The sequence below is a fragment of the Prinia subflava genome, chromosome Z, assembly GCF_021018805.1.
Source record: "Prinia subflava isolate CZ2003 ecotype Zambia chromosome Z, Cam_Psub_1.2, whole genome shotgun sequence".
In the NCBI taxonomy this organism is placed as follows: domain Eukaryota; kingdom Metazoa; phylum Chordata; class Aves; order Passeriformes; family Cisticolidae; genus Prinia; species Prinia subflava.
In genome coordinates this window covers 72,505,046-72,577,134 of record NC_086283.1, presented here as the reverse complement: position 1 = coordinate 72,577,134, position 72,089 = coordinate 72,505,046, and the positions used below count along the sequence as shown (strand labels likewise).

General features: G+C 37.9%; 2 protein-coding genes across 4 annotated transcripts; both read left to right on the top strand.

The window, feature by feature from the left end:
- The first annotated feature begins 3,527 nt into the window (after nucleotides 1–3,527).
- TYRP1 (tyrosinase related protein 1) lies at nucleotides 3,528–14,006 on the top strand. 3 transcript variants are annotated; one of them, XM_063422284.1, is made up of 8 exons: nucleotides 3,528–3,607; nucleotides 4,123–4,594; nucleotides 7,495–7,817; nucleotides 9,049–9,253; nucleotides 10,103–10,270; nucleotides 11,638–11,817; nucleotides 13,029–13,175; nucleotides 13,706–14,006. In XM_063422284.1, exons 2-8 carry the CDS (start codon nucleotides 4,213–4,215, stop codon nucleotides 13,909–13,911), a joined length of 1,611 nt encoding a protein of 536 aa, XP_063278354.1. In that variant the 5' UTR covers nucleotides 3,528–3,607; nucleotides 4,123–4,212; the 3' UTR covers nucleotides 13,912–14,006. The 3 variants fall into 3 exon arrangements, with proteins under 3 accessions (XP_063278354.1, XP_063278351.1, XP_063278352.1); XM_063422281.1 differs by having other exon boundaries at nucleotides 3,537–3,675; XM_063422282.1 differs by lacking the exon at nucleotides 3,528–3,607 and adding an exon at nucleotides 3,673–3,779.
- A 25,396-nt stretch (nucleotides 14,007–39,402) lies between these two features.
- Nucleotides 39,403–59,519, top strand: LURAP1L (leucine rich adaptor protein 1 like). Its single transcript, XM_063422988.1, has 2 exons — nucleotides 39,403–39,600; nucleotides 58,779–59,519. The coding sequence occupies exons 1-2, from the start codon at nucleotides 39,403–39,405 to the stop codon at nucleotides 59,151–59,153; spliced, it is 573 nt and encodes a 190-aa protein (XP_063279058.1). The 3' UTR covers nucleotides 59,154–59,519.
- Nucleotides 59,520–72,089: the final 12,570 nt, after the last annotated feature.

The following is a 72,089-nucleotide window of genomic DNA, read 5'->3' as shown; positions in this document are numbered from 1 at the left end:
ATGCAGTCTGCTGGATGAAAGTTGTTGCCAATAAGAAAGGTGACTAACTAATATTCCTTTAATTAAAATTAACTCAGAATTCAATCTTACAGTAGAGTACAGTACAGTATATGTATGATTTCCTAGAAAAATGAATAATATTGCTCCATGCCTGAGATATGTCTTAGCTGCTGTGGGACTTCCCATATCTGACACAACACAAAACACTAGGAAGAGACTAAACAATTTAATGAATGTGTAAGAAACTTTATGCTCACTCCAAACAAATGTTAAAAAATCCATCTTTTTATTTCTATTCTTTGGAATGCTATTTTCAATTTTGTAGGGTTGCACTCAGTGGAGTTTCATATTCACTGGTTTGGCTTTCAGTTGTCTAACAGAAAGGGAGATAACACAGGACAATACAGAGCAGAAATAACTGGGAAGTACTGCAGTTGCTTATAACAGTCACCATTATTTTTGTAGTATTCTTCTCAGCAAACAAGCCTGCTGATGGTTAACCTACACAAATGAGCCACGCTTCCTCCAGCTGACTGTAATTCTCTATCTTATTAAAACCAATGGGGCTGTGTTGGTCACATTATCTGAGGCTGGTCCAGTCTTCCTACTACAGCAAATTGGTTATTTAACAGAGCACTGAGGCTTAGATGTCCGTAGCTGCACTCATTAATTCTAGCTCGAAATAATTTGCTAAAATGTAAGATTTGTGGGAAAAATGAAATTATGTGCTTCTTGTGATCATGTACTTCTACAGTTTGCATGATAAATATGAGTAAGAAAACCTTGCCTCAAATTCACTGCAAGCGTTAATCAAAGTAAAAGATTTTCAGCAATAAGTTTCTCATTGGCTGTTTTTCTGAATAGAACCAGAAAATTAAATGCTGATCAACTGTTGTTTGTTGTCCATTCATTTCACAGTTTATTTATAAATTATTAATTTTTTGCATCCACTTGTTCTGTTAATGAAACTCCTGCACCATTTCCATTGTAAAGTCTGCAGCTATCCACTGATGTCTTGATACAGTAGTTTTAACTGATTGTTGCTTATAGTATGCTAGAAAAACATTAAACTGGTTGGCTCTTATTTTCTTTTTTCCCCCCTACTCTTCAGAAAACAAAAAATGCTATGTAAGTTTTGCTCGCTTTTACACCAATCTTGAGTAGTACTGTTAGAATGTACCAGCTAAAATAGAGGGAATAGACCAAAACAAAATGTAATGTGCATATTCAAATGTGTAGAACTGAATAAGCCTATGACAACTGAAGAACTACAAAGAGAGAGTCTACCTAAATAGGCAATCTTCTTCTGCTGTATGCTCCATGAGTGTCATTGATAATGATCTGTTTCCTGACAGTGACCTTTAATGCTTCAGAAAGGTACTGTTTCACAGGAAGAAAAATGCATGTCGCAGCATCGCTACAATCATGTGTCTTTTCATGTGTTAAAGAACAGAGGTTCTGAATGAATACTGTGTTTTTATACTTTTAACAAACAGTTGCCTGTATTCCAGTCCTTGCTGAAGACCACTGGGTAGCTCCCAGAGATCTGATAGGGCTGATGGCATGGGGTGAGGCAGATTCAGTACCTCAGGTTTCATCAAGCACAAATAGAACTGGCTAGATTTTTATAACCTTCTCCAGTAGTTTAGGTATAGACCACAGCTAAACCTTGTGTGTCTGCATAGAAATCTGTTCTCAGCATCGAGAACTAATGTTTAAAAAAAAGAGAATGGTGCAAGGTATATGCAAATATATAGCATGTTAAATAACTCTCAGGTATTTTATATCCACATAGACAATTAGTGAGCTAGGGGTTTACACGTTGACTTCTTCCTCATTACCTTCTTTTGTAGACAAGCCCCTTCTGAACTGAGCCACAGAAACACAGTTGTTGTGCATTTGGATAATCTCCAAGATCAAATCATTCCAGGGACAGTAGGGGAGCAGGAGTCTTTAAAGGCAAGAATATCTCTGAGGGCAAGAATACAGAAATAAAGATTGTAAAAAGGGCTGCATTCCACCAAACAGTTCAGCAAGATTTCCAACAGGAAATCCAAGGGAACATTTTGGGGGAAAAGAAGGGATATGATCCTCAGTAGTGCATCTCTGCTGTAAAACATTATATGTGTTTTCCATACAGGAGAAAAAGGTCTAAATCATGTACACAATTATAAGGGGAAGTTTTATGATGCCAGGAAACCCCAGTCAGTACATCTGTTTTACTAGGGCTTTGTCTAAGGAGCAGCATTTATCCCGTTTAAGCTTATTATGAATTTGCTGTATTTGCTAAATATTCATGGCTAAAACCTGTATGCTTCTTCTTTGAACTTTAAGTTCTTTCCAGATAAAATCTCAAGAGGTTTTATACCAGCTCTGGTTTACCTTCTGATGTGAAACAGTGAATTTGTGTCACATATGTCCCAATAGACATGTTCAAAGAGAAAACGTTTAAGCTTGGAAAGAAGTAGGATAAGCTAGTAAAGAAGACAGTATAGGCTAAAATGGAGAATGAAGTGGAAGTCAGAATAGAAAAGAGGTTCATTTGAGGATTAGCAAATATTCCTCTCTGCAAACGGAGAATGAATTAAAGAGATAGAGGGTGTACTAAAAATCTAGGTTCTACCCTGAAGCAAGCATGTGGGTTATACAAGGCACAGAGGGCAAGGTTCACTGCTCTGGTGCATGGCTGGTTGGCAAGAATAAATGCACAAAAAACTGTTTCTTTGTTCTGCCAGAATTGGGAGCACTCTCGCATTATGACTTGCATATAGGGAAGCAGAAAGAGTAGGTAATCCATTTTCTGCTTGATGTCAGTTACAATGTGATTGAACCTTTTCCCAGAAAACTTGTTAATGTTTTGTCTTGATGCCAGTCAAGATGTTTCTTAACATACCTTTACCTCACTTGACATATCTCCACCTCACTGAAATCCATCCTTACTGAAAGCTAAGAAGAAGAGTAATAACTTGAGTAAGGTCATTTTTGCACAGCAGGAATCATCCTTGCAAAGATGAAAGAAGCTCTTTTTTTTCAATTTAAGAGATTTGTCAATTTCTTTGTTTAATTACCCTTCATAGCACCTGCTCAGAACTCAGTATTTCATGAAATTCCAATATGATCGTAGTCATGTTATTTTAGTATCTAATAAATTGTTAAACTGAAAGCCATAAGTTTAAAAATTGGAGTGTTTCCTTTTATAAATAACATTGCTTAGTCACTTACTTCAGCCTGATCTTGAAAATGCCATCTTAAGAACGTTTTCTAAGTGTCTGTTAAATGTGATTTCCCCCACTGTTCTTTGTCTGTTTTCAAGTGAGCCTTTCTTTGCAAGTAATTAAAAAAAATACTAACAAAAACCCAACTTCACATTTGTTCTGTTTTGAATTCAAGTATTTGTCTCTGACCTTTGCTAAAACTTGTAAAATCACAAGGAGATAAGCATGAAAGAAATCATGTGCTGTTCAAGTACTTAAAGTCCAGAGAAATGCACTGAAGTAGAAAAGGGATTAAGAGAGGAAGGAGGGTGAGGCCAAACCATACTGTGTTGGTACAAGAAGGATTAGCAAGCAGACTGAAGCAGCAGAGAAATTAGCCGTGCTTATTTCAGGTTAGACAGTCACAGGACGTGCAGAGATAGAACAAGATCTCAGCAGTGGAGAGGTAGCAGGAAAACAGGTACAATGCACCAAAGTACAGCTTCACTTTGTGTTGGAGCTGGCATTGGAGAAGAGCAAGGAAACAGAGGGGAGAACAAGATATACTGGTTAAATACCAAAAAGGCATGAACTGGGGGAGGGAAGGAGGGGTGAAAGCAAAAAGTCACAGGAAACCAGTGCCTTAGACAGGTTTTAGAACTTTGTGGTAGTGAGGTAAATGGGTCTGGCAAGTGTAAAATGTGAATAAACATTTTGGAAGAATTTAGAAGTTAATGAGCAAATACAGATCTACTTAGTTACTTTCTTTCGTGCAGGTAGTGAGAAGAACATTAGTGTTTGTGGTCAAAGTTGTTCACCTTTTCAGACAGAGTATTTAAGTGTAGAGTTAGGAGGAATTTTCTGGGGTGAAGGGGTAGCCCAGAGATTTGTATCACTTGTTTTTACTCTGCTTTCTCTCTCTCCATAGAGGGAGCTGGGTGTCCCACCACAGGAGAGGAAACCAGCGTGTGTGGACCGCCAGCTCCGGGAACAAGCCAGCTCTGCTTGACCCGCTGTCATGCGGATCCCCACGCTGCTCTGCCTTTCCCTGCCGCTGCTCCTCACGCTGTCGGGCCGAGCCGGAGCTCAGTTCCCGCGGCAGTGCGCCACCGTGGAGGCCCTGCGGAGCGGCGTGTGCTGCCCAGACTATTTCCCGGTGTTCGGGCCGGGCACGGACCGCTGCGGGGTGTCCACGGGCCGGGGCCGCTGCGTGCCGGTGGCCGTGGACTGGCGGCCCCACGGCCCGCAGTACATCCACGACGGGCGGGACGACCGCGAGCAGTGGCCCATCCGCTTCTTCAACCAGACGTGCCGCTGCAACGGGAACTTCTCCGGATACAACTGCGGGTCCTGCCGGCCCGGCTGGACCGGACCCACCTGCAGCCAGCGGATCAGCATAGGTAAGAGCACCCGAAACACGACTGGAAACTGCTCGCTGTTAGTGCTTGCTTCTAAATGTGCCCAGTGGACTTGTGCTCACTAAGGTACAGAATGTCCATTCCATTTAATTAGCAAAGCTGTGTTGCTAAAATGGTTATTAAGGCAGGTGCTGGAGGAGCTGTTCAGCAGGTGTATAAATTACTTATACTTACTACCCATTAAAAGGAAGAAAAGAAACCTGTAGTCAATGCATGAAAGTCCATTAAAGAATAGAGAATCTGTATTGAAAAAAAAAGCATTCTTTGGATTTAAGAGTAAAACAATGGGCATTTACATGTGTTTATGAGTGTATCTGGGAATAATATGTACCTTGATATGTTTAATACCCTGTTATTATTCGAAATGTGACAGCTGTTCTTTCATTTGAAAAATACAATTAATACAATTGTAATACAATTATAATACAATTACAATACAATACAATAATTCTATTAATTCAATTATTATATTGTACTTAATACAATTCTAAACTATGTACCTTGCCTGGTAAATTTTTACTGTCCTTGCTGCTGTCAATATCTTTTAAAAAGTTAGTCATTACTGTGGACTTTTCAAATGAATCCGACCAGGGTGTGATAAGCCCCTCTTCAGCACTCCAGTTTCAGTTGAGTCTAGCATATCACTAAACAGATCTTTAATTTTTCTTTTTTTAATGGATATGAAATCCTTGCAGGACTGGAAAAATGCTGAATATTATAGGTAAATTAAAAAAACAAAACCAAACCAACCAAACAAACAAACCCAGGCTTAGGGACAGACCCCTGTTCTCATCTGAAAACCCTCTGAATGGACAAGATTTCAATCTTTATTTTTAAACTTAAACATTTTTAACTTCAAAGATGATATTGAAATACTGTAAAATCCATAATCTCCCCAAATGAGCAATGGGTTCTGCTCACATGTTAAACAACAGGTCCTGAAATAAATATGCAGTGTTTCTCTCTGCAGAAAAAGAAACCTGACATTTTCACCAGATAAGGGGACATTCCATGACTGTAAGAGCATGTTTCAACAAGGGTTCACTAAGAACTGCTTACCAAATCAACATTTTAACAATTCCTTAATAATAACTTATTGATGGCTATGGGAAAGATCTTTGAATATTTTTTTTTCATCCTTTGGGCTTCAAGAACTGAACTAGAAAGCTGAAAGTATTACTAGTGAATTGGGTCTGCTAAGGCAGATTGCACTCTCTGATATTCTGGCCTATTCTATTTTACAATGATAACAACTCTAAAGAGTAATCAAGAGATAAATGTTGACACACAAACTTAACAATGTAAATATAGAGACAGACAAACAGCAGTTTTAGGTGATTTTTCTAGAATGTACAAGGGCACTTTTTACTTTTCTCTCATTAAATCCTTTACATTGCATTAAAATGCCACATAAATAAGATATATCATGCATGAATCATGAGTTTGAAAAGTGTAAATTACTTTCTCTGTTATGCTTCAAGTTTCTACATTGAGGTCACCTCTTCTGCCCATTCATAGAACTGTCCCCATCTGCTCAGATTTTAGAAACAATTACTGGATTACTGTTGGCATATCCATACTAAATTCCTGTAAAATGTAGTTTGGTGTCTTCATATCTTCTCAGTTCATGACTTAGTCTAATAAAAGTCACAATTCTTTATTGTGGTTCAGGCATTTATTTGAAAATGAAAATGTTATGATGCCTATGTAAACCAAAATTAGATGGACAATTATAGTTCTTTACTTGAAACATTACAAAAAAACCCACAAAACAACCAATCAACCACCCAAATCAACAAAACCAAAAACCCAGCACTTCAGTGATGAGGGCTAGCACGTCAGTTCAGTTCTGCAAAACAAAAAAGCATGTTTTAGGATATACAGTCCTTGGATGAAATTCATGTTCCTGGAAAGACTTTATTTAAACTTCCTAGAAGCTAAAATATTCCTCACTGAATTATTTTATTTTTGTGAAATGTAATTCACTTTTATTCTTCACATAGATTCATGTTGAAGATCCGTTGCTTCTTCTATCAACAAAATCTATCCCTAATTTGGAAAATGGGTGATGGATTTTTACAGGGTTTTTTTTATAATGACAATAAGTGAACATTGAATAGCAATTCTGAGGAGTTCTATATTCACCTTAGTCTAAACTTAATCTGAAATTTTCTCAGACCAGATTAAGAAGGACTCAAGTGATCTGAAGCCAGTTTTTCTTGCTCAAATACTGCTATTTCAACAAGCCAGTTTTCCTCCTTGTTTCACTCTTATTGTGTGGACAATGATATTTTTTCATTATTTTGAGATATACTGCTAAAAAGGACTAATTTGTGGTAATTGTTAATGCCAGGTTTAAGAGATAAGAGATAATGTCAGATTAAAGAGATACTGTATTGTGTGAAATTCATAATAATTCACTGGTGAATCTGCCATTTTTCCTACAAAGGTTCACGAACAAAAAGATTAGTTCTTCATTAAATTGTCAAACAGAGTTTCTGATTATTATAAATTGGTTTATAGTGTTCATTTCTTGTAGAGTACTACCACAGGAAACCTTAAGTATATTGGGTAAAGTTCTGAAAGATTTGTATGACAAAGAACTGTCTTTGTCTTTTGTCTAGCAGGATGGAAAGATAATCTGTAACAGTACTCCTAAAGGAACTAAAAGGATTTGGGCTTTATTTTAATTTATTTCAGCTTTTCTCAAAAGAATAACATCTTCCATTTATGCTCAATGAGTTTCCCCAATAAAAATCAGGGTGCATACTTGAAGAAAAAGGGACTTCCCCAGAATTATTAGGAACACAATAAGTAAGTTCTGTGAGATCAGACGTCAGTGTCTATTACTTTGGTAACTTGCTTCTTCTGTATTACCACAGTCAGAAGGAATCTTTTGGATCTCAGCGCAGAGGAAAGGAGTCGCTTTGTGAGTGCCTTACACCAAGCCAAGGTCACAGTCCATCCTGATATCGTTATTGCCACACGGCGACGTGAAGAAATTTTTGGACCAGATGGGAACACACCTCAGTTCGAGAACATCTCCATTTATAACTACTTTGTGTGGTCTCATTATTATTCTGTCAGGAAGACTTTCCTTGGTGCGGGGCAGCAGAGTTTTGGAGGAGTTGATTTTTCTCATGAAGGACCAGCTTTTGTCACGTGGCATAGGTACCACCTACTGCAGCTTGAAAGAGACATGCAGGTGAAATTCCTGTTAATGTTTACTAGTATTTCTGCTATGTTTTGTATAGTTAAGGAACTTCACTCCATATTAAAATAGGCAAAAAAAAGATTGCAATTTTTCCTATGTGTTGAAATGATTCTGCTTCAATTTCAGTAACTCGTTTCATATTCTAAATTTAACACAGTGCATTTAGGCTTCACACTGTCACTTCTACAGAGATGCTACATATAGTATTTTAATCAGAGCAATAGAAAATGTAAATTTTCCTTTAAAATCTTGGAATAAAACTATATTCTAGATATAAGACATGTTACTGGACCAACAATGTTATTTTCATCTGTGTTTTTAATCTCAAGGCCATTATTCTTGAATAACATTAATCAAAGTAGCAGAAATTCTGAAGAAAGTGATAACAGAGGGGAATCAGAATCACATTTAACTTGTGTAATTGGTTAGAAAAATTAGTGGTTTGTCATATCCTGTTCCATAAATCAATGATTCTCTTTCTTGCCTTCTCTTAGGCAGTCCTATTCATAAAATGGGCATAGTATTTTATGGACCATCATCCTTCTTAAAAAAGCAAGAATTAAGTGTTCAAAGTCAGGACTAAATAGTATCTGAAATCACTTCAGTGTTTACATTAGCTTTAATGCTTTACATCAGGCTGAGGCACGAACTCCATTCCAAGACAGACATTTGTCATCACTGGCATTTCTCTGTGTGGATGCCCTGAGAAGTTCTATCTGTCTGTGATTGAATATACATTCCTATTTATCTCAGTAGACTAGTTCATTAGTCAAAGTAATTTTGCCTCACTAACTCCAGAACTGTTAACTCCAACCCATACTAGAACCAAACAACGCCAACTGGAAAAGCTGGTGTCCCTGTTCTTTACATTTCCTTCAGTTCCACAGTTGACATAATTATTATGTGCACTACAAACACTGCTCTTGCTGGCAGGCCATTAAAAATATTTGTCTAATAAGACAAACACTGTCTTATTAATGTGGGAGATCCATGATTCAGTCCAGAAGAATAGCTCTCTGTTCTCTTGAATAAACGTATCAATGTGAAAAACTACCAAAAGCTTCTATGCGAATTTTCCATAAAATTGTTCATTTCTATAAGGCAGGACTCTGACTTTTAATAAGATTACTAAGTATTTAGCTGTTTTATAGCATTCTTTTAGCAGTAAATATTTTAGCTATCTGTGTCACATACGTAGTAACACCATATTTATGTTGTTTAGAACATGCTACAGGACCCCACTTTTGGATTGCCCTACTGGAACTTTGCAACAGGACAAAACACATGTGATATCTGCTCAGATGACTTGATGGGAGCTAGAAGCAATTTTGATATCTCCCTTATAAGCCAGAATTCAATCTTCTCTCAGTGGCGAGTGTTATGTGAAAATGTAGAAGATTATGAAACCTTGGGAACCATTTGTAACAGTAAGTACGAATGATGGAAGATATCTGGAGAGAAAATTCTCTTAATAATAAATAAATATAATACTTTACATTGCAGTGGCTTTTTCCAGCCCAAAGGTCTTAAAATGGTTTTTGAGTATTCTTGGTACATGTTTCAGTCTGTTGAGATAATACATACTATCAGGCGCTTGTAGCAGAAGAAAGATTAAATGCTTTGCCTTCCCTTCTTATGCTGCACCAATTCATCTCTTGCACCATAAATAATTAAATCTGGCAGTGTTATTTCTTAACTGAAACTTAACTTTTCTTCTGACTACTCTACTTATCACCTTCATGCCATTCTGCTCCTAAAATGAGAATATTCAGCAAATCCCCATAACAACTATTTGGACTACGTTTTGAAAGGGAGTAATACCAGATTCTACCCATATTAAAATAATTTTTAGAATATGGTAAATTTCTTATATATTCATATAACCATCGTCATGGAAATAGGGGAAAGAATAGGAACCTCCCCAATACTGGGTTACTCATTTACATAATCTCCAGCTACTTTACCAGGACATCCTCAATAATCTTGGCCTAGGTCTAATCAGGCGATCACACTGCAAATTTAGGAAATTTGCCTAAATCGCTTAGAGAACAACAAACTTCAGTAAGAAGCTTCTAGATGACTTTTTACATCCTGACACAGAGAATCCAAAACACCGGGCCCCATGAGGGTTCTTTGTCCACATAAGGAACTGACCAGTTCATTCAGTGTAAATGTTATTTGTAAGGGATTTTTTTCTCCATGGCTCAGTCACAAGAGCAATTCATTCTGCAGCAGCCTAATGATCTACACCTTGTTTTCTCTCTTTCTATTTCCAGGTACTGAGGGTGGTCCCATCCGAAGAAATCCTGCTGGAAATGTAGCACGACCTATGGTACAGCGTCTCCCAGAGCCTGAGGATGTTGCTCAGTGTTTGGAAGTTGGTGTATTTGACACTCCTCCTTTCTATTCCAATTCAACAGACAGTTTCCGTAACACAGTTGAAGGTAAACATGGCAAATAAAAAGACCTGGAACAACTCCAGATAAGTCAGGGAGAAGACTTGTCACTTTTTCCTGTTGGAAGTATGAGTTTTGAGACAGGCTATTGGGCAAGAAGAACACACTGTTCTTAGCATTAAGTATTAGCTCAGTATTAAGCGGAAATAAGCTCTAGGTAAATTACTTTATAGCTTATGTCTCTTAAAATGCATAAAAGTCTCAAAAGTCTGCTGCTGATGTACTAAGTAGAAACTTCAGGTCCTTGACACATGGTTAACAAGTTGCCTTTGTTGGAAACACAGTCCTTGCCTGTGGACTGATGCCTCTGCATCCCTAAATGAAGCAAACAACTGCTTCTAGCAGTTATTCTTGTATCGGAATCAAAACAAATAAAAGAAAGCAAAATAAATTGAAAGCTTTGGTAGTACTTAGTGTAATGGTATTGAAACAGTAATTGAGGTCTGGGTACAGGATTTAGTGCTAGACATGCTAGCCCTACTCTTTGGGGCACAAAACTGTGTTCTTCTATAAGCTCTGCACATTTAAAACTAAACTCTCAGTCATTGACACCAGAACACGCATACACTCCCAACAGAGGAACGAGTCCAAAGATTTCATTTAAACTGTTCAGATAGCATCCTAACAACTTCTCCTATACTTAATGCTTTTAACGGGAAAAGATTAAAAAGAAATGGTTCAAATCACTGCCTATCAATACCTGGATGTCCAAAACATAGCTTTAGAAAATTACCTGTGTGTATCCCTCTCTGGAAGTAATGGCCAAAGCTTGAACACAGGAGGAATTTTCATGATGCTTCAGATCCTGACGTCTTACTTGAGAGTTACGAGGTTTTGGGCACATGCAAAGCTGCATCCTATCTTCACTGAAAAAATAAACAATATCACACACACCATGTGAAGCTTTCTGATATGTGTTCCCAGTATGGAAGTGATGTATGGAAACCTAACAGCTAGCTCATTAGAATAAATGGCAACATACACCTGCTTTAGTAAGCAGTTAGAAAACTCGTGCAACTATTGTAGTATGATGAAAGACATGTAGGGCCTAAATATATACCTCTATTTTCATGCAGTGATGCTATTTTGGCCATTTTTGTGGCAGAACCCAGCAGCTGTACAGTCCACATTTCCAGCATTCTTTTATGAAAGCTATTTTAATCTGAAAATTATGCATTCCAGGAATATTTCTCAAAGCTGTAGGTAGAGAATTAGCTTCCCACTTGATTTATGCAAAGCAGCATAACAACATGAAAGCCTTTCAGAGAAAAAAGAAAAAGTATTCATCTGAGACTGCAGCTTCCAAATAAAATCTTCACTTGTATTTTTCTTTTCTTATTTGTTTGCATATTCAGGGTACAGTGATCCTTCAGGAAAATATGACCCAGCAGTTCGAAGTCTTCATAACTTGGCTCATCTATTTTTGAACGGGACAGGAGGGCAAACTCATTTATCGCCAAATGACCCCATTTTTGTCCTCCTGCACACATTTACAGATGCTCTTTTTGACGAGTGGCTGAGACGGCATTCTGCAGGTAAGATTCTCTCATGGGCAGAGGCAGCATGGGTGGTTGTTAGTCTTTGCAACCACAAGAACTCAAGTCCTTCTTGTGGGACAGCAAGGACCCTAAATTTAGGAGAGAGGATTAGAATTTTAAGAGTTAATATAGATAAAAAAGACAAAGCAGTAACAAGAAAGCTCTCTTTCTCACCCCATTGACATCCAGCTGCAGATGACTCTCTGTGGAGGGACCTGGCCAGAGACAGCAGGCACAGCTCAAAGAAAACAGTATGTGGGAATACACTACCTCCACAGAGAAAAGACATTGTAACTCTGGAAGGACATTTCATTGTTGTGTGGAGTAAACAACTATTTTCTTCTTGTCCAAGGAAGAACAGATGCCATACACATTCATTTTATCACCTTTGTGATACACTATCAGCATTCAACCATCTCCATATAGTTCTAGAGGATGGTTACTGTTTCTGCCTTCGCTTTTTTAATTCAAAAAAGAACAGAAAAAGATAACACAGGAGAAAGTGAAAAAGAGGGAGAAAGGAACAACAGAAGGAAAGATTTGAAAGGAATGAAGGAAAAAAAATAAAGAAGGAAGGAGACTTACATCAGTGGACTAGGACCTGCCTCACTGAATTTTCCCACATCAGCTCTCAGAGAGCAATTGTAACCCCTTATGGTGTTTACATGGTCTATCACAAGGTTTGGCATAATCTTACCACCAAGTATTTTCTTTTTTTTTATGTTTTGAGTTTTGTTGTAATTGTTGCTGGTTTGATTTGGTCTTGTTTGGTTTGGTGTTTTGTTTTGGTTTTTACTTCAGCTAACTTCCTTCTGATTTAGCATAATGTTGCAAAAAAATTCCACTGCAATTTACGTCAACTGTCATCTTGTTCATCACTGCTACCATCAGGCAAAGAAAGAATGCAGAAAAAAGTCTTTGCCATATTTCTCCTGTTCCAAGTGAGAAGAAATAAAAATCCCAACACAGGCAGAATTTTTAAAAATTTACTGGTGATTTCTATTCAAAACCAGAGATAATATTAGTGGCCTTGGTTTTGGACAATGCAGAGACTCTGCTTTGTATCTGTCACAGTAGGAAACAAATTCTTCTGGAACAACTGAAAAAGAATTCTGAGGAACTGAAAACACTGAGTTGGAAGCAAAAATTAAGTAGTACAAGTTATTTTGAATTTATTTACAGAAATGTGATTTGACTTTCAATTTTAGATATCTCAACATACCCACTGGAGAATGCCCCTATTGGACATAACCGACAGTACAATATGGTGCCTTTCTGGCCTCCAGTAACCAATAATGAAATGTTTGTTACTGCACCAGAAAACCTGGGATACAGCTATGAGGTCGAGTGGCCAGGTAAACTGTGCAGCCTAGACACTTCCTCTCCTGTTTTTTTCCTTTGTATCTTTGTCTCTTGAAATTTCTTAAAATTTCTCCAACAACATTTGCTGTCTTTGTAAAGGCCTTTTCTCCTTTCCTGACTTACTTTCCAGATGTTATTTGGGATTTGGTACAGCTACCAGTCAGAGATTGTTCCAGCATGAAGTTTCCACTACCCACCCTAATTTTAGAAGTCCTCATTTGCATCTTGACCTTCCAGAACATCCTTATTCCTATGTCAAATATCTTCAATAACTCACTAGAGAGAATGCAAATCCTCACAAACAAGGTGTCAGAAGAAAGGTCCAGAACATATTTTAGAGTGGAGCAAGATAGACTAAATCTCACATTTTTGAACAAGAATTATCAAACAAATTCTGAATTACTTCTACTCCCCAACTCAGTGAATAATGACAAATGCTGAGTTCCAGTCTGAACCTCTGATATTTATTCATATACTTGACATTTGCTTTCAATATTTTTGCCTTTTGTTTTCCTTCTTTTAGGTCGGGCTCTCCGTGTCACAGAGATGATAACTATCGCAATAGTGACTGCGCTGGTTCTTGTTGCAATTATCTTTGCTGCTGCTGCGTGTATTGTACGTGTCAAGAAAAATAAGGATGATTTGCATCAGCCTCTTCTTACTGACCAGTATCAGCACTACTCAGATGATTATGATGGCATACCAACACCAAGCCAGTCTGTTGTTTGAAGAGATGGCACTTTTTTGCATCTGACTGAAACTGGGGATCTTTTTGCTTTATTTCATAAATGGTGGTCATCCACCTGCTTTAAAATAAAGAGCATAAACTGTCAGCTGTCTCAATACATTTCCTTCAGGTTTCTCTTCCACTTTCATCACACCTAGGCATCAATAAGTCATCTTTGCAATGCTAGTTCTATGTTGATTATAATAGAATCTCTCAAGGTTCACCTGCAGGCCTTTCCCACACATATTTCTGTGAAATCTGGCAAACTTTAGTTACCTTGCGAATAGCCAGTGTCATCTAACTTCATCTAACCTCTATACCCAGAATTCTTTCATGAGGTACTTTTGTGAAAAGGTCAAGTCTAGAACAGGACAGAAGGAGAATACGAGATAGAAGTAAACACCTTGGCTAGATGAATAGAATGTGTTTCAAACGAGTCATCATGCCAGACAGAGAGTGGGAATGAAATTCTGAGGAGAAGATTATATTTGAAATCCAACTTTATTCACAAAATATAGTTATGAGCAAATTGGTGCTTTCAAGTGGATCTATGAAAAGAGATTCATCGTCAAAACCACTCCAGTATTTGGACATATCAAACAGGTGTTCAAACACAACTGCCCAGAAGAGCATCCAGTTGAAAGGACAGAGGCCAGCATCTTTTGCCTAATTTTTATTTCTATTTTTGACATTCTCACTCCCTTCCTCTCTCCCACTATCCCCATGGCAGAGCACTTTTCTAAGAAAATGAGAGACTTTGTTTCAGTTGTTTCATGTTGGAATTTAAACACACTCTTGTACTTTGAGAGATGGCCCTAGGCATTAGGCTGTAGAAAAGACTTGGAAAAATAGCCTTAAGCAGCAGTTGTTGAATTAATTCAACATAAGCCAACAGGAGAGCAACAAGCTGACACCTGCCTTTACAGCCTGAGGTAGGGCTTAAGGATTCTGTATTCAAGCCTCACCTCCTCTCTCTTATCCTAACTAGGTACCAATAAATCATCAGTTTGTCTTCCTGTGATGTGTTATCGAACCTAATTTAGTAGCCATTACCTGAAAACACAGATGTTCCTGATTTCAGGCTATCGAATCCCACACTATGCGCTCAGCTTTAACTAGATGTAACACTGAGAGGTCCTTCTTCTCTCTTCCTGCCTAAGCCCAACTTCACAGAAATGGCAAGCGGCTTGGACTGAGCTCCTTCACCCTGAGGCAGCCCTCCGAGACACTAAGTTTCTAGGTAAAAGTAAGGGTCACATGCCATGTTAACCTCAGTGGTTTAAGTGGGTACCAAGTGTGCTCAAGGCATGTGCAGTCAGTTGCAAGGAGATATATTGAGAATGATGCCAACAGGAAGACAAGTACTCTTGACTAGGCAAGTGAAGATGGGTTATCATCTCAACCCACTTTACCAAGCATGAGTTATAGAGAGCAACAAAATTTACACATATAGCTGGTACTGAGAAAGAAAAATTTCACCTGTAGCACCCATGGCACAGTTAATTAGAAACAGGAAATTTTTGTTGTGCTCTTGTTTTTACATACAGTCTAGCCACTAACTATTTCACATATACAAGCAGCAGCTTGTGTTCCAACCTAAATGCCTTTTCCTGCCATTCCTTCTTGTCCTGACTAGCAACTTAACAAGTCATCCACTTTACTGATTTCAATGGATTAAAGTAGGGTGATCCAGCGTATTTTGGATTGGGGTCAAGAGACCTGGATTTTATTCTTAGCTGTTACTGACCCGAGGAACATTCTTAGCTTGCACATTTTTACCTCTGTGACTCATTTGATTCATTTATAATCTGAGATAAAATAGGGTTTCCTTTCTAAAGTGCTTTTACTTCAGTGGATGAAAAAACATACAGAGGCTTGACAGGAGAAGGAAAACGTCAAGGCAAAATCAGATTTTGAGAAGAGGATGTTAGTCATTAAAGCTGTTCAGTCCTTAAAGTAAAAACATACATGCATGCTTTGAGGAGGGCACAAGTCTTTGAGGGTCAGAGATTGAAGACAACTACCTGCTAGTTACACTGCCGCATCTAAAGGAAAGGAGCAAAGTAAATTTTCATGACAGAGATAAAATAAAAGAGACAGCAAGTATAGGAATTAGAGAAGGAAGAAAAGTAGACAACTGTGTGCTTGACCCATTCTTGACAAAAGTCTCTTAAGTCCTTCATTTGGTCACTGTTTTCAGCACTTGAACTACATCTGGGTGTGGAAAAGTTCCTGCCATTCATTGAAGCTGCCTGGTACTTGCTCCTGATGAATATGATAGGGAAAGAATAGCTTGGATTTGAAATATGAGATGGCCAGCATATGAAAAAATTAGGGAAAAAACAAAAACAAAACCAAAAACAAACCACCAAAAAACCCCAAACAAAAACAAAAACAAAACCAAACAAACAAACAAACAAAAACCCAGAAAATTGATTGTGTCATAATTATAGTCTTTAGCTTTTTATATGGAGACAAAAACAAGTAGGAAAGGTCACAAGAAGAGAGGAAGGGAAAAAAAATACCAACTGAGAAGTCCTAGGTGCAGCAATTATACAGAACATGATGTCATTTCCCCCCCCATGACTTTTCCTCTCTGTTCTTCTCCTGAAGTTTTGTAAATATAGGAGTTTTATAAAGCAACTGTAAAATATACCTGGAGATGGTATACCTGGAAATGATGAGAACATAGAGCTGAGTTCATGGTGAACTGATGACCATGACAAAAGGAACTGTGACATAAATAGGAAAAAGTTGGCACCATTAAGGAAAAAGTGAAAGGAATCTCAGATTTGGATACAAGTATATACTTATATATCAAAGATTTCAAAGATTTGTCAGGCAGGAACCCCCCACAAATTAGAATTGTGAAATTTACATAAAATTTGGAGATTACTGAATAAATATTGATAATGATGCTAAGGGGAACAAAATCCATGAATGCATTTGCTGATAGATCCTCTTTCCACAAATAATTATTGGCCTAATTATATACCATATTATTATTATTATTTTGACTTATATTGCAGTGACTGTATCACAAAACAAAAGCACAAGAACCAAGCAAACACACAAACAATTTAGGCCTCTTAGGCATCCCCTACAACTGGGGATATTAATGACTTTTACATTAATTTGTCTTCTTAGCTCCTTAAGTTTGGGTTTTAATATTTATTTCTCTTAAAGAAAACCAAATTAGTAGACAGAAACTAGTGAATTTAAATAATGAAAGAGTAATTCAGGTTATTTTCAGATAACATTAAATTAATAGAGGTTTTGAGAAGATTCGAGATAGAGAACAAACTGAGGTCATGAATTTTAGAAACAAAAAGAAGTCTGCCAAAGCTGCTTGGAAAGAAATATTGAATACATTATTTAACCATCTAAATTAAAATGCAATAAATGCAGAGTCAAAGTTAGCATGATAACAAAGTTAGCATTATTTTCCTATGTCAATGATACTCTATCTCTGTTTTTGTAAGATGAACTATGCTTCTTGAACAGAAAGAGTTTAAAAAGTTAATGGAATGATAGACTGCCTAACAAAACAGGCACTAAACAATACATCTGCATCAAGATAGCAGGCAATTTTCATCCAAGAGACTAAAAATTACTCATGAAAGTAAGTAGGTAAGTCCATCTGTAAGGTGTCTGAATAATTTTATCAGGTCACCTGGCATATTGTGTAATTGAGAGTATAAATATTTTGTGAGGAATGGAAAGTAAAAATGTTCTGTGCAATTACTTATCAAATTAGACTCAATAGCAGAAAGTCCTCAAAACAAACCATGGAAATGTGATATGTATCTAACATGACAGACTTATCCAAGTTAGACCATGTTAGCCAGCTTACCTTTCTTTGATAAGATAAACCAAATATTTTATGAGGAGTTATATTGACTCTGAGGGCTTCATAAAATGCCATGTGCTGAAGCCTGAAAAGTTAGGAATTGAAAGAGAAAGTGTGTGGACTGAGAAGAGAATTAGTGAGAGGAGAGGTAGTGATGCATTACTGAAAGATGTACCAGGGCAACAGGGTTAGTTCCTGCAGCAGAATTATGAAGACTGAATCAGCCTTATTTAGTTCTTTCAAGAGAGATTGGATGCCCAAAAATGCACTAAGTGGATGGTCATCCCCCTTAGGACAGTACTGGAAGAGGACATACAGAGGCACAATGATAACCTGCAAAATACTTGGTGAACTTGAAATTTGAAGAAAGGTGAGAGAGACCAAAACAGCACAGCAATGATATCTCCTCTCTTTCCCTAGATTTCAATAAGGAATGAAAGTATTGCAAAAAAGCTTGCAACACCAAACCTAATGTCACCAAAGAGATACTCAAGCGAAAACAGCAAAGGCAGCTGACCCTAAGATGTAGCACTGTTCATTCAATAAATATATGGTATACCCTGGAAGTTTAAAAGATTCTGTGAGCTGGCTGCCCACAATAAAGGCAGCATCTGGGGAAAAAATTTCCTTAAGCATTGGTTTTTTTACATGAAAGAAAACATTTCCAAAGGCAGATTAAAGAATTTAGTGGAAGCTGCTAGGTGATTAGGCTGTCCAGTCAACTTCCTCCTCATGGTGTGTAGTAAAATCATTACATTTGCAAACATTTGCTTTGGACACAAAGCTGAACAATTTTCATAACTTAGAGATAACATTTCTAACTCCAGAAGTCTCACCTCATCTATGTGTGGGATGGTTAGGCAGCACTTATTAATAATAGCTTTATTGACAGAGAATTAGAATGACTCCCAAAACAAGATTTATTGCCAAAGTTTATTCTGATTGCCACCTTAATGTTTTAAAACACGCATACCAGCTGAATATTTGACAATCAAAAGAATAAATTGCAAGGGAGCCTGAGGAAAACTGAGATGTTAAGATTCAAAATGTTTATTTGAAACAAAATGTATGAATCTCCTCTGCAGAAACGAAATTTTACCTCGATATTGCATTTAACCTCCAGTTCAGAATGAAAATGTTAGCTTTAGCAGATGCTTTGTCCAGGTAAAGAGAAAGGAAAATCATTCATAATATTTGCTTCTTGGTGCTCACTGGAGAGAATTAAATTAGCACAATTTCAACAAAAATAAACCCTGGATTCATTTCTGTGTAGATTATTAAAATAGAGCATGTTGTGCACTGTTTTCTGTCATGCTCTGAAATCCACCCTTAATACCCAGAGTATGCTTAGGTATGGCATCTTCAATTCCAATTATGTGCATCTCTGTTCCCTCTTCACTCCTCAACTGCTGGGGGCAAAGGACAGTAATTTTACGGTATGTTAAGTTTTCATGCACATAGAAAATGACTTCAAGACCTTTGGCAATCAGCCAAGAATGGATTTAGATTTTATAATTCATAACAGCTCTTTCAGGACTAAGACTGGTATCTTGCTAAGCCCATGCCCCTGTTCAGTACAAGAGGGACCCATGGTTCTTGCTTGAAGCTAAAAAATCTGCAAAGGAAGACAGAAGCAATACCGTAGGATCTACCAACCTTAATTTGAGGCTGACCTGGGGATAGGATGACCACCTAAAAGAATTTTTAAGTTGACCATTCAACCTGTCTGTTTACCACTGATGTTAAGTTTTATTTTGCTTCAGTTCAGAAAGTTTCAGAGAAAACTACTGATATAGATAAAAGGCCTTATGTTGAATAGAGTTTCTCCAAATAAAAAAACCTCAAGGGAGAACAGAGAAGATTGATAAAATGTTTGTATAGAAACTTAAAATTGTGTTGTAGCTGAAATGGACTCAGGGTATGAAGTGTGTAGTTTGCAGGAAAAACAATATTTCTCCCTAGAACAGATAATATACTACAAAAAAAATCCCAAAAACTCTAAACCAAAAAAGCCCTCCAAACAATAACATTGCATCCAAGGCCTCCAAGTAGAACTTTATGTTCTTGTAACATGTTATATGAATCAATATATAGGAACACTTCTCAGTATGAGCAGCACAGTTAAAGACAAAGAATGAAATAAAATTAAACAGCACTGACTGATTGAACAATTTTGTATATAATCAAAAGCAAATATGCTGGCTTACACTGGACTTTGAATGACAGGTATCATCCGTACTTCTTATTTTTTAATTTAAAAGGGGGAAAAACACCACCCTTGTTATGAATGAATTGATGGTTCCAGGTGTTAATTGCTAGTGTAGAGGGAAATAAGGAGTAGTGTAAGTACAAGATTAGAAATTCGTTAAAGCATTGAGGTATCGGGAGATTGTACGGTTGTAATGTTGCAGTGTAAACAGTGTATGGAAATGAAAGAAAAAAGTATGGTAAGATTGGATGAAGAGAGTGAACATTCTAGAAGATGACATCATATGGGTAATGTCAGCATCCCCAGTTATGATTGGTAAAAAGGACTGACCAACCACACAATGTCCAGAGAGAATTATTGGACAGAAATGCTTTTGTCCTGGCAACGAGCCAATCAGATAGAGAATCCAAAAAGCACCAATTATGGACAGGCAGAGCATATAAAAACTGCCCATGGCCTTTGCCCCACGTTATCCTTCAGAACTTGGTGTCTAAGGGAGCACCCAGTGTGTCACACTGTTGTTTTGTTTCTGTTTCTGTTTTGTTCTGAAAAAAACCACAGTTTTTTTTCTGGCATGTCACACGGTCCCTGGGCTTATCCTGGGTTCCCACTCTCAGCTGTTAACAAATAAACGAGTTGACTTTTATTTTGAAAAGCCTCAGCCTCTTTTAAAAATGACACCCCTGCTAACAGCTACTAAGAAATTGCATTTGATATGACCAGAAAGCGTAAGTCTTGTTTAAGATAAGGTGACTTTTAACTACACCACAGCTCAAAGAGCGCAGGCAGTGGAACCCCACCATGCTGCCAGGCACCAGGGAGCACTCCACCCAACTAGTTGGGCCTTTTCCATCAAGGAATGCAAAACCACACAACTAAGCAGGCTTTGGAACTTCAGGTTCCAAACACAGTTTTCTGAAGAGGTAGTTTAGTGCCCTTCATCTGCCTGCTCCAAGAGAAGTCTGTCTTCTTTTTCGTTGAGACATTATTTATATTGTTGCAGTTTCACTATTTTAGGAACAAAAGCTTAACAGAAAGAAGTCATGTCCAAATGTCTCATATTTGTAACTGCATTACTTGTTCACAACAGCAAGTAAATGCTGCCCACTCAGAAATGCAATTATTACTGTTGTTGTTATTATTATTAATAATGATAATGAACTATTTTTTGACAGGGACAGAGAAGTGATTGTCAGTGTCATTTTTTTATCCCTGCATCTCAAGCGATAAGAAAATGGTGGCCTCCCAAATATGGACATGATTTGATATTGGTAATTCATTATCTGAATTTGATATTTTAATACTTCTAATGTGGTATTTTTTCTGGCAGTCTTGGAAGACAAATCAGCAGCTGAAGCAGCAGGGCCTTCAAAGAGAGCATAACTTCTTCAGTGAATAAGAAGTGTCCCCATTTGAGTAGCTTTTTCAGATGTTCTGTCATCAGTCTCAGGCTTATTATAATTATCCTTAGTGACTCTTTAAAATGTCTTTTCTAGTAGTGCAGATTTGGGATCAGAGAAAAGACTACTTCATACTTCAGCTTCCCACACACAGAAAATGTGTATTCAGTACAAAATTACCTCAAAACCATTTCTGAATCAGAGGAAAATTGTCATAAATGTTAATTATAGCTTTTATCCTTCAGGTGTTAGTGAAGTGACAGGAAAAATATGTCTATTCTCTTAGCTATGGAAGATAAGGCAAAATGACAAACAATGAAGGATAATGCCATAGGAAGCAGAGTTCGAACATTGCTCATGGTAACCAATAGTGGATAGCTCAAATTAATTCTGTGAATCTTAACATTTCAGGGTCATATTATGCATCATCCTCAGGGGCTGCGTCTTCTATGACTATAATTTTACATACCATGGAGAAGGAGCCTTAGCTTTGACATTTGCTCGAGCCATGTAAGGCTAGAGTAGCTTCTTAGGCCTGACTGGTTGGTGACCAATGGTTTATCTGCTTTTACTGTTTAGTTGGCGGGTTTTTTATGTTTTACTACTTTTACTCAAAAGATGCCTGTTGTTCTGCCTCATCACTCAGCCTCTATTCAGGTGAAGCTCAGCAGCACTGAGGCTAATGTGTCAGGCAACAGGAACAGAGAGGGTTGGCTTTTCAAACCTGTCTCCAGCTGGTGTGTTGGAAATCTGGCAAAAAGTGATTGGTCATGTCAGTAACAGAGAGATGGACAGGTGAGCAGAACTCCATAAACAAACGAGAGAGGAAGACAGTAATTACTTTTGGGGGAAATATTTTTTCAGGCAGAAATTTCTCTTTGTGCACGATGTCTGTTCACAATCTATACCTTCAAAGGACTTGGGATGGTTGGCATCCCACCTTACTGAAAGCAGGCCCTCTGAATGTGGATGAAGTTCACCTACTTGTCTTCTGAAAAAAACATTTTCATCCAAAGTTTTGACTTGAAAATTTCCATCTAAAGTATGATATTAAATGTTTTGCTGACCAATGAAGAATATGGAAAAGGAAAAAAATATGAAAAAAGGAAAGAAAGAACAACAACAATAGACTATGAAGAAACCTTAAGGGATGGGAAGCCAGAAAGAGAAATGAGAACAAAAACCTAAATGAGTATTGTTTGTTCTAATCAAGTTTTTGGATTATGTTTAAAAAAGGATGAATGATTATTCCATTGTGGAAATACCTGTATTTAAACAGCTGTAGGTTTTTTTTCCTTCCTGCATGGATCTTTCTGTTTAAGTAGCTCTTCCAATATCATTCTAGCACACCCTTCTTTTCAGGATAGCAAATAATCCTGTTTAGTGTTTCATATCCATGTGTTTTATGCAAAAGTTAATGTGCTTTGCCTTGCACTAAATTTCTCTAAAGGCACAAATCCAAACTGAAAAGCAGCCTCTTCTCACCCCTTTCTGCAGGCAGTAGCATCTCCTACAACCCCAGGAGAAGGCAGACAGGCAGCACAGCACTAGATGTTCATGGGTCCTCTGCAGGAGCTGGATGTCACAGCCTGCACAGCTATTTTGTCCAAGACTGCTTTCAGGGACACAGCCTGGGACTCTCTAGGCCCTCTGAATCCTGTTATACAGCCATTAACAAGCAGATCAACTTCAGCCCCTGTGCTTAGGCACTTCTGGGCACAGCTTGTGGTTTCTCAATCATCTTGTGTTGCTTTTCCAGACAGAGAAAAAAATGGAGCTCAGTAATTCTCAAACAGTATTCCAGGTATGCAGAGTCTGAAGAGAAGAGGGAAATTTTTATCATCTACAACCAGACATTGGCGACATTGGAATTTCACTTGTAGCCACCTGTGGGATGCTCTGGTGGTAGCCCCTGAGAGATGAGCACATGATAGATGGTATGTGCTGACATGGCTCCTCCAGCATCGGGGGGAGCGAGGCCAAGGTACCTGTGTGAGACCATGACTGTCACTTCGCTTCTTCCACAGGAACAAGGGTGTGGTAAGACATCTGCAGTACCACAAAACTAGTCAATGGGGTATCACATTTTGTTCTGGATTTGCACTTAATTCAGTGAGAAAGGTCTACAGATCAAAGACTCTATTCTAAAAATAAAACAGATTTTCAGAGTACCACTTTGGGGCCTCAAAAGCTAAATGCTTCCTTGACTATTTGCTTGACATCACCAAGTATTAAGTGAATAGATACTTCCCTAACAATTTGACTTTTTAAAATTGCTTTATCATTGCATAAGGAATATGCCATTAGTCTCTAAGAAAAAAGACTTTCCTTATGTCTAAACAGCACATAAGGCCAGCCTGTATAGCCTTAACATTACTCTGCCCCAGGCTATTTATGGCATTAACTGTGTGCCTGGACCGCTTTTCAGGAAGCGCAGAGGGTAACTTCCATACAAAGGAGAAAAATCATTTCAATTCCTAACTAGAATCGAATTAGGTTAGAACTTGGGCTGACACATTCTTCACCTATGGCTTAGCATGGTGCCCTTCCAACTAAAATTAGTGCTCTCAGCCACCACCTTCCTAGGCACAGCTTATCAGAGAAACAAACCTAAAACAGAGAAGAACAGCTATATATAGAAAAGGCTGGTGTCAGGAGATCCTTCAATAACTGTATGTAGGGCTATCTCAAAGACAAAAGTAAGCTTGAAATAACTCACTTTATTTAAGACCCTTAGCCACCTGGAAAAATTGTATCTGTTGTGGTATCATCTGTCTGCAATTAACCTGGGTCTGAACTCAAACCTGATCTTTAGACTTAGTCACCTCCTGAGGTTGCAATTTTCTCTTCTCCCGAGGCAGGTAAAGGTTAGTTAGGATCAGGAAATATCAGGTTAGATGATTTAGGCTACAGTCTCTGCTGTCATCAGAGGCTGTTAATATTTCTACCTGCTTTACTAAAGCAAGCTATGGATTAACCATTTCAATACAGTAGAAGGGTATCAACTGGAGTTGGAAAGTTGGGCTTTACAGGGGCTGCCCTGGAATTTAATGCTCACAGTGCCTTCTGTTAATGACATAATTTTAGGTCTAGGCCATGTAAGCACCACCAGCTAAGGCAAAGCAGTAGGGGTGATATCACAGTGCCTCTTGGTGTAATTGCAGATTACTGCTGACAGTCTAAATCCAGCTGGATTTAAATCTTGCTATATCTGCTCAGAGGTATAGGCTGGACACTGGTAGGGGACTCCACAAAACGAGGATTGCTGGCTTGAGCTGTACTAAAGACTTAATGCAGACTTCAGTAATTGTGCACAGAATTATAACTGGCTTGGAAGTCTTCACCCATGCTTTACCTCATTTTATAGAAAATCAATGGGTTACCTTAATGATAGCACTGGGATTAATACTTGTTCCAGTAGGGAAGACAAGCAGTAAGAATTACTTTTTGGAAGAGAAAAATTTTCAAGACTACATGTGTACTTTGTAGAGAGGTATGTGCTAGGGTACAGAATATGTGAGGAACTGATTTGCTAATATGCATTAAGTTTGACTGTCCAAACAGAAAATATTAAATCAAATCAATATGAAAATAAATAAATCAAATTATAAAAGCCATAGTTTACTATGAAATTAGGTTTCAAACCATCAAGGACAGATCTGCAGCTTTTGGTCAGGTCAGGTTTTGGCAGTCGGAATCAGGTTTATGAGCTGAAAACACCCCATGTGCTAAATTTACATTTTATGTCTTTGGCTTCAGAGCAAATAACACTGCTAGACCATATACTAAATGGCAGATAGAATGGCTAACAGTGGTTTAGGGCTGGCCATTTGGAATAGGGATCAGTCAAGGACCAAGGTTCAGATGAACACGTAAAATTGGTTACTGGAGGTTACTGGGTGTTACTGGAACAGACCCACAGACTGTCCTGCTTGAACTTGCTGGTTGGATGGAGCAGAACCACTGGGAGGGATGGAGCTGATGAGGTTGGAGGTGTGCTGCATGCTTACTTATATTTGGAAGAGATGTCCACTTCCTACAAAACCAAAGAGCATCACTGAAAAAGAATGATATTTTGCTTGACCTCAAAGGACACTGGTGATTGTCATTAGTTTGTTGATGGAGTCTTGTGTGGAGTCAGGTGTTATAAACTCCACAAAGGTCTGTCACGTCTGAGGGGACAGCCCTTGCAGAAAATGGCTTAAATAATTTTGCAAGATGGCTCTTCAGGGTTATTTTGTAAAGCAAATGGTTTAATTAAGACAAAATAACAAACAATACAGAAACAAAAGAAAAAGCCTAGCACAGGTGTCAGAGAAGCCCGACACCTTTTGCTAAAACACCCCAAAAAGCAATTGAGCTCCTTTATGCATAAATACTTAATGATTTAGGAGGCACAACTTGGCTTGTTGCCAATAGAAGAAGCTACAGATACTGTAAAACATTTCTAAACCCCAACCAGTGGCCCTGTGCTGGTACTGGACCAACCACTGTGAGAGTATCACAGAAGATTCTAGCCCATTTTCCTTTTAAGTTCAAAGGTAAACTGAAATGCTTTTCTTTATATAGAAACACCTGCTTGGGTGAGGAAATGTGTTACTACAGTTTCCTTATACTTAATAACGGAAAACTGAATTATTCAGATGAAAATTGTTTATAACCAAGTTGGCAATAGGCTAGGGGTTTGGTGTGCTTTACCTATCTAGGCTGGAAATAAATCAGCCTAGGAATTTTAGGGGTTTTTACCCCTTGCTCCCTACTCATAAGTGTTGGTGAAATTATTGTTAAAAGCTCACAACAGAGAGACTATTACTGTCACTGTGTTTATCTCATGTTAAATATTTTCCTGGTAGAACTGGGAGGTATGGAAAGCAATTCAAGACACTTAAAATAATGAGCTATTTCCTCTCCTTACAGCACTTAAAATAATTGTCTTGGGGAGGGTGAAGAGTCATTCCTGGCAATAATTTAATGTGTTCTCTTCGTATTACTCCTTTCAATGATATCAAGGTTGTCTGTAATAAATGACTCTTCTACAGCTGACAGCTTTGATAACACAGTTCACTTCCCATAATAAATAAGATCAGCCTTCAGTGCTACTTTCATTGACATTTATCTTGTGACACTACAGGTTTTTTAATCAGTGCAAGGCCAAACACAGACCTTACTGTGTTTGTGAGAGGTCCTGAGCCTGACTGTATAGCTGCTATTGTAGTGAATAAACATCTGCTCCCTTTACCTAATAAGCAAAGACTAGCTGACATCAAGTGGTGTGCAAACAAAAAAAAAGGGGGGGAGGTTGCATGAGCAACGCCTTTAAGATGTCAAAAGTGAATATTTCAACAGCAAGATAAAAAGTAGGACAGCAATCATGACCTGCTTTGCACAGACTGACCTCCCATGCTTTTCCACCGTCTGCCTGGGGACAATGAGAAGCTCTGTGCTTCGAATAATGAGTGTGGTGTCTTTCCAGGAGAGCCCAGAAGATTCATGCCAAATCTGGGTTTGAGTTACTGTCATTTCCCTTGGAGATGCTATTTACAAAACTCAGAACTGGCTGAAGAACTATTAATAAGCTACAAACAAAAGGACTGCTGTTCAGAAGACAGAACCCTTCTGCTACTCTCTTGAAGAAAAAAGGTTTGCCTTAGCGGCAAGCCAGTATATCGTTAATAGCTGTTAATACACGGTATGAACTCTGTAAATCCAAGCAATTATTTTAGCTTACATACTGAAAGAAATCTACTTCAAGGCCAGATTGGATGGGGCTTTGAGCAACCTGTTCTAGAGGTAAGCATCCCTGCCTGTGGCAAGGGGATTGGAACTAGAGGATCCTCCTAACCATTCTGGGAGCCTATGAATTCAAGAAGTGAACTTACAAAAAATAGAATCCAGAGAAATTAACAAATAAAAGAATACAATATCTTGTTTCAAAAAATAAACAGCTTCATTAACTTACAATTTTAATGTAAAAATTAAGGTCCATTATAGTTGAATTAAAAATAACTTGTATTCAACAGAAATTTTTGGGACTGGAAAGTTAGTACAGCTTTAGAAACTGTACTAATTGACTGGTGGTGTCAAAAACCTTTTGACCCTTTGGAGTCTTCCTTCCACCACCTATCCCTCAACCCTCCCACAGTGGGTGCACACAAGAACACTTGTGTTGGAAACCAGATCTATAAATCTGTTTCTTGCAGATGATCGAGAAAATAGGAATTCTTCCTAGTAAAGTTAAACATAGAACAGACTCTCAGAGTTTTCAGCTATTATCTGGGAGCCATGGCCTCACAAGAGCAATCAGATATTGTAAGGATGGAAGATCAATGATAAGTCCAGAGATCTGCTGAGCTGCACTCATGGAGGGTCTCCTCCAGAGAAAGGGTTAAGTGGCTGAAGGAAGTGTGCAAATTATCAGCAGCTTCCTGGGATAGTGGGGAGAACTGACAAAAAGCAAGGGCACAATACCTAATTTGTAGAGTGCACAAGTTTTTACATGGAACTTTGTGTGATGGGAAGCAACCCTAAAAGAATTTAAACAGGCTTAGTGGGTGTCTGTGTCAAGCTACACAGCGTCTTCACTGTGCTAAGAGTTCTAGTGCATGTGCCTAAATAGCTCATTCATACACAAAGAACTGGAAAGCACCCTCTCTAGAGACTGAGTTAGTGGATCCTGAGATTAATACACCTTGGCTCCTGTTTAAACTGCGCTGAGTTCTGGTGATTGGTTTTGCAATTTATGATTGTGATTCTTTTTCTTTGAGTTATTTTTACCTTGAGTATGTGACCAGCTTCTACTGTTAGGAATACAGCTAACCTGATTTCTTCTTATTTTTTATTGAAGTCTAGAAATACGCAGAATGCTGATGATAAATATATAATTAAGAACAATCCTATCTTCCACTCCTTAACATGACAGATATAGAACACCTTACATCTGTGCTGCTGGAACAACAAAAATAAGAATGAGCAGTTGGTTACCTGACATTCTCCTTCAAATGAAAATAGGCACCTTCACATTACTCAGTTTCATAAGACAGAAAAATTTCTGGATCCTTAATGTCATAATTGCTCCAGACATTACTAATACATTACAATTGCAAAGCCAGAAAGTTTAAACTGGCCATACAGGCTGAACAACAACAACAACAACAAATTTAAAAAGATAATTTTAAAAAATGGAATGGCTTTGCAAGTCCTGTGTTCCTTATGAATCAATCTAATAAAGAGAATCTTACACTAACTACCATTTGTTTATTGGTTAGACTGGCACAATTGTATGTTCTATTACTGTAGCCCTCCTTCTCATTAATGCTGTTACTTCATAGGCTTTCCTCTTTTAATTTCTATTATTTAGTTTTATTTAATTGCTGCTATTTAAAAAACCAACAGACTTAATTTCATTTCAATATAATATGAAGAGATGCTTCATTGTAAATGCTCAAGGGGAAGGTAGGTTCTGATAACTATAGCTTACTGACTAAACTGAACTTAACTGCCCTCTGCTTGAACCCAAAGCTATATAGATGTTTTGGCATTTCTCACACTTCTAGAATGGCCATATTCCCAGGAACAGTTACTGAGCCTAAGAGTTCCTTTTAGCAGTTCTCCAAGCCCTGAATAGTCACATTTTCACAGTGTATGCTTAGCAGCATTCCTTTCACCTCAGTCCATCTTGGACAAATATCCGAAAATTAATATGCAAACTCACAAGGGTAAAAATGGCTAGTTCAAAGGAAAATTAGTTGTTTAAACTTCTTAGCAGCCTACTATATCCCAGAGGTATAACTTTGGCCATTTAATCTTAGTTCTCTCCAGGGTTAAACCACAAATCCTGAAGCCACAAAATGGTTTCTATTTCTATAAATATATTAGAAACTCAAAACTGTGAAACAATGAGAACACCAGATGTCTGTCCATTTCCATAGCAAGATTGAAACCTGGAACAATACTGGCATCACTAAAGGAGGAAGCTAGATACAATGGGTATCTGAGGTGGCACAGGGGAATCAGTCATGGCACTGACATTTGGCCTACTGAGCACAGCTCACCTGCAGCAACCTTGGGCAACTGTATGTAGCCTGACATGTAGTAAAATAGAAGGTTTTCATGGTAGCTACTTAAATATGGAAAGGGTTTGGGTTTTATCCTCTCATTTTTTAACAGAGATGTGGAAGAGATGTGGAAACTCAGAGAAACACTTTTTTTACCATGGGATGAAAGCAGGGGAGATACTAACAAAAAATACAACTAACAAACTACAAATCAATTTTTATTTTGTTTTGATATATACAATATTTTTTAATAAATTCTTGCTTCTCTTCCGGCAATCCTTGGCTTTCTAAGTAAAATATGTGTAATACACCCAAAAAACTTAGAGATGTGACTGTTGATGAAAATATTACCTTACTTATGCACAGCTTTCTCTGCCCTCAAGCCCCCTACAGCCCTCAATGACTTCTATATCCTCATGCAACATGCTCCTTGAATTATCAGAGGGTCTTTGCCATACCCCCTTGCAACCATGTGCAACGAGAAGATAGATGTACCCATTAATCCTGTCACTAGCTGCTAGGACAGACCCTTACGTTTGCTTTTGACAAGTCCAACTGTGTATTCAGATGCCAGAACTCAAAGCAGAAAATGACTCTTTTCTTCATTTTTACTGAGCCCTCCAAGCAAAACAAAACAAAACAACCAAAGACAATAAGAAAGTGCCCCTCCAGTCATCCCTGCCTCTCCTCGAAAAACCCAAACCAAATAAAACACAAACCAAAACCCTAGAAGTCAGGTGTAGATTAAAGAGACTGGAAGAGACTGAATGGAAAGGAAACAGGTGGACAGAAGAGGAGCGGAAAAGGCGTTATGTGATGAAGAGTGAAGGAGGTTCTGGAGAATTCAGCACGTAGAGAGTGAACTAGAATGGATCTAGGTTCAAGCAAAGAGAATTGGAAAATAAATGGCTTCTTGGTCTTACATGATGGTTGTCAATGGCTTGGAGTTATAATGGGGAATTCAACAGCTGACTGACTGTGAGTGAAAGAGGAGAAAGAGAAGAAATTAATTTTTAATATTTTTTGGCAACCTATTCAGTGGAACCTATTCAGTGGAAGGTGTCCCTCCCCAAGATAGGAGGAGTGAACTAGGTCTTCTTTAAGGTCTTTTCCAAACCAAACCATTCTGTGAATCTGACATCATTGGACTTTAACTGGCACTTCAGTAACAGAATGGAAATTAGACATTAATTTGTAAGCTCAGAACTAGCAGAGTAAAAACAGTAAGACTGAAACAACAAAGCTTAAAAAGGGGGTGTAACTGAAAGACATGGCTGAGAAATTGAGTCAGGAAGTAATTGAACATGAGAAACAAAGCAACTGAATGTGAAAAAGTATGATGTGGTTGAAACTAAAGCCTGTGATCATACAATTAAATGTAATACCGAAAACACAAGAGTAAGACAGTTTGAGCTGTGCTTCAAAGAGTTGAATTTCTTCTTGCAACACTGTCCAAACTTCTGAGTACTTAATTTCTGGGTCTATTATTGGAGTGGATACATACTTTTTGCAGGAAAAGGTAATTTTGCTAACAAGGAAAGAGATAGCAGGCATAAATCTTAACTGAATTCTCCTGCTGCCTTTTGTCTGCCCTTTAATTGCATATGTTATGGCAGAAAATGCCCATTTTCTCCAAAAATGTGAACCAAGGTTTAAAGCGACTGAGTTCCTGAGTATCATAAGCCACATGGTTAAGAATATTTTCATCACAAGCTACAAGGGTTCAATATTTTGTCATGTGTGTTGGTTTTGGAAACGACAAGAAAAATTTGCAGGATTCATTTGCAAAAATAAGTTTATCCCATTACTTACCTTCCCAAGTCTTTTTACAGAGAAATACTTCTTATACCAGAAATGAAGTTGCACTAGCAACCATTATAATTTAGATAATCAGTAATTTGAAAAGCAAAGTTCAATCAAAGGAACTGGTTTTCACAGTAAAAAAAAGTAGAATCATGGAATTATCTAAGTTGGAAAAGACCTTCAGGATATTCAAGTCAACTCACAGCAGGGACAAAAAAGATGCTCAATGGTTGAGCCAGGGGCAAGGAATCTGTTCAACAAAAATTATAAAGTCATTGTAAAATAGCTGCTCTCCCCCACCAGTGCTATCCACATGGGGTGCACGGACGTTGGCAGAGATCCCACTGAGAAAGCAAGATAGAGCTGTACAACTAATCAGCATCCTCAGGCTCTACCAGGAAAAACAGAATATTCAACAAGCACAGATGCACTTGTACTTTGGCAGATGATGAGGCAGGTTAAAGCATGTAACAGAACACCTGAAAAACACAGACTCTCTAGAAATCTCAGTCCTTGGCCCTCACAAAGCTTCATCACATACCTGAGCCAACAAGAATTGCTACAGCATTTTTCAGACAACCACGACCCAATCCTCAACTGAGCCAGGACATAGCACAGGCCTGCTCATGGCCAAGACTCAACTGAGTAAGGTTGAATTTGAGTATGTAGTGCTGCTGACACACTCTGAAAAGAAGGGGAATTGGAAAAAGACATATAAGGTGTAAGTTTAGCATGTTCTTTAGCATGTTCCTAGGTGCTCAGGACAAGTTCTCCAAAATAATTTCTGATTTGTGAACTGAACAGTGTATGATTTCTGAGACCACCCTCTTGGACTGTCAGGCAATTCAACTGCTCCTTTTCTTTACAAGATGCTACGGAAATTTTAGAGAAACATGCTTATTTTACTATTTGAGTTTATCTTGCTAGAAGGACTGAAAGTTGTACTCATAAAAACTAAATACAAACTGTTGCTACATGGAAGAATATTTTTGGTATTTGGGTGGCATACTTTTGATGCTTTCATGAGGATATATGAGAATTATGTGAAGAAAAACACTGATGTTTTGGGTCACAAAGGTGGTTGTGCTTTCAGTCACAATAAAAGCCCTTCCCTGTGGACAGAGGTAAACAGATTATATTTTGGAAGCAAATACCAGAAAATCAAGTAGTGATAACGTCTGATAATAACAAAATACTTCATAATTCTATATCCAGATAAGCAAAAATAAGGTTTGAAAGTTTCTAACTGAGAGGCCAAGTTAAATTCACTCTACTAGGATAGCAATATGATACATATTCCTGTAGCAATTTTTCTGAGAGCCTCAGAATACCTGGAAAGAGAACTACACTGTTCTGAACACTAATTCAGTATTGACTGTTTTATGTTGATGCACCCTGCTTTTTCTCCGGAGTTTTCTTCCCCTCTTCAGGACAAGAAATTATCCTTACACAACATTTCTACATCAGTATGTAATAGACTAAAAGTTTTCCCCACAAATTTTCTCTGACTAATGTGTAGAACAGCTTTCATCTGATCTTTCCACCATGGATGCTATTTTCTCACTCAGGCTGAGACTTTTAACATAGTAAAACTACTAGTGCTTGTGTGTAGGTCCAACTCTGTCAGCAGTAAACATGAAAATGACTCTAGCAACGTGGTGATATTTGGAAGTGATGTTACAAAAAAATAACATTAAATTTGATAGCAAAAACCATCCACATATTCAAGTTTTATGTTATAATAGATATGTGATATTATTATAAGGGCAGACAGTCAAAAGATTTATAAACATGACTAAGCAACTCTCACATTTCCTTCTGTAATGTGTCAGAACTGCAAAGGCTGAGCATGATTCACAGGATGTTGTTATTCTTCTCCTTCCTTATGTGTCAGATCTGACTGATTCTAGAAGTTTAATTTGCTTCTTTTTATGTAAATGTGATGTAGCCCAATGTTTGGGCCTGGTGAGAGGGGTTTGGCAAGAAAAAACATTGAATGGTTGGAAATTTTTTGTCCCAAGAAAAAAAAAAACTTTTAAGTTTAGATTGTTGCATTGAGTAACATTCTCTTGTTCACTTTATCTAAAATTCATATTTATATAAAATTTATATAAAATGACATTTATATAAAATGACACACATTATTAATTTCACATCAGCTAACGAACTATGTTATGTTGGTCCATTGCGATCACAGCTCAATTAAACTGTTTTTCAGTCAGTGGCCTGAAATTTCTGGGAGGTCTGTGGCCTGTTTCTTAGGCTTCCTTCACCAATTGCTCTGTATAAACTACTGTCAGCAGGTTTCAAACTGTTGTGCAGTGATGGATCTTTCTGCAGGAAAATACTACGAAGTTCACAATTGGGAAAAAAGATTAAACCTTTGAACTTGGAAGTTGTTGAGGTGGCTGCATGCTCCTGCATGTTGAACAGAATTCTACTCACAGTCTCCAGTGTTGCTTACAGTCTCATAAAAATCAACACCACAGGAACTCTTGAGGTGAATCTGTACTACAGCCTTTAAGACCCTCACACTCAACTTGACCCAAAGGTGCAGTATTTAAAAATACATGTTCCATGTATTTTTAAAGTAAAGTCTGGATTGTACAAATAGTATTTACAATCTCTTCCCAGCGGCAGTAATGGCTAAGGAAATATATGTATATAGGTAAAGCAACAGAGAAAGAACAATAATGCTTTAGATACCCTTGCATGTTCTCTGTGTGCAATGATTAATGCCTCTGGAGTCAGTGCATAAGCAGTTTCTCTGAACATGTTGAAAAACTGAACATGTCTTCAGGTCTGATTCATCTGAGTTCTTGTACAAGCCTGTGAAACAGCAAGTACAACAGTCTCATCTCCTCCTTTTAAACAAAGCCAAGAAAATAATAATCAGTGTTTCTGAATGTTTTTCCCACATTTCTTTTTCTGTTCATTTCTCCCACATCATGGCAAAGAGTTCCAGAATGGCATTATTAGCTTTTAGATGTCACTGAGACAGTGTGTCAAAACTGACAGAAGTAAAATCCCCTGCTACTTTCTCACCACCATTGTTCATGTTCCACTTTTCACCAGATTTTGGACACAGGACAATGCATAGGAGAGGTATTCCTCCTGAGGCTGCTGGGGTGCTAAAAGTCTGTCAGTGAAAGGTACCTTTGACAGCCATTTCAGACTTCCACTGTTCTTTTTCTTACAACTGCATGCAGTCTTGAATTTGGGGAAAGCCTGTTTTGGTGTGAATTCCCTACACAATGCCCCAGATGAAAGTTCTGACTTAGGTTGTTCTGACCCAAGCTTCTCCAATTCTATAAACATGCTCCATTAATTTTGTTAGTGGATTTGAGGAACAGTCACCTTGATGATGATTATCAGTACCTCCTGTTAGTCTACCTGACCATATTCACTTGCTTTAGCTCTAGAGTATCTTCATTCCTCCTAAGGGAACTACTTGGGAAGCTCAGCTTTTACTTTCCCCAGGTAGGAGTCACTTAACATGACACTGAAGCATGACCCATCCCTCTCAAAACACCTCACCCTCCTCGGGGTGTTGGTTTGAATAAACTAATAATGATTGCTTCCTAGAAGCATCTGACAAAGAATACTGGCACTGTGAGGTAACTGGTTGAAAGCAGGAAAGGCAGGACTCCTGTCTACCACACCCTATGTTGTCATGTACTTGGAACTCTCTTAACACTCCTGCAGCCTTTGAAGAAAAGCGAAGGCCCCGTTTCTGTAGCCCAAACTCCACAGGTAGGTTATGAGAAGTACACTACCACAATATGAGAAATAAATCCCACAAAACTGGCTGTCCTCAAGGAAATGATTTTCTTTTAAAATCCTTAAATATTCACAGTGTGATATGACATAACTCCAGGTTAAATATCAACCACATTTTTTCTGTACTATAGGAATCTGCCTGACAGATTAAGGAAATAGAAAACTTCTACAGGCCTAAGGCACTTGCTGTCTGCCTTTCAACATATTCTTTCAACATTCTTTTTAAAAAGGGGAGCCAGAAATTACAGTATCCGAGCATTCAGCTCAGTATGGTGGAGCATTTTATGTTGGCCAAAAGTTGAGGTCTGATTGTCCAATCAGTCAAATGAAAACCTTGAGTAGTCTCTGGATTGGGCTAGTATTTCCACATCACTGAGTCAAATGCATCTTGGATGAATTCTAGCTGAGAGAGGGCCTGACTATAGGTGCCTAGCTTTGCACCTGACTGGGAAAACTCTAAAATTTCAGAATCCTTTTACAACATTTTTGGTCCTGTAAGCCATCCTAAGGACTGTATTCAATATAAACGGAAAAGAAATGTATTATAAAGAGATACTTTATTATTAAACTAAATTATGTAAATAATTTGAGCTGCTTTGCCTGATCCCTTAAATATAACATCCCTGTAAATAAATTTGCATTTATGACAAAGTCACCCTTCTAGTTGTCCAAGGATGCATGTGAGTTCTTCATTTTTAACAAAGTTTTTGATACTGTCTCTCCCAGCATCCTTCTGGATGAAATGTCCAGGACACAGCTACTCAAATTCATTATACATTGGGTGAGCAATTTTCTGACTCAAAGAATTTAGTAAATCCGGTCATAAAAGGCTGGCAGCCAATCACCAGTGGGGCTCACCAGGGCTCACTTTTAGGCCAGTGCTCTTTGGCATTTTTATAAATTATCTGGATGTGGGTATTAAGTGTTTATTAAGGAATTTTGCCAGTTATACTAAAATTGGAGGAACTCCATCAAGGGTAGAGAGAATTTACAAAAAGATGTGGATAAACTAGAGAGATGGCAATCACCAACTGCATGAAATTTAACAACAGCCAATGCCAGATTCTCAACTTGGGACAAAGTAATCCTGGTTTTATGTAATTGGTGGATGGGAGACTGAAGAGAAGCACCAAAGAAAGACATCTGATGGCTGAAGTAGGTGGCAAGTTGGATAAGAGTCAACAACATGCCCTGAAAGTCAAAACAGATAGATGTGTCCTGGGGTGCATGAAGCATAGCATCCTCAGCTGGTCAAGGAAGGTGATTGTTCTGCCCTACAGCGCACTGGTGTAGCCCATCCCAAGACCTCTGTGCAGCTGTGGGTGCCCAGGTACAAGGCTCTCAAACTCCTAGAGTGTGTCCAGAGGAGGGTGATCAAGGTGAAAGACCTTCAGGATAAGGCAATCAAGAGCAGCTGAGATCACTTTGTTCACCTTGGAAAGGGCAGGTTGAGGGTTGGCCTTAGAGACTACAGCTATCTCACAGTGGGCAGTGGAGGAGGTTACTTTTTTACTTTGGTGACTAGTAACATGACATGAGGAAATGGAGTGATGATTCATCAGGGGAAATGTGTACTGGACATTAGGAAAGTTTCTTATCAAGAGAGTGGATGGTCACTGGAACAGGTTTCCCAGGGAACTGGTCACAGCATCAAGCCTGTCAGAGTCCAAGGAGTGTCTAGATGATGCTCTTAATCATATGGTTTAGGGTTAGGTAGTCCTGTGAGGAGCAGAGCATTGGATTAGATGATCCTTATGCACCCCTTACAAGTTAGGACACTATGATTCTAAAATGAAGAGAGAGGATCTGTCCCACGAGATGAAAATGGAATTTACATACTGTTTATCAGTTTTGTTTACTTAAAGAGAAACCTGTTTCCTTGAAACAATTATTAGTTTAGCAAATCTGGTAACCTAGAAGATTTAACAAGGTGACTGCAACATAGGCATATCTTTTAATCTTTGTAATTCTAAAGTATACCCATTGACTTGCTAGCTGCTATACTAATGCAAGGCCAGTGGGAGGTAAGAATCAGGCCATCAGATGTAAAGCATAAATTCATGAATGCATAGGGTACATTATGTAGTTTACTTTCTGAATGTTGCTTATCTGGAATAACAGGAAGGACTTATTTTCATTATTTTTAGATTCATTTAGAGTACGATTTGGAGAAATATTTTATTGCTGAAAAACCATTTTACAAACTAGCACAAACTCTTTGTATTATTTTGTTAGGATTCAAGAAATCTCTGACTTAAGGCCTCAGGAAAAATCTCCCTAGTTAGGGTGAGAAAAATTCCACCCTCAAAACTTCATGGGAGTTCTGTGTGTAAATAGGACTAGAAAGTTCTCTCTTGTACCGTTGGTTGATTTTTGCTGCAGTAACATACATATTCAATATCATGTTACTGTATTGGACCCTATTCCTCAGACTCCACCCAGACCCTACCTTACATAAGTTGTTGTAACCCCTGGCCCTCATCCCTTTTGGTGCACCACCATGTTGTGTTTCAACTGCTGTTTGTTGTTTTGCTTATTAAAACAGCGGTTTTGTTTAGGGTTGCATTGAGGTGTGCCTGTCCCTCTTTATAATTAGCCACTGTGGGTCTTTCCTGACTCCCTAGAGATCACAGACACTGCCGAGCTCTGGGATATTATTTCTCTTCCATTTTCATTTTTAAAAGCTTGATAATTCAGGTAGTCTGAAATATTTAAAGAAAAAATGATACTGCAGAATTTTTCTTAAGTTTTTTCAAACAGATAGTCTGAATACAGCTCAACCATGACCTTTTTTATAGGATGCTGCTTGTAGAACAAAAGAGTTCTACTGTAGTTCAAAGTTGTAACAAGTCATGTAAACTTAAACTTCTACTTAACAAGGTGTTCATAGCTCACAGAGTAAGAATTTCAGTGTGATCCCTACTAATTTACAGAATGGCATAAATCAGTATGAACATGAGATTATATAGAAGCTAGTTTGTAAATATCAATATATTAAAATAAAATTTCAGGAAATATTTGGGGGTGGTGGCAGTAAGAAGAAAGATTCTTATTTGGTGTGAGCAGCTGGTTATGGCTTTCTTTTCTGAGAAGAACATTAATTTTTGTCATATGAATTAAACGTTTATGACAAACATGAGATAAATAAATGTCTTTTCAGACATCTCTCACACAGGATTTCCAGATGGTTATAGTGATAAAATAAGGGACCTTGTCTAAAATCAATGCACCTTTAGGATACCAGGTACATCTGCAGATTTTTTACTTGACTGTACTAAACCCTTGCAAAGGTCCCTTGCAAAATAACATCTTTGGTTTTAAAGAACTGATGAAATTATTTCACCAGAAGCATCCACTTGCTGTAAAACCACCTTGTTTTCCCAAGTTCACCACTCCACACTTTGTGATTCTAGTTGTTGCAGAGGACCTGATAACTAAGTGGCTAGCCTCACTTTCTCAGCCCCTAGACATGTGTCAGCTGTAGCTCCGCAGATGGGGTTATTCATACTTCAGTGCCTAAAATGTTTGCCAGTGCCATGGGACAAGGCGCAACGGGACACATCCAGCACTGTTACCTGCACAGCCAACATCAGTGCCTCGCTTTCAGCTGGAGCAACTGACTCAGCTTGAAAGCTTTGCTTGCTAAAGAGGAGGGGGACAAAAATTAATAGATATAATAAGGAGGGGGAGGGGGGTAGGGAGGACTGCATTCGCCTGGAATAAAATGTTTGATGAGTGGGAATATCATTCACACTGTACTTATGCTCCTATCCCTGTTAGAAGGGGTGACTCCTTTTCTCATTTCTTTTTTTTCCCCCCACTTTCTTACCCTTTTCCTTTTCCTTCCTTCCTTCCTTCCCTTTCCTCCCTTCCCTTTCCTTCCCCGTTTCTCTCTTTCTTTAGTTGTCTTTATTTTTTCCCTCTCCTCCCGCCGCTCCCCTGCCTCCCGGGCCTGTCCCCGAGGCCCGCCGTGCTCCCCGCGGCGCGGTGCCCGCCGTGCCCGCCGTGCGGGGGCGCCCCGGGCCGGGCCGCGCCCCTGCGCACAGGCAGCGCGGTGGGAGGGCCGCGCCGCGCCTCTTCCACCTGCCCGCGCCTTTAAAGTTGCAGCCGGGCGGGACGCGCGATGTCTTGGGTCGCGCTGGGCTGGCCGCAGCTGCCGGGGTGCGTGGCGGTCGCGTACACGAAGCGGGGCCGTTTTTCTCCATCGCCCTCGCCCGGCCGCTGTTGCCTTTCCCCGGCGGTCGGCGAGGGGGCGGTCGGGGCTGGTGCGCCCGGGAGATGCCCGTGCCCGTCGTCCCCGGCGCTGCCGCGGTTCTCCGCGCCTCCGCGCCCCGGCAGCGGCCGGGCGGGCGCGGGTAGTGCCGCCGCTGCCGCCTCGGGCCCCTGCAGGGCGAGCCATGGAGCCCGGCGCCCCGCCTGACCTCCGCGACGTCGAGCAGAAGCTGGGGCGCAAAGTGCCCGAGAGCCTGGCGCGGCCCCTGCGCGGGGAGGAGCTCCCGGCCCGCTCCGCCGCCGCGGCCCCCGGCCCCCGCCGCCGCCGCGCTGCCGCCCTGGCCCGTCTGGAGACGAAACTTCAGCTCCTGAGGCAGGAGATGGTGAGTAGCCGCAGCCCTTTCGCACCGCCGCCTCCCGCTCGGCGGCACCGGCAGCGGGCCGGGCCGGGACGGCGCTGCCTGCGCCCTGCCGGCCGGCCCCCCGCGGGAAGGAGGTGCTGCCTGCCCCGGGAGCAGCAGCTGCGCGCATCCATCTCGCAGTGGGGCCGGGCGGCAGCGGGGGCTCTGCTGCCGGCCGGGAGAGCAAGAAGGCCGCTCGTCGGTGCGGCGTAGAGCGAGGGACTTGTCGGCTCCTCGCAGTGGGGCAGTTCACCGGGGACTCGCAGTTGGCTTCTGTTCCTGTCAACTCGTTAGAAGTACTGAAAGCCGGAGTACCAGTAAAAGAAATAATGCACTACTCTCCCGTTGTTGTAACTGCATTTTCTGCATTGCACCTGTTTCCTGGTCGTGACTAACACCTAAAGACATACAGGATATTTTCGGGCTGGAAATTTGTCTTGGAATTCAGGGATTCGATTGCTGGACTTTAGTCTTCAGAGACTTAATTAGTTCCAAACATGCTGCAGATGATGCAGACTAATTCTTGAAAAAACAACTGTTTATACTTTGGTTGAATGGTACATTTTCTTTTGCCAGTGATCTGTGATGGGACTGTTCTGTATGTTGTTCAGATCCTCTAACTTGTTCTAACTATCTTAGTGCAGGTGCTTGTCCTGCTTTGTATGTTACTGTCTCAATAAATTTATTTTGCCAGAAAATGATGCCATAAAACCGGCGTAACTTCTTGTAAGACAAACCAAAAGCAAACTTTTTGCAAGGCAGTAAGCAAGTGATTAGTGAACACTCAACAGATATTCAGATTTTCAGATGTTGAAAATGCAGGACAACTCAGGTTATGTGAGCATAGATAACTTACGTTTTTATTAGTGTGTGTTATGTGGGTCCCAAAAGACACTTCTTAGTAGCAGCTTTTTCCATAGCTCCTGCCACAAAGCTTATTTGAAAATGGTATGAAATTTGATCGGGTTGGGATGGGATTTTTTCTGGCAAAGTGTTGAGATAACTTTATGCAACGATCTTGGAACTCAGCCATTTACAGCAAATACATCAGTATCGTTCTATGTGAATGAGTGTGCCATACCACCAGTCCCTGTACAGTGCTACGTGTAGGTACATAGGTGTGTGCGTTTGTAAGGATTTTTAAAGACTAAGTTTGCTGGGCAAAATGGAGAAGAAAATGGATATTCTGAGAGTTAATAGCCAAGATGATAATGGTCGTCTTGAGGTGTAAATTATAAATTACACTTGCTGTTATATGGGCTCATATTTTTTAAGAGATCTCCACAAATCAAACTATCAGTGGAGATTTTTTCTTTTAGCCACCTTTCAGTACCTAGACCAGACCAAACAAGAAAGCTAGGGAGTGGGACTTTTGGTAACTGTTCTGGAATAACAGAATGAGGGGGAACAGCTTTAAACTGGAAGAGGGTAGACTCAGAGATGTTGCGAAGGAGTCGTTTCCTCAGAGGGTAGTGGGGCACTGGAACAGGTTGCCCAGAGACATTGTGGCTGACTTTGTGCTTGTCATTTCGAAGGTGTCTCTGCCCATGGTGCAGAGGTTGGAACTAGATGATCTTTAATGTTCCTACCATTTGAAGCTATTCTGTTATTCTGTGATTTTAGGTTAATGATCACGGGGAATTTCAGTTTTAATATTGAATAACACACTGTCTGCTTATCTCGTGCTTATTTTTTAGTTTTAAGCTTCCATAATGGTAGTACAATGACCTGCAGGCAGCTTACAATGTATGAGATACCAGACTGCAAAGCAAGCAAATAAGGCAGCCAGAACCTTTGGCACAACTGTTACATGTCAAGGCAACTAGGCCTGTTAAGGGAGGGAGACCTGAGTCAATTGCCTATATCACCTTATCCTTTCAGGTTGCTCTCTTCAGCTGCTTGCAGATTTCATGTCACAGTCTTTTTGTTTGCCTCTTCTTTCTCCCGTCATGTAGTTTCTCTCTTCCTACCCTAAGCACCAACATGTTTTAGTCCCAAAAGCTTTGACCTCTCCTGTTCTTTTCCACTTCAATGACTGACTGACTTTTCTTATCTGAACTAATTTCTCAGGCTGAGTAAGAGGAGTGAAGTTACTTAATGCTCTTCCCATTTGAATTCTGGTCTGTATATGCCCATTAAACCACCAGTACAATAATTAATTATGAAGTATTGCTACCCTGTCTATACCTTTTTCATGCTCTTAGCTGTCTTCTGTAATCTAGAGTGTGAAAGTGAACTACCTTCCTGGATTTTTTTTCTCTAGTCTCTGGCATCTGCAGGAATTTCCTCAACCCTAATGATTGCTTCAGGTTCTTTTTCAGTCACTTTCCCCTCTGCAGTTTTATTAGTGGACATATTTTATAAATTTAAGAACAATACCAGGTAAAAATTGTGGTTCCTTTCTATGTTTCTTTCCACTTTTACTGCATATCACTTCTAAAATGGAGCCAAACCTCTATTTTGTTATTTCATACTTCTTTCTAATGCATTATTCTTTGGCTTTACTTCAAGGCATAGGAGGTCTTGGACATGTAGAGAAGTAGTTTATAGCTGCTACAGTAGTAAGCATGCAAAAAATGGAAAATACTAGAAGTTTAGAATACAGAGTGTCATCTGTTATGCTTTCTTTTTCTGGTTGTACTATGATGGCAGCTTCTACAGCCCACTCACGAATCTGGATAGACCTGCCTCTTGTTTTTTTACTTGCTTGTTCCAGACTTGAGACAAACTTTTTGTAAACACAAAAAAAACAAGGCTATTCAGATTCTTCTTTTCTAGTGGTGTATAAAACAAAGGTATTTGACTTGGAAATGCTGGGTTTGACTACAGTACCTGACAAATAGGTGGGGTGTATGTGGCAACAGTCCATCTGCTGGGTGAAGGATTTGAGGCTTTCCCTTGATCCTTCAGATTCTTTTGCTGTTCAAAAGGGTTCATTTCACCTCAAACCTGATTTTGCTAATGGTCACTGGAATCACACAAAGCACACAGAGTACCGTTCTTGAAATACGGACCTGCTTGGCCATGTTTATTTCCCTTTCCTTATCCTCTATTTCCCCATGAAGGCCGTGGGTGAGACTACATTGAGTCCTGAAAACCTTTGAGTTATAAGGCCATAAATCAGAGGAGAAGCAAGATGTAATTGCCAGTGTGAGTCAAAACACTGCTGTGGTCAAGCTTGGGTGGAATGAATACCTCTCACTATCTGACCCTTGATTCAGTATGAAATTTGTCACAGTGTTACTTTTAAGATCTTTCTTCCTGTGGTCTTTTAGGTGGAACGTTCTATTGGGGAGTTGATCATAAACCTTTATAGCTGCAGCCTTTTTTCTAGTGTACCATGCAGGTCACCATTCAACACATAACACCTTCGCTGCAGGAAATAATCTGTGAGGCTCATTCTGAGCCAGAAATTATACTGCTTCTAAAGCCTCATTTTTCCTTCACAAGTTCTAGGGTTACTCAAAGGGAGATTTTCTTTAACAACCAAAGCAAGAGATTGGGTGGTGTTTTTTTTGTTTAATTCAAAAGTTTCCAAAATAATTATTAATGCCTCTTTGCAAGCTAGAAATTTAAACACAGTATAGCCCACATTACATACAATAATAAAAAAATGTCTTATGTAAAAATATTTAAGGCAGAAAAGATAAGCTGTATCTTGGAAGTGAGGGGTGGATGGCAATGCTGGAGCTTTTAATGAGATCCCTTTCAGAGAACACTGTTGAGAATCAAATTTTGTGAGTCTGAACATCCAACTGGGTATCCTGAATGCAACAGTTTTTAGACTGAAGGATAAAGTAATTGAAACAATCCTATTTTCAAGGAGGTGAGCATTCCAGATTTAGGCTAAAGCCTTTTGAGATAGAGGCATATTCCTATGGTAACTTATTAGTTGAGTTTTCTTCTCTTTTTTCTCCAAGATTAATTTTAGTATAACTATTTTTTAAAGGCAAATAACCTTAATCCCTGACAAAATGAAACTGGAATTAAGGCAAATGTGATCATTACAATGGCAATCCTCCTCGGTGTTTTTGATGGTTTGGTTTGTCTTGTTTTTTTATGCTTTTTTTTTTTTTTTTTTTTTTTTTTTGTAACTCTCCCTAGCACATTAATAAAGTTTCAGGTTGGTGGGCAGAGGGCAGAGCTGTTGTAAGCCTATTCTACCAGATCGGAAGAGTCTGACAAACTTAATATTTGCTTAGATTTATTGGATCACAGTTGTGGAGGGTCTGCATTTATTTGTTTGTTTGAAGGACTGATTTTAAAAAGTCTGCAACTGTGACTTGAAATATCTTTATAACACGTGCTGTAGGTGCAGGCTGCTACATTCACTGTTTTGTATGATAACATCAGTTGTCTTAACTGAAGCCAAGCACTGGCTTCAGTGTGCCCAGTCAGCAATGCAAAGCTTTCTATCAGATGCTGGTTTTCCATTGGATTAATTGTAATTTTTGGTTAAATACCTGACTGAAGATAAAATCTTAAATATAAAATTACTAGTGACTAAGCCTCATACCTATGCAGGAGAGTTTGATTAACCTTTGTTTCTTAATGAACCGTTATTCAGTAAATCCCTGAAGTGAGGCTCTTAGACATACAAAGAAGGCATGCAAAACCAGAAATTGTTTCCCAAAGTCCTCCTGAAGTTTACTGAAAAAGGGGTTAATCCTGTATCTTGCTACCAACTTCTCTCCATACTCTCCAATTTGCATGATGTAGTAGAGAGTTTGTAATTTTTTGCATATAATGCAGATTGGACAGTGATCATAGTGGCTCGTGTTAAAATAAAGTTGTAGATTGATCCTTAGGGACAATAAATCTAAAAAGGAAAAACTGCAACTTATAGTGCAAGAACTTTGCCAAGTTTTCCATCTTTTCAGATCATCTCTGGAAGGATGAGATGACCAAGGTTATTTAAATTAATACATATTTAAATATAAGTTTTGACTGGCAAATCTCACTCACTACCTTCCAGAAGGATTTGATTGTGGAACATGATGTTGTACTCAGAGTTTATGTTTGTTCTTACTCAGCTATAGCAGCTGCTGGAGGTTTAAGTCCCCAGACAGTATAGATTAATATGCGCTTACATTATTAGCTGCTGCATGGCCAAGAGTCCATGAAACACTGTGGGTACCTTACCAGGCAGCATCAGTGTGAGATACTTTGGTACACGTGCATCTGTCTGGTGTGAATCATCACAGCAGTGTCAGGGATACTACGGTCAAGACTTCCAGTTAGACTGCCCATGTACTGTGAGACTTTTGCCAGTGTTTATTTCAGAGAATATGTATTATAATTTCATTATTCCTTCCTGATTACGTTTTGAAGAGTAGAAGAAGCATTGAAGATAATTTTTGAAGTCTGATTCCTGACAATTGTAATGAAGCAATGTGAATACTAAACCACTTCTGCACAGTTGTACAATTTATGATAACTATTAGCAAATAATAATCAACCTTTCTGATGAAATCAGCATAATAGCGTAACTTTCATAGAATGGCCTGAGGTGGAAGGGCTATTCCATAAAGGGACTTCAGAAGACTATCTGATTTCACCTTTCAAAGGAAAAGAAGTCTGGGTGACATGGTTAGGCACCCTGTCTGTCTTGAAAACCTCAGCCATGTAACTGATGAGGTTGTTCTTATGATTGATGGCCTTCACTGAAAAAAATTGAGCTTGTATTAAGATGAAACCTCTCCTGGTCTTCTTTGTATCAGCCCAAATTACTGGAATGCTGTGAGGAAATATCCCTATCCCCAAGTCTTCTCTAGGAAGAAAAGACCTACCTCCAGTCTTTCCTCGTATGGCGGATTTCCAGCCTTTTGATCATCCTACTTTTGTGTGGAAGTTTTCTTTTATGTGGCTGCTTATGAGAGAAGCAATTTTAAATTACCTTTTGTATATGAGCAAGAAAAACTTGAAATGCACAATACCAAATGTATGTATTAAGCAGAGGTGATGGCCAACAACTGCATTTCTACTCTTTAATACTTTTTTTTTTTTTACTAACAGTAAATAGTAAAAGAAAAACAATGCATTTTCAATCAGCGTTTTAAAGGTTACTAGATTATTTGTCTGTTCTCCACCCTCAAGATCAAAACCTAGTAAACTCCACAGTGGACATGTTTATTTTCCATGTGTTTCATTTCTGTCCATGTTCTGGAAGGGAGGCAGATTACTGGAATCTGAAGGAAATGAAGATGAAGGTCTGGCATTAAAAAGACAGAGGATCTGAGCTGTAGAAAAGCGATTGGAATTCAGTTAAATTGACTGCGATTTCTTGGATGGATTTAACTTGCATTTATAAACATGGAAGAACCATCCAAAAGATGAAGAACTCTGATCGTAACATTACAGACAATCTCATAATAAAAGAGAAACTTTTTGGTTGTGAAGATAGACTTATAGCCTTTGTTATCCAGCCTTACTCCCATAAATGTGGCTTCTAATGATAAGCTTTTTCCCGTGGTGGAAATGTTCATGGTAAGCAACTGGAAGCAGCCCTAATCTGGAGGGGTGACCAAAATGAGTGACCAAAACACCTCCAGAGAGTCTGTAAGCCATCTTGTATTACATCTTTGAAAGATATAAACAACGTAGTTCAAGCTTTCAAGCTTTTTCAAATCTAGATGATACTATATTTCACAGGTCATTTGTTCCATGTTTCAGTGCTGAGTCCCTCTTGTGCCTGCCTGCAGATGAGTGTGTGGAATAAAATGTGTCTGAGGATCCCCCTCTTTGAAGTTGTTCTCAAGGGGGTTTCTCTTATTCCATAAAGAAAAGAAAGGACTTTGGAGCATATATATATGTTGGGTATATAAGTATATAAAGTCAGCTACTCTGTTTTGCCAGGATATGCAAACTCACCTAGAGCTTCCTTAAACATGGAGAAGAGCGTACTGGCACACCAATGCAACCCTGGCCTCAGGAAGTCAATCCTCTTTCCCCACCAGCCTAGGCTTTCTTAATACTTACAGTTTGTCAAGAGAATGGTATGGCACATTTCTGAACTGTCTGTAAACACAAAGTAGCTAAGCTGCCAGAGAAGTTACCCAAATGTTTCATTTGCCGTGCTGTACAGTAAACTCCGCTCAATGCTGTATGGCCGTGCTGGGTACAGTGTCAGGTGAAGTGAAAGCATTTAGTGACTTTAAAGCAATGGTAAATTGCTATTTAACTACTGGGGGTTTCATAATCCTTTACTGGGACAATTTGTGATTTTGTTTGCTGCTGTTAGATATCAGCTGCGTTCATGACTCAAATGCTTCCAGAAGAAGAGCCATTTTACTGCATCCTGGTCTGGCTATGAAACCTGCTTCTCTGTAGGTATAGAAGGAAACACATCCAAGAACTGTAATGAGCAAGCTCACACATTTTTACTCCAAGGTAGAAACAAAAATAGAACAGCTTGGTTGCTTTGTAATTTTCCTTTTTTTTTCTGTATTCCTGCAGTATTTCCATTGGTTTAGAGAAGTGTTGTATTTGAGATGGTTGCACTGCTTTTAGCTCAGTTGCACTGCTTTTTAGCTGTCAGCTAAGACACTTGCTGTTGAGATACAGCAAACATTGGACATGACTTTCTTAATAATCAGTTGAAAAGAGTATTTAATTGAAAAACTTCTGACTCAGACCTTGATTCTTCCAATAATTATAAATGACTAGGAAAAACCAGTCCTGACACCAAGGAGGAAACCATGAAGCATTTCTGTGGAAAGAGGAATAGGATCTGTATTGTTTAGCCACCTCTTTAGAAAACTAGTGAAAATTGCGTACACACCCTAGCTCTGCTCCGGCCTGGTAATGCCATTTCTGGAATGCTGTTTGGGGATCCATTTTGGGCTTTCCAGTTTAAGACAAGGAATTACTGGAGAGCTGGTCCAGCAGGGAATTATAAAGATTACTAGGAGTTTGGAGCTCTCATGAGGAGAGGCTGAAGAAACTGGGCCGTCTTAGCCTGGAGAAGAGACAGCTGAGCAAGGATCTTATCAATATGTACAAATATCTTAAGAGTGGCTGTTAAGAAGATGAGACCAGACTCTCTCCAGTGCTGTCTAGTGTCAGGACGAGGGATAATGAGCACAAACTGAAGTACAGGAGGTTCCGTCCAAATAGAAGGAAAAGATATTTTCTTTAGAGTGTGGCTGAACACTGGAACAGGCTGCTCAGAGAGGTTGTGGAGTCTTACCTCTCTGGAAATTTTTAGAACCTGCTTGGACTTGATCCTGTTCAGCTTACCATAGCGGTAATGTGGGTTTAAATAATCTTCAGAGGCCCTTTCCAGCCCCAACTCTTCTGTGATTATCTGATTCTGAATATCTAGTGTTCTTCTGGAGTGAGAGTAATATGCACCTTTATGAGAGTGCCTGGAGAAAGCTTGTTCCAGCTACATTGGAAGGGTAGAGTTTTTCAGCCAATATAGGCTTTGTTAGACAAAGTCAAATGGTTCATGTTTAGAACAAAGTGCTTAATAATAGAACAGTGGAAATGTAGGGGGTTTATGCTGGTTTTGGTGTTAAAGAATCCTTTCCATGGGCAAGAAGGTTTTCTGACTAACGAGATTTAGATGGGTCTGCACAAAAACATGGCAACTTGGGGAAGTCATTCAAGGAGTTATTGTAAACTTGAGACTATTTTTCTGGTCTTCTCAAAACTGTACTGCTATGAGAGGAGCAAATATGAAGCCGGAATGATAATTCTAACAGAATTTTTCCTGTTACAGATTTCAACTGCATTTTGGCTTCGCAGGACTATTTCAACCACTGTGAATATTAATGGCTTGTCCACATGTCTTGGCAGAATTGTGCAGTGCAGTGAAATATTTTTATTTCAAGTGGTGTTGTGTGGCAGGGTTCTAGTGTTACAGGTTTGTAGGAGAAAATCTTAAATCCTGCTACAGCAGAGAGAGGAGGAAGCCTCTTTGCAAAAGAGCAGTACTACTAGCATACCAAATCAACAGTGATGTTCTTCAAAGGCCTGTGGAATTTACATCCTCCCGTTAGCACCTGTCACTGATTGCTGTGACTCAGGCAGGGGAGTGAAGGCATGGTTGCTGTTTTCCTCATAGCCAGATGAGGTAGCTATCTGTGATGATAACTTCATAAAGCTTTTTAGGCATTCACCAGTGCAGAGCATCAGTCCACCCATTTCAGACAAGACAGAAAATGTAGCCAAAGCAACACTACGATTTTTAATATTTTGTAATTACTTTCATTCATTTTTATTAACTTGTTCTCTGGTGAAGTTTAATAATAAAATTACTTCAGAAGAAGAGCTGTTATGAGCCCTTTTCAAATACAACCAAACTTCTCTAGTCCAAATCTGCTGTGTTTTCCTTAATCAGTTCTCTCTTTTCCTAGGTTACCCTTGATTATTTGCAAAGGCCCTATTTGTCTTTTCCTAGCCATGTTTTGCAAGTCTTGCACCTTATTTTTGCTCCCCAACTAGCTTAATAGCTAGTAGAAGAGGAAATGGGAAATACAAGCAATGACCTTGAGTCTTTCTAAATCTACTCATACATCTGATAACTGCATTGATAGCTATGATTAACATTTCTTGCTGAACTAGAATCACACCACAATGCCCCAATGCTCTTCTTTGTAGAAATCTTTGCTAAGAACAGGTTTAAGTATAAAAACAGCAATATGACATGAGCTAGAGTGTAGGAGAAGCTGAAGACTGCACTATATGGCGTGGATAATAGTTACTGATCAGAGAAAGGATCAAATAATGTGGAAAGAAAATATTCCCTTGAGTGCCTGGTTTTGTCTTGAAGTTTATAGTTCATGACTGATTACTCTTACTGCCTTCTCACATCTTTGTCTGGAAGCATAGCATGTGTCTTTGTTTAATTGTTAATATACATTGATAATCAAATCTTGTGACCTCCAGAATGAATTGCTGTGGTGTGTTCTGTGGGAAACAAAGGGGTCTATGGGGTTTTGAGCAAAAAGGGGGCAAAAGGGCTCAAAAGTTGCAGCTGATGTAGTTCTCAACAGCCTGCTTGTCTTGTTGTGCTGGCCCATTTCAGTATTTCAGCTTGCTAGAAGTGATTGTAGCCTGTTTGCTCCTAGATTTTTAATCTGTAGATCCCAGGTGCAGGTTAGCTGCTAGCTTTTTGGTACCTTCTTAGTGGTTGAGAAAGAACAAAATTACTTAATTTTTTACAAATACCAGGAAGTTTGAAAGGGTGTTTTTGTTCAAAAGACTCAAAATAGGCAACTTGATGTTATCTGAAAGATCTCGAACTTGCTGGAAAGTTACATCTCTTCAGAGAGATGTAAAGACTGTGTAGGGACCATATTTTAGGAGAATGGTGATTACACCACTGGGGAGATTTGGATGAAGTTCTGCATTAAAAAGAAAAATTAAGGTGATTTGAAATTTGAAAAACATGGAATTTTAAATAGGTGGCAAAGTAAACATAAATAAAACAAACGCCCTATTTTTTAAGATACTGGCTCATTTTTATTCAAAAATTTAGTATGGAAACAACGCGCATAATGTTTTAATAGGGGAAAAAATGCAGTGATCAGCAAATCAGTTTCTAGGACTACTAAAGCATTTTTAGGAGCACGTGGGATCATTTATAATACAAAAGCTGTCTTGAAGTTCTTTTTTATTGTTATTGAGATAAACCTTCAGTAAAAAGGACTGCATGTTGCCTTTACCTAGAGATTTAATTGTTAGATTAAAAATATGCTTTCAATAGGATATACCTTCTCTCCAGGAATACAGAATTGTTTCAAACAGAATTCTGTTTTGAATTCTGGGGAGATTCGGACAAAGATTTAATTTATTTTAATTGTGTGTGTCTCTCCAGTGGTGCTGTGAAAGCAGACTTGAATTTCAAGAAAGTTCAGATTTCTACCAAGTATTGCTATTGTTGTGTCTCAGTTGTGATTTAATGAAATAAGTTGGGTGTTTTGATAAGGTTTGGGTTTCTTTAGGTTTTCTCTTTTTTTACATTTTAAAATGTTTTCAAACTTAGCTGTTATCTCTATAAAGGCAGTATTTTCAAACTTTGGATATACCTGTAAGCAAACCCCATTATCTTCTTTTATTTTAGTTATATGCTTTTCAGTATACTTCCACAGTGCCAGTATTAAAAATAATTCATTTTGAAGGGATGAACAGGTATGCAGTGATTATTATATTCTTTCAATTTTTTGCATAGGATTTCTAATCCTATGTTTTGGTCAAGACAAACATAAATAAGGCAGAGAGTGAAATCCAATTAAGAAAAATAAACTAGATATGTTCTTGAGGCCCAGTGCTTTCTCATATTGGTCAGAAGACACAGGCAGTCCAGCACTGGGGCTGGTGTCCAGAACACTTTATAATGGTGCTGTGATCGTCCATCTGCTGTAACGCTTTCTGACACCCACAGCCAAATGTTACAGCTTCATATTGACCTGAATGTTTGCAGTGGAGTTAACTTGTCTGTCAATAAATGTGGGTCCATATTATGGATTGTTCTGGACATGTTCACCTTTGTCATAGTAGATACATTTCTAAGGTCAGATGATGCTTTTATGACAGTAGTATGAGATATTTGGAAGCATTCAGTAAAACCTTCCAGCAGTATTAGAAGTTTTTCCTCTTCACAAACCCCTACATTTTGTCACTGCTCCTTTTCAGGTTAATTTAACTAAACTTCAAAAGAGTAAGGATTTTCCTTTTGTATTCTTCATCCTTTTGAGACTGGATGTTTCTCTCTTTGAATTCTGTGGTACTTCCATTTATTTAAAGAGCTTATTTAACATTTGTTTTACTTAGACAGTAGGTGATGAAATAAGAACTTAACTAATTAACATTTTTTTCCTTCTGCTTGCTCTCAGTTGTACATCATGTTTCCTTTTGAAAATCATTGTCATATCTACTTAGGAGTTAAATAGTTTCTACTTTTTCACAATGAAATAAAGAGATGGCCAAAAAACTAAAACAAACAAATAAAAATATACTTTCTCCCTGGGAATTTCTTATTACATTTAAGCATACAAGAGAACTCAAACAGTATAATGTTAAAAATGTTCCCTGCTGATCAAATGATTCATCCTAATCATTGATATTTTGTTATCAAAGGTACTAATACATTTGTCAGTCTGCCCACACATACTCCCCAGACAAGGACCCTGCATATTGCAAGGCAGTGAAAAAAGGCCTTGAGATTCAACTTTTTTTTTTCCCCTTCAGAGATAGTATGACTAAACAATTGCACAACTTGATGGTGTGTATTTTCCTGTTGAGTATTAGGGAAACAATTAGCATGCATAAAATTAAAATATTAAAATAGGATGTTATAAGAGAAATGTAAATCGCCAATATTGTAATTTCCTGTATCAGATGATAACCATATTAGCATAGTATTTTGTTCATATATTTGCAAGAAATGTCCTTGCAGCCTGCTCACTGAGTTATTTACTCTCATTGCCTACTGAACTAACTTCTGTCTTATGAAGTTGCTCTCCTTCCTCATTATTCTACTGTATTCTCCTACATTATTCCAGTGGTGGCTCAGACCTGACCCGCCCGCTTCCTTTCTTTAGCTGATGGGTTGGTAAGCTCTCCTTACAGTGAAATCCTTTTGTGGCTGATGTGGAATCACAAGGTCTCTGTACCTCCTTGCTAGTTAAAAGTCACTATGTTCTAAGCTGTGTTAAGTGACTGCCAAATTTTACAGATGGGCCTATGGAAATATTTATTGCAAGGACTTGGGGAAGGGTTGCAGTGGAAATGCAGGAACTTGAAGAAGGATAGTGACTAAGCTAGAGCCTCTGTTAAAAGTAGTGCAAAGAAATACTGAAACAAACAAGTAGTACAAACAAATACAAAGAGTGCAAACAGATACTGAAAACCCAATGACCACTCACTCTGTGAGCAACTGGCAGTTCCGCGGTTGTAATGTATGCTACATAAAAAATCTGATATGAGGGTTTTAACAATTTTGTTTTCTAAGAGATGCAAGAGTATAAAGAATCTCTTGCAAAAGAAGTCAAAAATTAAATGACCAAAACGTATGGTCTGCCACAATATTGTGACTCATTATGGAAGTGTATCTAAGTCAGTGTAACTTGCTCACTTTACTGAAAGAAAGTAGATCATCAAACCATACCTACAAATCAACAATAGACCACATAAATTTAGCTTTCGTATGTATTTGTAGCTTTTGTATGTGATCTCTCATTGTCTGAAACTTATCACAAGCATAAAAACCAAGAGAATAAATGGGAAAATGATACAGCAATACATTATAACACAACTCCATGCTGAAAGAAACCAGATGCAGAAAAAAGCTGTTGATCCACATTTACCACTGTTGGCTGAAATTTAGCTAAATCAGTGTGAGGTGAATCACAGTGACAGACATAAGGCATAATGATGAACATTGCAGCACCTACCTTGACTCTGTCAGTCTCATTCTCTGCCAGGCTTTGGTCCATTGTTTTAAGAAAGCTCATACAGAGTTCCAGTCAGGTTGGTTGGGTTAACTTAAATTACTGTGGTGTCTGAATTTACCACAGTTAGTTGGCTTTGCTGTGGAGTGCATGTGGCACATTCCCACAAGCAGTTACTCTTTCACTGGTGCATAGAAGATGCCTTCCCGTTGATGACAGTAAACTTGTCTTTTTACTCTGTCACGTAAAACTCCCTGCATATTTACAGGACATGATGAAAATTCAAATTCAGGAGAAGCTGAAATTCAGAAGTCAGCCTAGGTATTCTAATTTTTTTCATCTTAATCCTGAAATACTGTTGCCTAAAGCAGCATAATTATATGAAGAAACCAGTGCAAACACCTTGAATCAGTGGGACAATTTAGAAGCAAGCAAGAAGCCTAAAGACGTGCACTTACATATGTTTTAATTTAAGTAGGACGTAGCTCCTGCACAGCCTATTAATCATCCTGTGTGTTAAAGGAGCAAACATTATCTGTTATTTGTGGGTTTGGGTTTTTTTGACATGTTAAATGGGAAAAAAAAGCACATCTCTTTTACTCACTGGTGTTGAGAAGCTGTTCTATCACTTTGAGCTTGCTCACCTTCAAGTGGCATGCTTCATACTTAATAAACAAATCCTATCTATGTCACCAGATTTATCCCTTTTGTAATCATGTTAGCTTGGTGACCCTAGTTAAATAACGCTTCCAATTTTGGATTTTGAATAAGTTTCTTACGGTGTTTAACTTGTTACGATCTCACGGAATTAGTCAATAAGATTTTATTGACCAGTTTTTTATCATTACATATCTTCTTACTGTATTTTGATCTTGATAAGACTTGAATAATTGCCAACCCATTTTCTTCACCCTCATCTTTTGCCTCCTAAATTAATTTTCTTAGTTACTTTAAAAGTTGTTATTCAGTGTTTTTAATAGTAAAAGTAACACCAGGAGAAAGTGGAATAAGGTTAGCTTTTTTGAAGAAGAGACATCTCAGAATGCAAAACAAATTATTATTTGGACACTGATTGTTAGATTTTTTTTCAAAATTGTATCTTGATTTAGTTGATGGAATTTTCTATTTTATTAAAACATGAAGTAATCTCCCTTTTAAAAATAAAAGGGGAGGTAGTCATAGCTGGCAAGCTCTTTTTCCTGTATGATATGGGAAATAGAAGAAATTGAATAGAAAAGCGAAAAGCTATATCTGACACATCCTAGGAAATGGAAACAATAGTTTTAATACTCAGTATTAAAATAAATAATATAAATAAAACAATAGTTTTAATACAGTAGTTTTAACAATAGTGTTAATACTCCTGAACCGTAGTTGTCATGCACACCAGTTTAGTATGGAAAAGTTCTGCTGGTTTGAAATTCTGTTTGTAAAAAGTGTGATAGAGAATGGGTATGGTAGCGTTTAGCAAGAATGGAATTGGCTGCAGTTACTTGTATCTAACCTCTCCACATATTGTCTTCTGCAAGACTTCCCAGGACTGAACGTCTATTGGTCGTTCCCAGGACTACTGTACTTTGCCACTGTTTCCATCCACTTCCACTTATCATGGAATTTGTGTTCACACTCAAGATGTTTTAGAACACAGATTTCAGAGCAGCCAGCCCTAGATTCATGTTGAGATTTTTGCAGAGCAAAGTTTCTGATCTGAGTGACTTAAATAGCTCCCTGAATCTATTAAGTTGTAAGTATAAAATTTTGTCTGTTTTAAGGACTTACTTCACTATGCTCTGGCTAAAAGATGTATCCTGAAATGCTCACTTCTTTTTCTTTTACTAGTATACTTTTTACAGCACAGAACATAAAAGTATTGGAAAAAAAAATGAAACTGAAATAATTCAATTAAACTTAGGGATATCTTTTCCTCAAACCACTTTTTGTGGTTGCCATTAATATTCCTTCAGAGCTCCTGTAGTTAGAAGAAACAAGATGTGAATCCAGGAATCTAAAAGAAAGTGATCTGCAGAATAAACTAAAGTTTCAAACAGTTTTTGCAGATTAGAATGGTATATTTAACAGACATTTTAGCTTTGCCATTTATGGAGGGTAAGGTGACCCTCTGTGTTTGGACCTGACTGGAAACTGTGTCTGCAGAACATGCAGCAGCAAAACGCAAGGCTGTTTTGTTCAAATTGTGACTACATGTGTGACTTTTATCCAAAAGCTAAGTGACCAGGCTAAGGACAGTTAATGCACTACTTTGGGTGACTGCCAGGAAACAGTAATTGTCTCTGTTAGCACTCTTGGGCATTAAAAGTTTTATTCTAAAAGTTACCTAGTCAAGTTCTTTCTCAAAAACAATGAATTATATATAAAAATATCATAAATATTTGTGTGTCTCTCTGCATATGTACGTCTACAAAAGCCCTTGTGTTTGGGTATGTATAATTTCTCTTGAATAAATTATGACAGTGTTGTACATACTATTACAGAAGACCAAAAGCAAGGAAGAAATATTTTGTTAGAACAACAAGTATGAGAGAGAAGCATAGACAGGTGTTTAGTCCAGCTGTTTCTTCCAGATTCTGGTTCTGTCTGAATGCTACTCTGTGCACTTACGCTACCAGAATGTGTTACTTGAAAGATGTTGCCACTTTAATTTCCTTATTTTCTCTTGCTCTGACTAGCTCTTAATGTTAAACATTTAGTATCCTTTCTGTGATCAGCATTATTGCAAATACCCAGAGCAAAACTAAGCAAAAATATATAGAAGTTAACCTGTAACAGCTTATTACAGGTTACTCCCCTGGTTTTTTGGGTTTTTTTTGATACACCATAAGTTTTTGCTGAACACATCTTCCCTATAGTGGTCCTGTATTCTAGCTTTAACTCAAAGGACAGCTATAAAAACTGTTCTGAAGAGCCTTTATTAGCTATGATACACTGTTTAGATTATTCTGAAATGCACCTGTTACTGTGCAGAACAAATGGAGCTGTCAAGCATGGTGAGGTTTTATTGTGTTTAGTCCTGTTAGCTGAACCGTCTCGGACTGACTTGTTTACTCCAAAAAGCACTCCAACTTGTATACTCCCAACAATTTCCAAGATAAATGGGTTGCAGCTACATAAGTGAGTAAAAGCTAATGTGATTTTGTCTGTGCTAAAGCACATAAGGGGAAAAAATGTCATTTTGACATCTCTGTGTTATCAAACAGATGACGAAGTAAACCATATTAAAGAAAGGTGAGACTTGTTAAATTACTTTTTAACATTTGCTTTAGGGAAAGCACACTCTTCATATGGGAGTCTTCGAATGACATTGTAGTTAGGAGGAGGACAACTCTAGTACTCAGGAATGCAAAGAATTGCTTCCAGTAAGGCTATTCCACAAAAATGCTGTATTTAGAGAAGAAAATTATTGCCTGTGAACTGAATCTGAAATATATGAGATGTCTGCTTTATCTAAAAGGCACTGTTTCATTTGAGTCATGTTGGTGCTAGTTCTGTTAAACATTTCCGAAATCAGCCTTCTGGGAAACTTCTCTCTGAGCATTTATATTCAAGTTGCTGAAGTCTGTAGTTGCATTTGAGAATTTGGGTAATCTACTGCTTTCGTGACAGCCTAGTTGCCAAGCAAATGGTTCGTAGTGATTTATTGGTTAGAGTAGAGGAATTGGCTTGAGCAGGAGAACTACAAAATGGTCAATCTGTTTTCATAACCTCACTTCTGAAACAATGATAGATGGACAGTATTGTTAAAACTGAATGAATGGTAGGTAGAGCTGTTTTGCACAGTACCAGGTTAGTTGTGTTAGATCTTATGTTACTGGATTGAGAATAATTGGGAAGTCATTCTGGGACTGGGGAAGGAAGCTGGGAATACCTGCGACAGTTACACAGGCAGTCTGTTACTGGCAAAGCTTGAAATGTCTTTGCATTGGGTTGTCCCTGACCAGTAACTAGGTACCCTCCAGCTGCTCACTCACTTTCCTCTCCTCTTCCAGAGAGATCGGGGGAGAGATTTACAAGAACAAAAGTGAGAAAAACTTAGATTGTAATAAAGACAGTTAAAAAGTGAAGGAAATAAATTAAATGAACAAGTGATTCTAAGTCAGTGACACACCATCTCCCACCTGTAGATCAAGCCAGCCCCCAACCAACAGCTGTATAGGAAAAGTCAAATGCACAGGTTTTATTGCTGGGCACAGAATAAAATGGCAAGAAATATCTACTTGATGCATTCTGGTCATCTGTCCCATCCAAACATCCACTCCAAATATCTTTCTCAGTCCTAGTCTACTTGCTGGTGCAGAGTGAAAAACTGAAGAGGCCTTGATAGCCCTTAGTGCTCAGCAAGACCTGAAACACTGGAGTGCTACCAACATAGTTTGGTGAAAGATAAAAGAGAACAAAACCCTACTGGCTGCTAGGAAGAGTCCCAGCTGGACCCACTACAATCTTCTGCAGTATCTAAGAGAATAACAATACATTAAAATAATTTTTTGAACAGCTGTACCAGCTTAGTGAAATTTGGGATACTGAGAAGTTGGCATTTGAATATGGAAAGGATCATGTTTATATTAAACTCAAGCAAAACAAGATACAGTCTTTGCTTCCTGAGAATACTGATTCTGTTCCAGTCCATTGTGTACGAACAATACAGGTGGTATTTTTCTGTACAACAATTTCGGATTTGGAGAATTTTATAAAACATCTATTGCCTGATGTAATAGATCTTACTTGTTTTTTCTTTATTTTTCTGTTGAGGGAAGACTTTCAAATATTCAATGTGGCACTTAAGACAGGGTCAGAGGTTTTTTTTCCAGTACCTACGATGTTTCAGATTAAGAGAAGGAAGCAATGAATATAAACCTTAGATCTCACCTTTGTTTGTCAGCTGAAGTGACTTAAAAAGTGGCTTATATAGTTTGCCTGTTAAGGAAAACATTAAGATGGTTTCACAAATATATCTGTGAAATGCAACACTGTAATATTCCACTGTGCATTACTATTAATACTACTATGTGTTTGCATCAACCATGACAACTAAGTGAGAAAGTAAGCTTGTTCTTAGTGTCCTCTTTCTATTTAGTTAGCTGTGACAAATGCTTGCTCTATGCCTGTAATACGTGGTTAACTTGGAACTTCATCACTTTCATCTAATATGGGTTTAAATAACTGAAAGTTACAGTTTCAGTAAGTTAAATATCTCAACTCTCACACATTTATATAGCAGATTTTCATGTCTACTCAGGAGTAGTGTGAGTAAAAGTTAAATATCCACTATCCAGCTTTTTTCCAAACTGTGCACATCTGAAAAATTCAGGTTGTCCAAGTAGCCATAGTAAGGATGACATGGGGTGAATGCCTAGATGTCTGTAGCTGTAAGTAACTTACAGTAAGTTTTGTGTCTTGATTCTCTGGTTGGTGAAAGGCTATCCCCAGGAGTTGTCACAGCAGCTGTGTTTTTCATCTGAACAGCGTTGTATCAGTGTGCATACAAGTCTTGTCACTGACTAGCAGTCCTGTTAATGCAGTGCTTAGGGAGGCTGACCAGGTTCCCAGCTGACCTTCACTGGAAGTATTAGTATAGCTATGCTTTTGTGGTTTTTTTATTTGTTTGCCTTTTGGCTTTTTTACTGAAATAGATTTGTCCTAGCTATGAAAGCTGGAATTTTTTTGTGTTTTCTTTTAACCCATTCCAGCCTGCTCTTTTACTTATTATGAAAGGAGTAATTTTTTAAATATTTTTTTGCCTTGTAGGTTAATCTCCGAGCCACTGATGTGAAGCTTATGCGCCAGCTCCTCCTCATCAATGAAAGTATTGAATCAATCAAGTGGATGATTGAAGAGAAAGCCATTGCCAGTAGAGGCAGCAGTTTGAGTGGAAGTCTGTGCAGCTTGCTGGAAAGTCAGGAGACATCCCTCCATGGCAGCTGCAGCAGTTTACAAGACTGTAGTGATGGACTGGATGGAATATCAGTGGGGAGTTATTTGGACACCTTAGTGGATGATGTCCCTGGTCACCAAACGCCCTCAGATATGGACAAGTTCAGTGATTCTTCTGTCATGGAGGACTCACAGTCTCTGAATAACCATCCCAAAATTGATTCTGATGAGTACTACTGTTTTGGTTAATAAGAACAAGTTCCAGTGGGACACAATGCACTTATATTTATCCTTTTTCTTTGCTGCTGTTTTATTTCATGTGCAAACCCCCCAAAGTTCTCTTGAAAGGACAATATAATATGATAACTTCAATACTGTTGCATAACTTTTCTTTTGCTTCTAATGCATTTTCTCCTTGATGGATTGGGCTTTTCTCCTTCTCCTCACATTTTCTTAATTTATTGTCACTTTTTTTGTCTGTTTTAATTTTTTACAGTGCCGTATTTACAAGTCTGTAAAAGTGGTGAAGGAAAAGCTTTATCTTTAAAATGAAACAGCAGGGAATGAGAGTAACAATTTTGTATTTGTTGTCAATAAAACGTCTTCTGATAAATATATGTTGTCATAAATTTTCTTGACTACCAGGTCTGGCCTTTCCAAAAATACTGTTCTTATTGAGCCTTAAATCTGAATCTTGGAAATACCTGTACAAAATAATTTTGTAAGCAATGAAATTTGATTCTGTTAAGCTGTCATTATTTGAAATAGAAAGTATTCTTAACTTTTCTGTGTGGAGTTTCTTCCATTTTCCAAATGAAAGAAACCCCACACAGAAAAGTTTAAAATACTTTATATTTCTTCTTGTCTCTTGTGTAATTTTGATGTTAAATTCTGATTCTAAATTGGTTTTCTTTTAAATTCAGCAGTGTTGCCCTGCTTTTTCTTTCCTGCTTTACAAGTAAGAGTTTGCCTTAATTTTTTTGTGCCTACTGATGCAGTTGAGAGTTGCAGCTAATCAATTGTATTGGAAGTAGCTGAGAAGAAAAACAGAAACTGTTGCATGTAGTCTCTGGCTTTGAGGCTGTACTTTTGTGCGGGTCTCTGCTTTTGTGCAGTTTAGGAGGTAGATTTTTCTTTTTAAGTGCTTCAGAATCATAAGAAACCTCCCAAGGTTTTATCCTTCAACAGTAAGAAAAAGAAAAAATAGAAAAAAAGAACATAAAATTGAACCAGACACTCTTAACAGATGATGAATGTGTATTTCCAGCATACAGAGAGTGAGGTGTTGGTACTTACACGTCATCTAAAAGTGTACTGTTTCACCAAGTTTGACAGTATTGCTATTGCCAGTGAAGGCATAAAACTCCCTCACTAAAGTAATGTTTACTAAATATAAGGCAGGCTCCCATTTAAGAACTATTGTAGGCTCTCTGAAGGAATACAAGCACATGCAGCAATTGGTGTATTTGGGTTTGGTTCATTCTGAGATAGTCCAATAAGGTTCTGCTCATCCAAGCCATGTTTCCAGAGATCCATCTTGTCCAGCCTTGAGCAACATCAAGTGTGAAAAAAAAGGTAAAAAATCAAGAAATTGAAAGTGGTAATTTGTGCTTTGTGACCAATTCCATCACTTCTCAATACAGAAGATATCTGTGTCTCTCAGAATTAAAAACCAAGATGTATACTTTGTTTTGGTCATCATGTTATATCAGATATAGTGAAGGAATGTTTGGTTGCTAAAAATGAGCCTACTCAGTTCTACTTCTGAAAATACCTGGGTATTGCAGGTAGCTTGAAAAATTGAGGCAAGACCTCAAATAGCAATGCTGTCCTGATTTAACTTCTCTAGGGTTTAATTCCTTTCACAGCTTATGATTGCTGCTTAAAAAAATAAAGTTTTAAGAAAAAAACTTGGCAAAAAAATTCTTCTCAGGGTGACATTAAGTAGAATATTGACTGGGAATTCAAAGTAGATTTTATTATTTTCAGTTATTTTGATCTAGGGAACAGAACTAACTCCCTGATACAAAAGCATGGCTCTCTTGAAAGTTCTTCCACCTTTATTGCTTGGCATGGAAGTTGAACAGCAGGAAGTATACTCTCTCTAAATCAAATGTGAATGTGCAATATACAGTCTTTCCTTCTCCAAATGAAGTGTTGGGCAGCAAGCCAACAAGTACATAAAGCTTTTTCACTATGAAAAAAAAATATTCTTAACATTTCTTCTCAAATATCAAACTATGCTGAAATTACTTGAGGGAAAATACAGGCTGTAGCTGTCACCTATTTACTCACAACTAACACTGGATAAAGAGTAACTTAATCAGTGATGGATTTTTCACTTTATGATTTAAAAGTCCATGTAAATGGGAATCAAAGCTGGAGAAACAAAAATTAAGAGCTGTATGTGATTAGAAGCTTTCATTCTTTTATATCTCTTGACTGGAAGTGGAGAAAGAGTACAAGTGTCAAAACAAAGATGTCAGAAGACTGCTAAAAGGAAGCAAGTGTTTCCAAGTGTTGTGTTTCTGATATCCAAGAATATGAACATCTCAGATTTTATTTTTGCAACATAAAAGCTTCAAAGGTTTAGAGTGACTTGTATTTCTTAATTCAAATTAACAGAATTTCGTAGTCAAAAGGTAATGATATACTCTTGGCTTGCCACTTAAAGACAGACATGAAATTTGATCATCTCCTAAAATTAATCAAATGACTTAAAACTGAACTACAACTTGACTATTGACAACGGAGAATTCAATGATCATTAAAAAACTATTCCTATTGTCTTGTTAACTCTACTTTTAAACATATTTACGTGGGTTTTTTTTTCCAGCTTCCTCTTCTCGTGATTGACCTTGGTCTTGCAAAATCCTTGTGTAGCATAGAGGAATCTGGATGCCCTTTTCCAGCATGGACTTCCTTTTAACTTTTTATCTGATTTACAGAACTAAAAATAAATAAACAAATAAATAAATAAATAAATTGAATAGAATACGGCAAAGTATCTGAAAGCACTTTACAAAGGTATGTCTATTTCAACTGGATAAAAGCAATAGATTTTTTTTTAAAAAAAGCATGGATAAATTGTAAATATTATTTATTCTGTGTAATTTTGTATCACCTTAGCTCTTTTGAGACTTAGCTTGCTTTCATGAATGACAAACAATTTCAAGACACTTCATAAAATCACAGGAGACAAGAAACACCCAGTCCATTCCTATTTCTATATCACTGGAGTTTTGTCTTTGAAAAACATTCTGCTGTGTAAGCTGTATAATTCAGAGAAAAGAAGGGACACTAAAAAAAAGGTAAATTTAGCACACTTTCTGTTTTAGGATGATTGTTTCCTGCTAATGGGAACCAGCTAGTAAATGGATGTGCTCTGGTCCACAAAAACATTGAAGGAGAGGAAAATAAAAGCTAATATTTTCACATCTGAAAACTGGGACTTTAAAGATTCTGCCAAGACAGTCTATGACATTTTGAGGCACTTTCAAAAGAGCAATTAAAATTCTTTGAAATCTCCCTAGCAGCTGCCAAGTATTGATCTCAAGGTTGCCTTGGCCCATGAACAACCAAGTAGGAGCTCTTGAATCATCCATCAGGGGGCCGGAGACTTTCCACTAGGAGACCAAAGACAGAAAAGCATCTCTGACTTTGGAAGGTGAACTACCATTATCCTGTAATAGAAACAAGATGCTTAGAAAATACAGAAATCTGGTGTATCTTCTAAAATGAACCCAGGCTTTTGAAGGGAGTGGTGAAATGCTGGAAATGCTGTTCAATCATTTGAAGTTTAAAAAGTCTTTCTCTGCATTTCTCTTTGAAAAAAGAACTGGTTAGTCATGGTGGGTGAAGTCTGAAATAATGTCTGATAGCTGCATCTCATATAACCCTATGTAATTGACTGAGAAACTGTGGAGGTTTTGTTTAATAATCTTAAACAGTGACTAAGCTGTAGAATAAACTTGTGCTAGTATTTTTCATCTTGCCAACACTTCTGTTGGCAAGTCTAAAAGATGTGTCTTTGATATAAAGAATTAGCATATATCAAATAAACATGAGATCAGTAGAAAGCATCAATCACCTTACAGCAAAAAAGGCTTTGTTTTACTTTAAATGCACTTACAGCAAGTTTGTCTTTCTCAGAATAGCTATGAATTTACTATAGAAACAGTTTAAGAGCATCCTGCCCTGAAACAAACAGAAGATTTTCCCTAATTAATAAATTAAAAAGAGATTCATGCTGCCTACTCTTGACCTTCCCTTTGGGCAGAGATTAAATTTCCCTACTAATTATGTCTGGAGTGAAAATAAAACAATTTCTTTGCCCCCACCATGGAATTTTCTATGCTATGGCATACTACCAATTGAGTAAGCAATCTTTATGAAGTCCTTCTAAAAGCCTACTCTTCCAGCAAACATGTCTTGTCTTCTGGACTGATACCTCCTTATATCTTGCTTGGTTACATTGGCTTGATCTCAAAAGAAGGATATTTGATAAGATATGTCTTTTAGTTACTGTTAGGGGACCCCATGATAAAAATACCTGATAATAAATACCAGTAACAAAATTTTTGTTCAGTGCGGGGAGGGAAGGGTTATTCTTGGTTCTTTGATGTGTTATTTTCTTTTCTTGGAGGGGGGGGGTGTTTAATGTGGTTGGTTTTTTTGTTTTTTTTTTTTTTTTTTTTTTTTTTTTTTTTTTTTTTAAAGCTGGCTGGAAAAGTGAAGTTGGTATTCCTGAGCAGTTTTGGATTTTTTTTTCCCACCATTTTTTGGCATTCAAATGGAGAGAGAGCAGGAAGCTTGAGCCCAAAGGTTTGAAATCACACATTTACCTGTGAGCACTTATCCTCAGAGCAAATTTGTCAGCATTGCTGAGTCCAAAATTTTACAGCTAACAGATATAATATTATAATACTTTTCAACCCTTTCACATGATGACTCCATTGCTCATCTTCTGGAAAACTGCAAGACCATGAAAACCTTTCAAATTTAGAAAGGAGACTGCTTTGATTTTTTGAGGGAAAGTGTTATTGTTATTATACAGTAAATTAGGAATTATGAACTCAAAGAAGAAAATACACAACAAAAGTAAAAATATTTTTGTGTAGAGATATAATTTGTGTATTGTAGTAGAGAGTCTGTGTTTCTCTTCAGTGTTGTTGGAGACTGTTTATCTTCAATGCATGTTATATACCTTAAGAAAAAAAAACATTACTTTTTTCAGATGATATTATGTGAGGCTTTTTCAGAAATATTTAAAGTTTTAAAAGTGCATGAAATACTGAATTAAAAATTGGTTTTAAGATTTAGAAATTATAACTTAAACTGTTTATTGTTGGTAATACGGCTATTGCTACTAGTTTAATTCAAAGAAAGGAAATCTCTTTGGAGCTCTAAAAATACTATGTTATTTGCATTCCAAGTAAATTTCCAACAACCAACTCTACAGAACGAGAACAGTAAATTCTATCTGTGAGATAAGTTGAAGAAAATCACTTGGTTAATTCTTTGTTCAAGCTTTACTGTCAGAAGTGTTCCCATCTTCTTCCTGTATGAATGTCTAAACAATTGCATATATTTTATCGGGCAAATCAGAATTAAGCAATACAGCACAAAGAAGTATTTTTAATAAAGTGATAGTGATGCCATTTTAGGAGAAAAAAATACAAAAGAAACCACCACCAAAACAAAAGCAAACCAAAGACATTTCTCTAGGAAAGGAAGGAAGAGAGACAATAAGAGAGGAGTTATCTATACACCCAGATCTGTGTGCATCGAAATGATATGGGATCTCAATATGTTACAGACAAATCTGACCCTATGGCCAGGCTTGCAGGAGGCAGCCTAAATGTTTTATACATAGAAAACAAATCTGAATACTTCCTCTGCATTTTCAATTTACTGAATTCTGCCTAAAAGCGTTTGTTATACCAAGCGAAAAAGAAGTATGAACCTGGCTTTGGGAGTATGGTTTTCGAGATTGCTTATTCTATCCTTAAGACATAACTGATTTCCAGGGAACTGTTCAAATGTTTGAAGAAAAACTGCTACAGTTAAAGTAGTGCATGAATATAAAAAGCTATTTAACAGTAGTTCATATTTATCTTTCCCCTATTCATTTTCTGAGAGCCACTTTTTTTCTAAAAGGCAGGCTTTTCCACTGAATATGAGAACTTTCATCTTATGTATATATTTTACAATGCAATTATTTAGGCAAAGTTATTAACTGCCCAGTTGATATGACAAGTGATCAAATTAGGGAGAACTTCTTCACCTTTTGTGCATCTCTGAGAATTTTGATTGCTCAGACCAGCAATCAAAATTTATTCTCTCAGAAATATAGTGCCCTTTGTTCCTGACAACAGGCTATCACAGTTTGCACAGTCAAGTAATCCTAAAAATATTTTGATGAGCGGGGAGGAGAAGAGTAATTAAAATGCTCCTCGCTTTTTGCACAGAGGAGCTGTGTTTGAAACAGTGACATAACTGTGAGGATAAATATGGCTTTCGTTGTGCCACTCCACCTCCCCGATGTCTGAATCAATGTAAATATTTGCTTCAGTCCATGAAGCTACCCAGAGTCACTGCTGGGTCATTTTCTGGTATTCAACAGGCTGATATCAGCACAGAGATTTCAGAATGAGTCACAGGGCTATATGGGAAGCTACCAACTTGTTTAATCTTCACATAAAACTGATTGCTCTTCAGCGCACCATCATCAGGAAACGTGGAATTGAGAAAGGCTTTCAGGTAGTAATTATGTTATTTAAAAAAAAAAAAAGTAAACACAGGTTTTTCAGTCTTACAATTCCATTTGTCTTACAGTAGCTTAAATTACTCTGGCCAGTGAGGAAAGTTGAAGGGTGAGTTTCAGTTTGTAGGACAAAGATTGATTCATTGATAAGTCTTTACACCAAAACAGATATAAAAGAAAAAGATATTGTCAAAAAGTTATGAAAACATTACCAGTATACTTTTTGCTCTGAAATTAATTAAAATTTAGAATGTTCCCCTGGATTTGCTGAAAGGTAATTTTTTCATTCTTTTTATCTCAGAGAGAGAATATCCAGGGCTATCCAGGGAGTGCAGTTTCTTGGTGAAGTGAAGCCCACAGATGAGGGAGTGACTGAATATGGATGGAGTATTTGAATATGTCATTGATCCCCATTAAGTATGCACTAGCAAAGGTCCTGGAAGACAATTACAATCTGATTGGTTTCCAGAGGTGAATCTTACAAACAGTAATTGTGGAGATCTCCTTATGGACAAATGTTTGGTGTCTGTGGGTTGGGGGGGGGGGGAGGGGGTTGGTTGGGGGGTGGGGTTTGGTTGGTTGGGTGGTTCTTGTCTACTCTGTACAATGGTAAGGTAAAAATCTTGTACTAATCTATAGTTTGGGAAATCAAATACCTTCCCTTTTTCTGTCTGTGCTTTCAAGAATCACCAAGACATTGACTGAACAATGCTAATACCATGCCTGGAGTTGGGCTTTCTGGTAAAATGCTGGCATTTCTGTACCTTTAAATAAGCATGCATGAAATATTTTAGTATGCATTTGAATTTCTATGGTAAGAAATCATCTTGAAGCAGTTTACTAAGGAAATCAATCCTGGACCAAGGTTTCCTTACATTTCTGCACAATATAAATTCATTGATTTTTTTGTAGTTCCCTTTTCCATAATTTAATAAATCTAGGATACAGTAAATTATAGGGAGGGGGCAAGGGAGGGGCTCCCTTAACTTTTTAATTTCAGCCAACAAAATTCTGGCAAGACTTTTAAAGCTTTGTTGTTATTTCTTAAAGATGTTGGAATTATTTAGAAAGACAGATTTACTATATTTTTTTCAACAAGCTAAAAAATAGTATAGGACTTCACAAGGCAACATCCACAATTTCAGATTCTTTACAATGGTAATTAGGGTAGTAAAAGAAACAAGTTTGGTTTCCTCTATATTTCTAAGTGGGTGAAAATCTTGACATTATGACATGAGTATTTAAAGCCTGAATTGCCAGTTTTGCCATGACATCAGGCTGATAAACCACTGACAAGGTAAACACAGCCTATTGACATGTTTTATGACTATGTGACATATGACCTGGCCTGGGAAATACTTTCAGTGAGGCATCCTGGGAAGGGCTGATCTGTGCTGCAAATCCCAAATTAAGCTTATGCTCCTATACTGATGAATATTAATTAGTAGGACCTGAGGTGGTATCTGGAATGTACAGTACACAGAAGACTGTACCATTAGAGACTGTCATGAACAATGTACAATTCATTAAATTTATTAATGCTCTGTTTCCCCTTCAGGCTAATCATTTCACCACTGTGTGATAATAAAGGGCTTCAGTCAGACAATTTTGACAAACTTGACATGTTATTGAACAGAAGCCAGATAAAACCCCACAGCTTGCTTTGCTGGGTTTTTCTCACAACCAGGCCTGGAAAAGGAACACACATTTCCATCAGCACCAGGTTATTTTATGCTAAATTTAAAGTTGGCATTTGTATGATATTAAAGAGGACTGTTTAGTGAGAAAGATTAGGAGCTGGAGAGAGAGAGAAAGAATTATACCACAGCCAATGTCAAAAGATGCTATGTCGTACAGGTTCCAGATGCTGGTTAGGAACCAAAATCACAAAGCAGGATCAGTCATAAAAGACAGGAACTGGCAAAACAATCACATCTCCTCTGTCTGCTCTGTCTCCACTGCAGATCTCATGGATAGATGCACTCACAAGACATCATTCCTTTTCACAGGCTTCTTCTAGACACATAGGGGATAATATCACAATCCACATGAAATGCTACATCTGTGTTGCCTCTTCTATCTCTTGTCCCAGTCTACTCTCCTTTTTCACCTTGGAAAGAGCCTGGGCAAAAAGCTTAATGTCTACCTTTTAACACTTAGGCAAGGAATCCTGGTAGAGAAAGAACTGGCCACTACTCAACCTCACCTTGCCCTCTTAAAACTGCATTTCAGGCTTTACTACTGCTGATTTTTGTTAACCAGTACAGTAAACAGAACTTTGTTAGCCAAAAAGTGGTGAAGGACAAAGTTTAAAGGTTTATCATTCCTTAATTCAGCAACAGTCTGTATTCTGCTTTTGTTTCAGCAGCTTATATACAAAATGGGGCTTTATTGTGTCAAAACATCAAAACAGCAGAATATCTAGCCTTTCCCACAAAGAAATTAAAAATAAATTTTAAAACAATGAAGAATACCCTATATTTTTTATATGGAGCAATAAGGTACAAAGGTTTGTCACTTTTTCTTGATGGTGAGGGAAGTTCAAAGTGCAGTTTGGAATAAGGCCCAGAGTATCTAAGTCACATCACTTTATCAAGGACTGCCTTATTATTTTGACAAAATTCTTTTCTCTGCTATAGGTATGTCATCTTCAAACATGGCTGATAGCTTTCAGCCTGTAGGAAAAAAATATAATGTATATATCTTCATGTTTTTCTATGAGTTTTATGCTTTATATGTAGAATTCTTGGACAGTTAACTTCATCTTGGAAATTAGGACTTTTGTTCTGTGTATATGTTCATTGTTTAGTAATATTAAGCATTTACTGTTTACATTTTAAAATTGTTTAAAATTATTTTAAATGAATGATTCATCTATTTTTGAGTTTCTAATTTTCATAAGCCTAAAGCATGGATAATGTTTTCTCTTTCATTGACCTAATTGAATTTAGACAAGTCAGATAGTATCATCTTCTCCTTTAGCTTCATTCTCTTTTCAAGCAAGAACACTCATTTTTCACAGTGATAAGAGACTTCCTTTCAAACTTTTGGAACAATGCTGTTGGGGTATTTTTGTGTTTTTGAAAAAAAACCAAAAAACACATGAATAATATTTTGCAAATCTTGCAAATCAATCAGCACTTTAATTTCATTTCAGAAGTGCTTCCCAGGAGGAGTGTTTGCTACAGTAATAAGCTCAATCATTAAGATGCAAATACAAGAAAATCTAGACTGGAAAACAACTGGCTTTCTTGACACTCTAGGCAAAGTGGAAAGAGTTTACTCCATGCCACAGCATAATCTTCTTGAAGAACAGGGCAAAGGACTGTTTTATCTGTTTTACCTACTTGCCCCTAGCTATACCGGCACTTCAGCGGGGTAGAAAAAATCATGGGAAAGTTCTGAAAGGCTTTCCAAACAAACATTACAAAGCTGTTTTGTAGCCAGGCTCTGGCAAACCAGTTTCCTACAACCCTTCTGCAAGTGTAGGCATTCATTAGGCATTCACTTCAGAAAGATACTTAAGTATGTGGTTAACTTCAAGTGAGTGAGTAATCTCATTGATTTCAATGGGACTATTCATGTCCTTAAACGCCCGCCCGGCTGAATCAGGAACTAATTCCTTCTGGTTATCTTTTGAGCCTGCACAGAGACAACTCTGTGCAGACACTGAATCTCTCCAAATGAAAGTTTGCCAAATGGTCTTCACTTAGTATCCAGATTTCATTGTTTTCACTGCCTCTACAATGCCTCTGTAATCACCGCATTACTGACAGACAATTCACCTTTCAGTTGTTTTCTTCTTAATCTTTACAGAGATCATCATGTAGCACTATTCGCTGATAATGGTGTAATTGAAATTGTGACCATTCCAGGGTTCAGTCAAAATATAGGGAGTTTCTTAGAATATAAGTTAGTTTTCCTTTTTTAAATGTCAGTATTGTTTAAAGGTGTTTTGTAATCTAGGCCAACTTTTCAGTCAGTCTTTCAAACAGAAGCAAAAATATGCTTTGTGACAGGAGCAAGGAAAATATTAATCATTCAGTCATAGTTCATTCAGTACGACTGTATATCATGGCACCTGCTGAAGATGTTTAAAATTCCTGATTTCTATGTCAACTTGCCAGATATCTTCAAATTATGCTGGGATGGGGAAGAAAAACCCCAAAATTAAAACAAAACAAAACCAACCTACAAATGGCTTCCTTCCCCCCACCCTGCCCCCCCCCTCTTTTTTTTTTTTTTTTTTTTTTTTTTTTTTTTTTTTTTTTTTTTTTTTGGTTAACGATTAGGGTAGCTGTTTCATCTTACTGAGTAAAGAAAGCACTTCTCAGTTCTTTCCCTGAAGATCACTCCTGAATATTCCTAGCATGAACTCCCCTGAGTTGTGTGCTAACTACTGTAGTGTTCTCCCTGAAGACAATGAATGTGTTACTCAAATATGGAAAAGTGAGATCAGGAAAACAAAAGGTAAACCCATTTGTAATTCTCTATCTGTTCTGTATGAACACTCTTCCCAGGTCCCGACAGTATTTTTAGCGCTATCTTCATTCCATGAATTGTCAACTGGTAATGACTAAGCTCAGACTATAGGCAAAGCTTGCATTTTCTTTTTGCTACTGCTTTGCTTATGCTGGAGTTATACTGTTGTCCTTCAATAAAGAACAAGCAACAAAAGCCTGTTGTTTTTTATTTTCTCCTAGGGAGCCATTAGACTATTAGAGAAAAAGGGAGGTAAATGCACTAGAAAGTACCCTTCTAATTGGGGCTGCATAAGTGCACATGGTATTGTTGTGGAGCACAATTTGTGTCTTCTGATCAAGAAGTTCAAACATATTATTTGTCTTTTCATAGAATGTCTCTGGAGTGAGGTACAGGTTAACTAAAAGAGATTCCTTTTTTCTCTTAAAATGAGTAGAAAAAGTTAAATGTGGCCTAACTATCTCCATGCTTTCTCACGGATCCTATTAGCAGAAAATACAGACTTTGTAGTTCTAGGGATGACAAAGCAGAAATGTATAGAAATAGCTCACATTTAAAATGAAAATATAACAATAATATGTTAGCATGAGCAGAATCCATTAAAAATGCTCTTTCTGCCAAAAGCTGCTCACTTGCTGAAGTTTATTTATCCAAATTGTCCCAGAAATTTTGCCAGAATGACTTGTGTGACAATAAAGGACACACAGTATACTAAATATTAGTGCCACACGGTGTGATCTATGTCATTTACTCTTTTCTATCTGTTCTACTGTCTTTTTCTCACATGTGTGTACTGTGACTTCTAAAAAACCTAGACCTGGTAAGGAGAATCAAATTCTAGTATGAGACCATAAACAACATAAATCCAGAAGGTTGCTAGTCTTGGAACAAGCAGTCTTGCAAAAGAGGAGACCCAAGCCCTCATTTTATAGATCAAATCCATTTCTATTCCAGTCTGATGAGAGTTTTTGTTATTTTAAATGCAACACTGTCTTGCAAAAAAATTACCACCTTATTCCTTTTATTCCTTATTTCTTTAATATAATTTACATTTTAATTATAAAAGTGGTTTGTGCTTATCAGAATCTGCTGTTGGAAATGCAGTATTGTTTAGGAAATGGTCATTTGATTCACTGTGAAGCTCAAGGACATTCAGACAAATGGTTGGCTGGATCACATTAAATGCATTATACCAAATAGAATGCAAGAACCAAGAAATCTGTATAATAGGCTGTGGAATTAATTAAGTATTGACCAGTGCAGAAGAATCAATGGCTGTTGAAAAAAGAGTGATTACAGTATATTGCATCCTCAGGGTATAAGCATATAAATACATGCAAGTGTTTTAACTTTCAAAGCTTTGTTCTGTTTAGACGATGGAAAAAGCTCTTGGAACTGTTATCTAATCTAATTGTTACTTTCACTGAGATGGAGAACCAGTACAGAGACAGTTATTCTTGTCAAAATATGATAATATCTTTGTGGTAAAAAGTAGGGGTGGAATAAATACTTTCAGAATTGTCTAAATGTTTAGAAGGGCCCAATCTAGTCTGACAAGAGCAGGAATGTCTGTAATTGCATTAGGAGTAAACCATCAATTTATATTCACTTCACTCTGTAAAGCTATGTAGCAAAATAGCTGCAGGGGATTCCATGTTGATTACATGGGAAAAGCTTCCAGATTGTTGTGGAAGAACACAAATAATTTGGGCCAGCATCTCGCAGAAGTGTTAAATTGAATCATGAACAGTATCAGTGTACATAGACAAAACACAATTTTCTTGCCCAAAAAGGTGAAAACAGAACTATCAAACACTGTCGAAAAGTATGGCATAGAAATGTCCTTGAAATTTTTTTACTGGGTTTTGGAGATCTTGCCATGTGTGAAGCTCATATTTATGTTTTCCCTACAGAACTATGTAACCTGGTGCTTTGAA

Coding starts and splice junctions, on each gene's coding strand:
- LURAP1L (XM_063422988.1), top strand. CDS start 39,403: ATGGAGCCCGGCGCCCCGCCTGACCTCCGCGACGTCGAGCAGAAGCTG. Junction 39,601..58,778: donor AGCTCCTGAGGCAGGAGATG/GTGAGTAGCCGC, acceptor TTTGCCTTGTAG/GTTAATCTCCGAGCCACTGA.
- TYRP1 (XM_063422284.1), top strand. CDS start 4,213: ATGCGGATCCCCACGCTGCTCTGCCTTTCCCTGCCGCTGCTCCTCACG. Junction 11,818..13,028: donor GCTGAGACGGCATTCTGCAG/GTAAGATTCTCT, acceptor TTTCAATTTTAG/ATATCTCAACATACCCACTG. Junction 13,176..13,705: donor CTATGAGGTCGAGTGGCCAG/GTAAACTGTGCA, acceptor TCCTTCTTTTAG/GTCGGGCTCTCCGTGTCACA.